This window comes from Peromyscus maniculatus, chromosome 5 (assembly GCF_049852395.1).
Source record: "Peromyscus maniculatus bairdii isolate BWxNUB_F1_BW_parent chromosome 5, HU_Pman_BW_mat_3.1, whole genome shotgun sequence".
Taxonomy (NCBI): Eukaryota; Metazoa; Chordata; class Mammalia; order Rodentia; family Cricetidae; genus Peromyscus; species Peromyscus maniculatus.
In genome coordinates this window covers 52,963,898-53,031,595 of record NC_134856.1, presented here as the reverse complement: position 1 = coordinate 53,031,595, position 67,698 = coordinate 52,963,898, and the positions used below count along the sequence as shown (strand labels likewise).

The 67,698-nt window shown below is 52.2% G+C and overlaps 5 protein-coding genes and 1 long non-coding RNA gene across 16 annotated transcripts in view; 4 read left to right on the top strand and 2 right to left on the bottom strand.

The window, feature by feature from the left end:
* Window positions 1–8,743, top strand: part of Kcng4 (potassium voltage-gated channel modifier subfamily G member 4) — a 13,840-nt gene extending 5,097 nt beyond the window's left edge. The window contains exon 3 of the mRNA XM_006990170.4: window positions 3,223–8,743. Within this exon, the coding sequence (XP_006990232.1) occupies window positions 3,223–3,993 (771 nt within the window). The 3' untranslated portion in view covers window positions 3,994–8,743. The remainder of the gene's footprint in view (window positions 1–3,222) is intronic.
* Window positions 8,744–15,119: 6,376 nt separating this feature from the next.
* On the bottom strand, window positions 15,120–19,270 carry Adad2 (adenosine deaminase domain containing 2). 3 transcript variants are annotated; one of them, XM_006990171.4, is made up of 10 exons: window positions 18,839–19,270; window positions 17,870–18,010; window positions 17,260–17,307; window positions 17,027–17,152; window positions 16,795–16,945; window positions 16,526–16,693; window positions 16,193–16,422; window positions 15,859–16,102; window positions 15,522–15,642; window positions 15,120–15,428 (listed from the first exon to the last, which is right to left on the bottom strand). In XM_006990171.4, the coding sequence occupies exons 1-10, from the start codon at window positions 19,188–19,190 to the stop codon at window positions 15,324–15,326; spliced, it is 1,686 nt and encodes a 561-aa protein (XP_006990233.1). In that variant the 5' UTR covers window positions 19,191–19,270; the 3' UTR covers window positions 15,120–15,323. The 3 variants fall into 3 exon arrangements, with proteins under 3 accessions (XP_006990233.1, XP_042133705.1, XP_076428324.1); XM_042277771.2 differs by having other exon boundaries at window positions 19,172–19,251; XM_076572209.1 differs by lacking the exon at window positions 16,526–16,693 and having other exon boundaries at window positions 18,839–19,254.
* Window positions 19,271–19,456: 186 nt separating this feature from the next.
* On the top strand, window positions 19,457–22,197 carry LOC121829443 (uncharacterized). The gene is made up of 4 exons (XR_013051334.1): window positions 19,457–19,594; window positions 21,497–21,569; window positions 21,852–21,919; window positions 22,084–22,197. It is a non-coding gene; the product is annotated as an uncharacterized LOC121829443 (long non-coding RNA).
* Window positions 22,198–24,288: 2,091 nt separating this feature from the next.
* Taf1c (TATA-box binding protein associated factor, RNA polymerase I subunit C) lies at window positions 24,289–31,689 on the top strand. Of its 6 annotated transcripts, none has more exons than XM_076572206.1 (15): window positions 24,289–24,457; window positions 25,535–25,673; window positions 26,641–26,722; window positions 26,903–27,000; window positions 27,072–27,161; window positions 27,244–27,328; window positions 27,826–28,064; window positions 28,172–28,288; window positions 28,393–28,510; window positions 28,598–28,669; window positions 28,802–28,937; window positions 29,036–29,173; window positions 29,617–29,791; window positions 29,877–30,014; window positions 30,149–31,689. In XM_076572206.1, the coding sequence occupies exons 7-15, from the start codon at window positions 27,911–27,913 to the stop codon at window positions 31,057–31,059; spliced, it is 1,959 nt and encodes a 652-aa protein (XP_076428321.1). In that variant the 5' UTR covers window positions 24,289–24,457; window positions 25,535–25,673; window positions 26,641–26,722; window positions 26,903–27,000; window positions 27,072–27,161; window positions 27,244–27,328; window positions 27,826–27,910; the 3' UTR covers window positions 31,060–31,689. The 6 variants fall into 6 exon arrangements, with proteins under 6 accessions (XP_076428321.1, XP_015863926.1, XP_076428320.1 ...); XM_016008440.3 differs by having other exon boundaries at window positions 24,343–24,457; window positions 27,244–27,317; XM_076572205.1 differs by having other exon boundaries at window positions 24,350–24,457; window positions 26,641–26,716; window positions 27,244–27,317.
* A 154-nt stretch (window positions 31,690–31,843) lies between these two features.
* Dnaaf1 (dynein axonemal assembly factor 1) lies at window positions 31,844–52,480 on the bottom strand. Of its 2 annotated transcripts, none has more exons than XM_006990173.4 (12): window positions 52,051–52,480; window positions 50,879–51,014; window positions 49,373–49,464; window positions 46,123–46,344; window positions 45,852–46,018; window positions 41,606–41,727; window positions 39,602–39,759; window positions 36,923–37,177; window positions 34,915–35,006; window positions 33,827–33,886; window positions 32,602–32,965; window positions 31,844–32,136 (listed from the first exon to the last, which is right to left on the bottom strand). In XM_006990173.4, exons 1-12 carry the CDS (start codon window positions 52,160–52,162, stop codon window positions 32,042–32,044), a joined length of 1,875 nt encoding a protein of 624 aa, XP_006990235.1. In that variant the 5' UTR covers window positions 52,163–52,480; the 3' UTR covers window positions 31,844–32,041. The 2 variants fall into 2 exon arrangements, with proteins under 2 accessions (XP_006990235.1, XP_015863929.1); XM_016008443.3 differs by having other exon boundaries at window positions 50,933–51,014; window positions 52,051–52,459.
* Window positions 52,290–67,388, top strand: Hsdl1 (hydroxysteroid dehydrogenase like 1). Of its 3 annotated transcripts, none has more exons than XM_006990174.4 (5): window positions 52,290–52,420; window positions 59,440–59,665; window positions 60,486–60,931; window positions 61,097–61,324; window positions 65,249–67,388. In XM_006990174.4, exons 2-5 carry the CDS (start codon window positions 59,446–59,448, stop codon window positions 65,345–65,347), a joined length of 993 nt encoding a protein of 330 aa, XP_006990236.1. In that variant the 5' UTR covers window positions 52,290–52,420; window positions 59,440–59,445; the 3' UTR covers window positions 65,348–67,388. The 3 variants fall into 3 exon arrangements, with proteins under 3 accessions (XP_006990236.1, XP_076428326.1, XP_076428325.1); XM_076572211.1 differs by having other exon boundaries at window positions 52,328–52,420; window positions 59,481–59,665; XM_076572210.1 differs by lacking the exon at window positions 52,290–52,420 and adding an exon at window positions 57,685–57,704.
* The last annotated feature ends 310 nt before the right edge of the window (window positions 67,389–67,698 follow it).

The window sequence follows — 67,698 nt, the reverse complement described above, 5'->3', positions numbered from 1 at the left end:
ACTGGGGAAATCAAGTTAGGGGCAGGTCACCAGTTTGCAGTCCTGAGCAGCCCAGAGCTATCCCTGAGAAACTGTTCCATGGGATAAGAGGGATTCATGTCCAGAGACAGTCACAGTGTCCTTGTGCTTACTCTCTGGTGGAGCCACCTTTGATAGGCTGCCCTAATACACCCCAAAGAGAGTCACAGCCTCTGGAGAGTCTATGCTCTTGCTGGGGATCATAATTCAGAGAGGCTGAGGCCAGGCAATCTTAGGATCTTTGTTCTTTCAAGACAGGGCCCCGACATTTACATAAAAAGCGGTGTTCTCTCTAATGTATGCCTTGTGTTTCTTATTTGTCCTCAGGGGACAGCAGGCAGGCAGAGAGTGGCTCTATTTAGCCAGCCAGCTGCTAAGGCTGGCCAGCTTCTCCTGAGGAGAGCGATAAGGCATGTCTATTCAATGACACCCTGAGGAACTCAGACCTGGGGATGTGACCCATGCCCCGATTCCTTTGCCCTGCCACAGCTGCCTTCTGGCTATGCTGCGCTTGCTGGGCCATAGGTACCTTGGTTGATGATCTATGTGATGTTTCCACTTGTTGGCTGGGCCCTCCTACATGCATTAGTGATGCCTGTAGGAGCTCAGTTGGTAGAGTCCTTGCCTGGCCTGCCGGGAGCTTTGATCCCTAGCAGTGACTAAACCTAGCGTGGTAGCACACACCTGTAATCCCAACCCCGGGAAGGTGGAGGCAGGAGGGTCAGGAGTTCAAGGTCCTCTTTGGCTACAGAGAAAGTATGGAATGCTGTGTCCGTTCCTGTATGTGTATTTTCATTCCTCTTGGGTGTGTGTACATAGGTGTGACCTTGCTGAGTCTTGAGTGTGAGTTTAACCCCCGGAGAAGCTGCCAGGTTGTTCCTTAAATTCAAGTTCCCTGCAACCCAGTCCAGCAGGGTGTGTGTGTGTGTGTGTGTGTGTGTGTGTGTGTGTGTGTAGGTCAAAGGGCAATTTTTTCCCCTTCCATCATGTGGGTCTAGGCAGGTTGTCAAGCTTGGCTTGGCGGCAAGAGCTTTAACCCACCCAGCCATTTTGCCAACCCTTCTTTTAATCACAGTTTTCAGGTACACATATCAAAACTTCTTAAAAAAAAAAAAAAAGACACTCCCCCCCACAACCCTACTCCTGTCAATCTAGACTATTTCCGTCACCCCAGAAGTTCCCCCGGGCCCCTTTGCAGTCAACCCAGGGTTCCCTGGGCAGCTGTTTTGATGGGTGGAGTCCTGGAGGTGAGCCTCGCCCAGTCCCCAGTGTTGCCGATCTGTGGTCTCTGGCTTGCTAGGCCCCATGTGCCTGTGTGGTCCTTTCATTTCTACGGAAGCCTCCTCGGGCCTGGCTCACCTTGCCTCTAGGAATGGGCAGCACTTTCCTCACGACCACCAGGAACAAGGCACACAGCACGGAGGCTAATTCCCACCCTTTGCCTGGGATCGGGGAAATCCCTGAACCAGATTTTTCTGTGCCCAAATCCAGCAGGATGAGGACAATGTGGACCAAAGTGCCCCCCGCCCCAATGGCCAGGTCTTCCTCAGAGAGGAAGAAGTGTTTTGTTTTTGATATTTGTCCTTCTCCCTTTCCTTCAAATATTGGCAGGGCTGGATTGGACAGCATCACATCCTCAGCTGGAGCCCCTACATCTGTCCTGGGTATCCCAGCATGGCTGCCGAGATGCCAGCTCTCGAAGGCAGGTACCAGGCTGGTTAGGATGCAGGGCAGAGCAGGATGCAGGCGGAGTGATTAGGCAGAGCCAGCCTGCTGCAGTGCAGGGAGGCCGGCAGCCCAGACCGGGGGAGGGAGGACAGGGTGTACATGGCTGGAATACCCAAACACCAACACCGGAGGCGGAAGCTCGGTCTGCTGGGCCCTCCAGAGTCACCTTCCCAGCTGCTGGTCACTGATCTGGAGATGGTATCCCAGGTCTCAAGAGCCTCTAAAGCTAAGGAAAATTCCCAGATGTCTGTAAGAAACAGACCTTGTAGGAAAGGCAGCCCAGAGTCTAAGTCTTCTGAGGATTCTGAAGTCAAGGGGGGAGATAACCCCAAGATCCCATGCCTAAGCTTGGCTCCAAGGCTTTGCATTCATGATGGACCCAAGAATCTGTATTTGTAGCTGGCACCCTGGTTGTGTTCCAGGCTCTCTTCATCAAAAAATGGAGCCCAGAGACAGATAGGGACCCCCTCTAAGATTGCACAGCACGTTTATGGAAAGCCTGGAGAATCCAGCCCCAAAGCTCTGAGGTTATCCAGGGTCCTGATGCAAATGTCCGAGCAAGCCCTCCCAGGGGGTTGGAAAACATTTTCTACTTCCTATGGAATGCTAGCCTCCTGCTGGGTAAGCAGGCTGCTGTCTGGGACAGTGTGTCATGTGGGTATCTGCTGGGTTCAGCATCTCCATAGCTGCTGTAGATGTGATTCCATCCTTTACTGCAGTCCCTTAGGGCAATGGCTCCTGAAGTCCAAGGAGGACCAGTAACTTCCTGAGTGAGTGAGGGTGTTGATGCGGATGTGACCCTTGGCCACACACACTCTGGGCTTCATCTCAATGGCATCCTTTTGCTCTGACCCTGGAAGGGACCAGATGGAAGTCAGCGAGAAAACTTCCCAGCCCTGGGCAGGCCAACAGGGCTTGAAGTGCTTTGGCCATTTTCTTCTTCTTTTTTTTTTTTTTTTTGATGGACAGACAAAAACATTTCAATTTAGGACTCCTTGGGCTTGGACACTGGAAGCAATTTCTTTTTTCACTTCAGAGCATTTAAATCTTAAACCCCCACAGTTGTCAACATTTTGCTTTGTCCACAGGCACGTGGCTCAGTCATATATTTGCTCATGGGCTTGCTGGCCAACCGGCCTAGCCTACTTGGCAAGGCCCAGGCCAGTAAGAGACCCTGTCTCAAAAGAGAAAACAAAAATCCCATAAAACAAGGCATACAGAGTCTGAAGAATGACAGCCCCGATTGTTTTCTGGCCATCACAGTACACCTAGGAAGGCTTTCAGAGGGAGGCCATTTCCTCACACCCCACATAGTCACCATGGAGCTACTTCACTGTGCCTTCACCAGGGCCGGCTGTCCCTCTGAAGCCACGAGCCCAGGGAAATCCTTCCTCCCTTGGGCCGCTGTGCCGTTGTGCCAGGGTCTGAGGAAAGCTGACTAACTAACCCATTGCTTCTGTGGCGCTCTCACCCCAGGGAGAATGCACGAGAAAGTGTTACTACATCTTCGTGGTGGAGACCATCTGTGTGGCCTGGTTCTCCCTGGAGTTCTGTCTGCGTTTTGCCCAGGCCCGGAACAAATGTCAGTTCTTCCGCGGGCCCCTGAATGTCATCGACATTCTGGCCATCTCTCCATACTACGTGTCTCTTGTGGTGTCTGAGGAGTCCCCGGAGGCAGGCGAGAGGCTGAGCGGCAGCTCCTACCTGGAGAAAGTGGGGCTGGTCCTGCGTGTTTTGCGGGCGCTCCGCATCCTCTATGTGATGCGCCTGGCCCGCCACTCGCTGGGGCTGCAGACGCTGGGCCTCACCGTACGCCGCTGTGCCAGGGAGTTTGGCCTTCTGCTGCTCTTCCTGGGTGTGGCGGTCACCCTCTTCTCCCCTTTAGTCTACGTGGCCGAGAATGAGTCTGGAAGGGTCCTAGAGTTCACCAGCATCCCCGCATCCTACTGGTGGGCCATCATCTCCATGACCACGGTGGGTTATGGGGACATGGTCCCTCGCAGTGTGCCGGGCCAGATGGTGGCTCTGAGCAGCATCCTTAGTGGTATCCTCATCATGGCCTTCCCAGCCACATCCATCTTTCACACCTTCTCCCATTCCTACCTGGAGCTGAAGCGGGAGCAGGAGCAGGTCCAGGCCCGCCTCCGGCGTCTTCAGAACACAAACTCGGCTAGCGAAAGGGAGCTTCTGAGCGACGTGGATGATCTGGTCCCTGAGGGCCTGGCCTCCCCTGTACGCTACGTGTAATGCCCACCATCTTAGGAATGTGCAATACTATCAACCCATCCCATGGCTGAGACAAGCTCCCGCACCTCTCCTCTCCCGTGGACCATCTGGGGGGGTGTCCTCAGAATACTGACTTCCAAAGCAGGAAAGATGCCAGGCCACAACAACATTGGTGTGATCCTGGGCACATCCCTTGTCCTTCCCCAGATCCCTGCCAGCCACTGGGCACAGCTCATCTTGGCAGGCTAGGTCAGTGTCCCTGGGTTCTTTTCCCTTCCTTGCATACTCTGTGATAATCCACCCTGGGTTCTGGATGCTCACTGAACTGACTACCACTAGTAGCCAAATCCGGAGTCTGCAGATTTCCATCTTCTCCCCTAGACTCCCTGTCCTGGTCCATGCTACCCCTGGGAATCAGAGAGCTTGGGCCCTGAGACCTACTGAAAGCTCCACATAGCCTGCAAGGCTTCCAAGAGGATCATGTGTTCTCTTGCTTCCTGCCACCGCCAACCAAATAATTTCCAAATGTGGTGGAAGTACTCACTGTTCTGGAAGCTCTTAGCCAAGAAGGCAGTCCTGGCCATTATAGCAAATCCTGCCAGGGTCTCATGGTGGCAAGCCTGCTGTCACCTATGGCATGCCTGGAGACTTGGGCTGCCGGGCTGCCTGCAAGGACCCAGTTGGCCAGCTGGACTCTTGGTGGACACTCTCTAGTTGTACAGCTCTTAGCCTTGACAAGGGGACTCTAAGAACTGTACAACGTCCTTTCAGAGAACAACAGCACCAGGAGGAACCTCAGCCTGCCTGGTTCTAGCTCCCTGCATCAATCAGACCCCCACTGATGGAGGATGGGCATTCCTGGTGTCTGTGTGCATCCATGTATCCACGTGCTCATCTGTCAGCAGACTCAGCCCTTGGATCCACAGAGGAGGCAGAATGCTAGAAACGTGACTTACAGAGACAAACCAGAAAGAAGCCGAGACCTCTGAGCAGCCAGTGGCCCCAAAGTTTCCCAAGACACAGGTCTAATGTTGGAGGGACGCTCGGAGGAACAGAGTAGGCTAGGATAAGGAGGTGATGGATCTCAGAGCCTTACAGAAGACAGCACTGTGACTGTAAGGATGACGGTCCAAGCGGAAGTGGGAGTGTCGTCCGTCCAGGAATGACCGGTGGGCTCACCTTCTCCACGTCACTACCGATCTGGCACAGCACACCTGGAAGACATCTCTGTGGCACTTCTCAGGAGTGACAGACACAGCTGCACCGTCATTCAGTATTGACTGTAAGGTCATTGGAGAAAGTATGGGGGACACAAGGAAGTGTCAGTGAGATAGGCTGGCCCTTGTGAATCTGACATGGCTCATGCGTGGGTACAGGCAATACTGCAGCCCTGCTCACGCGTGCCTGGCTGTTGGTCCTGCCAGTACTGGGCTGAGCCTGCTGTGTGCCAGGCTCACACTTCCCCTGACTGCAGCACATAGCCAATGACTACCCGGAGGAACCCCAACATCTAACCTAAAGTACATCTTGCCCACGTGGGAACTCTCACATTCTCTGACTCCCCCCAACAGATGTGTGTGTGCACGCACAGGTGCACACGCGCGCACACACACACACACACACACATACACACACACCCCTCCATCTCTCTAGACCTCAAGGTCTGGAGAGCACCCTTAGTTCTTACCAAGTTTACATGTCTCAAGCAAGCCTTTTGTATCACACTAGGAGAGCTGATGCCTTGAGGAGGCCCAAGGCATGCTGCTCTGCTCCAGGATTCAGTTAGCAGAGTCCTCGGGGTATTCTGGGAGCATATCAAAAGTAACTATACTAATCTTTTATGCCAGGTTAGTTTTTGTTTGTTTTGAGACAGGCTCTCACAGTGTAGTCCAGGCTATCTTTGAACATGTAATCCTCCTGGCTCAGCCCTCTGGCTCCCAAGCTGACATTTTTATAGCTGTCATTAGGCAAAACACTAAACAGTCAGTTTTTCCTTTATGCTCTTAAGAAGAAGACAGCATGGGTACCAGCTGAGGCCTGGGGGGTTCACACTGTCTATGACTGTGGGCAGTTCCCTTTGCCTCCCTGTAAACTGCTGTGGGCCAGATTTGTGGTTCTCTAGCTGATGTTCCACAGAACACTCTTGGGGGCTGCTGTTGTCAGGGGAAGGCCAGCCAAAAGGACAGAGGGCCCATTGACCGATGATGGTCGCACACTCACAACATCTAAAAGAATACAAAAATGTCTAAACAGCTCCTCTCCTCCAGGGCAGGGTTATCCACAAATCACTGTTCTGAGGTGTTGTGCTCACCCTGGAACCAGAGAAGAAGCCACAAGGGGACCTGGCCCCTTGTCAGATCTGCATCGATCCCTCTCTTCTGACTGAGGCCTCATCTGCATCACATGCTTGGGGTGATGTTTCCCAGCAGCGTGTCTGGCTCTCACCAGGCATCCCACAGTTCTCTGTGCCACCCAAATGTACCAGAGCAAAAAAAAAAGTCAAAAGTCAGCATTAGCTGAACCCATCAAAGACACTGAATATCTTTATCATCTGCACACATATACCCAGTTAAAGTTCTCACTAAATAAGACTTGGAAAATTGGAAGGGATGGCTTGATGTGGGGCTCAATTGAATGCTTCCATTTCGTTTTTGTTTTTGTTTTTTTCTCCTGGGTAACATCCTGGGAGATGGGTCTAAGTGGTCCAGGTCTGGCTTTGCATCTCTTTTGATATGATTGGATGGGTGGAGCAACAAGCATGTTGCTAGGTAGTGTTTTCATCCCCATTGGTTGACAGGAGCCTAGTGATCTGCAGCGGCTGTGGCTGTAGCCAAAGGGGACCCTTGACTTTGAGCCACCTTCAGGCTGTCATAGATGTGGCTCCCAGAGGGAGGCACAGTGTTGATTGAAGGTCTTTCTAGCCACTCGGGGTTGAGCCCAGCAGGAGAAAGATGAGTTAGTTCTTCAATGAAAGGGACTCAAGGAGGATCCTGACTTGGGGCTGTGCCAAGACCAAGGGCTCCTTCCAGAGCTTCTAGGGCTGCACCATGGCAGTCCCATCAAAAGATGAGCAGTGTGTGCCTGAAGGGCAAATGTGCCTCTGGATGCAAATGCACTTCAGAGGGTAGAGTGTCGCTGATTTCATTTGTTTCTCAAAGGAAGACTCTCCAAACAGGGTAAGGAGCTCTAATATCAATCAACGCTCTCTTGGAAGATGGAGAGACCAAGGTTCAGAGAGGGAAAACCACCTGCCTAAGGCCACACAGCTGGCTCATCTTATTATAGTCAAGTATCTTGACTCCTAGCAGAGTCTTTTCTAGTCCATTCTGCCTCTACCCTGGGCTCATGGGAATCAGGGCCTGTCCTCGGAGAATGTGCTTGAGAGGAAAAGAAAGCAGCAGTTTGCCACACCGTCCTGAGCTGAGGGGCAGAGAGACTGTGGAGTGTCCTGGGCAGATTGTACAACATGAGACATGGGAATGGACTTGCCGGACCTGCTCTCCCTCACATATCCCATGGAGATCCTGCAGGAGGCCACCTAGTCCTTCCCAGCATGGGCAACTGGGCTTCTAGGAGCTCACTGCAACCACTTCTAACCTGGAGGTGAACTGGGAAGGCACCTCCATAGAGGAACATAGAAAGGGACGCTCCAGCATTCAGTCTGTGGACGGTTTACCATCTCCCAAACCTGGCGGCTCATTCCAGATTCACCTGTCTGCAAAGATCCTTTCCTGCCACCAGATTTCCATCACTCAGGTACCACACCACACCTTTTCCCTTGGTGCACTGTAGGCCCCACTGTGGACACTCTCCACATCTCCCAGTCCTCATAGACACATGTGACAAGGGGACACTTTCTGGGTGGTCACTGGTACCCAGCCTGTGGGTTTGTAATGATTTGTGTGGTGAATATGTCAGATGCCGTGAGTCCCAGCAAATCTCCCGACCCCAGAAGAAAGAGGAAGAGGGGTTACTATCAATGAGGGGTAGTTCCTTTCTTTGGGAGGTGATCCCAGGACACACTATGGAAGAGCAGAGACGGAGGAAGGGGAGGAAGGGCCCAGGGAGAGCTGGCCTGGCCCAAAGATTGAAATAAAGCAGTAACATTAGACCTGCCTACTGCTTGGCTGGCCACATTGAAGGGCCTCTGTGAAGAGAACATATCCTTCTTGCAGGTAAATGAGTCCCCGAGACTCAGCATCCCCAAACCTGGGCAGCTTCACAGATTCTAAAGTGGGACCTTAATGGTCTCAGGGTCCTGCTTTTGTCTTTGCAAGTGTGGACAGGAAGGACCAAGGAGGGGGTGTGACTTAGGAGACACACCCCCAGGTGGGGCACAGCCAGGCTCAGCCCAGCCTCTGGACTCCAGCTCTAGCGCTTCCAGCCCTGGGCGGCCTGCTCTCTGCCCAGTGCCTGTCTTTACGCAGCTTTGACGTCTGGCCAAGGGGCGCCTCCTGGAATACAATGTCGGTTAAAAATAAAACAAGAGGCGCCGGCCCTCCCCTGCAGCAGCCTGCTGCCGAGGACACATGGGGGACTCAGTGCCACCACTTTGGGACCTGCTGTAAGGAGGACACAGCCAAGGAGGCACAGGCACCATGTGACACAAGGCGGGACAGTGTGGGCCCTGAGCTAAAAATAGCCTCCGTTGTATTTGCAGTGACCTGCCAAATGTAGACCCCTGTGGAGCCGAGGTGCCACCTGCACTTTCTGGGGGAGCTTTTGGGACCCTGCACACTTCTGAATTAAACATTAAATGGCATTAAAAAGAGGTACATGATGTCTCTGGTGTATCAGCGCCAGCATCGTCACTGGGGGTCGACCTCGGGGTCATGAAAGGGTTTTCTGAGGGGAGAAGGGTAGGAGCCAGACCACCCATCCCGAGCCATCTGAAAGGCTTAAGTCAGAGTGTAGATAGAAGTCAGGTGTGGTGGCAAACACCTGTAACCCTAGTACTCTGGAGGACCCTCCTAAGTTCAAGACAACACTGGGCTCTATAGAAAATCTGACTAGCCTGGGCTACATAGAGACTCTGAGGCCAGCCTGGGATATATGAAGAATCCCAACTGGTCCTCTATGTCCACAGAGTTAATCTGTGGAGAAGCCTTGAGCAAGAGTGTGTACAACCCTGGCAGCCACCCAGCTCTGCAGAAAGTGGGAGCCAGGACCCCTCACACCCTCTCAAAGCCCAGGAAAAACCATGGGGGAAGGTGTGACCACAGGGAAAACACCCCCCATGCAGTGGCGTGATCCAGCCTGCCGGTCGCTGGGCAGCTGGGTGGGGGAGCTTCCTAAACAGCTGTGTAGACACAGAAAAGCCAAGAGCTCACTGGACAACACCATGTTTCTCTTGTCTGCCGCTCTCCTGACCCAGGGATGGGAACAGCACCCACCGCTTTGAGAACACCCCAGAAATCTCAGGGTGATCTGACTCCAAGTTGAGGAAGCTCCATTCAGACTTCATTAGACAAACAAAAGGAACAGTGTTAGTTCTCAGAACTGAAAATCCGGGCGGACATCAGGAGTGGTTCCATCCAGGGATTCAGCCAATACCATCAGTATCAAACAAGCTCCTTTTCACCGCATCTTCCCTCTGTCTTTCTGGGTATATTACCTTCACGCCTAGGCTTTCCTCCTGGCCACAAGATGGCTTCACCAGCTCCAAATTTCACACTTTCATTCCACCAGGCCCTGAAGAGCAAAAGCTCCCTTTATCCTAGAATCCCAGACACGTCTTCTCACTGGCCTTAAGTGGGTTACATACCAAGCCTAAACCTGACACCAACTGGTTCATGAAGCTTTAGGCTCACCTGGGAGCAGATGCTAGGCTGACATTGAGGACAGTGAGGTCTTGGGAAAATGAGAGGGCTGCTCCACAAGAGAGGGGAGAGAGTGAGGTAGTTATCCATGGGTGAGGACCACACTGCCCATCAGGGATGCTGGGCCCCATGCCTTCACATCTAATCATCACTTAACCTCACCACAGCCGCCTCCTGCTCCGTGAGGAAACTGAGGCACAATGTAGACATCCCAAGGTCATCAGGTGATGGATTAAAGAATTAAGCCCAGTGTGTGTGGCTCTAGCCTCTCGGCTCCTTACTGACCCGCAGAGCCCCCCCTCATCACATGTGTACCCCAGATGGTCCCCTACTGTGGACGCAGAGTCAGCACCGAATTTCCTATGACGGACTGCAGAGCTAAGACTGCTCCTAACAGTAACCGGCGTCTGGGAATGGAGCTCAGTTGGTAGTTTGCCTGGTGTGCATAAACCCTCGGGATGATTCCCAGAACTGGGGGGACTAGCTGTGGAGGTACACAGCTGCAACCCCAGCACCAGGAGGCAGAGCTGGGAGGATCACCACAAGGTCCAAGTCAGCCGGGAATATATAGTCCTAAAAAACAAAAACAAAAACAACCCTGCAAAACAAAACCAAAAAACAAGCTGCCTGCCCAGGGATGAAAATTTAAATCTACACAAAGTCCTGGTACAGACTCTCACAGCACTTTCTTCATGATTGCTGAGATGTCCTTTAGCGGGGGAGTGGACACACACTGGTCCATGCTGGGTGGAGCACTCCAGTCAGTACTTGGAGGTGGAGTTGAGGGTGGAGCCTGACATGTGTGTTGCTAAGGGAACAGGGACAAGGCAGGGGCATCTGGGAAGTCTACCTCTGTCTGGTTCTATTGTGAACCGGGGTCTCTTACTTGACCTGGCAGTTACTGATTCGACGAGGCTGGAGTCCAGGAGATCTCCTTGCCTCTGACTCCCGGCACTGCAAGTGCTTTGCATGTGGAGCTGGGTCCCAGCCCCACCGAGTCCTGTCTAGAGCAGGTTCTGTCCTCACCCAGACACATTTCTGTGAAGAGAGCCCCTACAATGCTGGTGTTCTAATCACAGCTTGTCCGTGCCCCCCTCCTCCCAACTCCCAGGCAGGAGACTCAAAGGGAGGAGACATGACATAAACAGTCTCCCTCCAGGACTGATGGCAGACGGGACCTGAAGACAGTCAGGAGCCAGGAACAGCCCTGTCTACTCCTGGCTGAACCCTACCATCAGCTTGCAGCCTGGATGGCTGGGATCCATATTCACTTGCCACACGGGGGACCTAGGAACTAGGAAGGCAGAGCAGAGCCTTGGTCCCCTGAGTCCATGCTTCTACTGGGTGCATACTCTGCCACTGGAACGGAGATGAAACCCGAGAGACAGACAGCACGATGCAGAGCCTGCTGAGGTCCAGAAAAGTTCCCACAGGCTAGGGCTGTAGGGAAGGGGGCTGGAAGTTGAGGAAGGCACCCAAGAAGCCTTGCAGGAGTGTGCCAGGATAGGTTACATCAGCTCCCAATTTAAATATGCTACTGTCAGCAAAACTTCCCCCCCCCCCCGGGGGGGGGGGGGTGATCAGGCCAAGAAGACATTAACAGACTCCGTCACCCTGAGATAATAGAGTCCAGTGAAGGGAGCTAGGCAGATACTGTGTAAGGTAAAGACAGGCTGGGGAGGGAAGGATCGGCAGGCCCAAAGGTACAGCGAAGGGACAAAGAGTACTTCTTGGCAGATCACAGCAGAGTTAATGTCATTTTGAATAACTTGTTTACTCAGTGATTATGTGATTAATGGGTACCACGGGCTCGGGGACATAAAACCGAGGCAGAGTGGCTGATCCATTTCTGGGCCTGGCTGCCATCACCACTGCGGTAGGAATAGTCCATCAACTTAAGTCGTCTCCCGGGGCAAATAGTGGGTAGTAAGTGGGCTAATGAATAGATGTGGGGTTTCCAGAACCCTCATCTCTGGAAAATCACAAGCATGAGAAATGATTTCAAAAGTGTCAAGAAGAAGGTTACCAGCTTCCTTGTATCGCCTCTCTCAGCAAGAGGCTCACCGAGGCCTTTACCTGGTGGGCTCCTGAGGACTCAATTTTCTGTTGTGGCCCTTCTACCCCCCTGCCTGCTCTCTGACCTTTGCTTAGCCTGATGACCCTGGCTCTACCTAACCTCTCCAAACATGCGGACCTGACTGGGAGGAATGCAGATCTCCACAGCAGCCCAGAGCTGCAGAACAAAGGCAGGGACAGCTGAGCCAGGAGGAAACCAGCAATGACCTCACTTGGTCCTCTTTTTATAGGTCAGCAAAATAGGGCTCAGAGAGGTTGAGTCAAATCCAAGGTCACGGTAAAGAGTCCAGCAGCCCTGGCCGGCTACTGAGATGGGAGAGTACAGACGGCAGGCGGCCCTCACTGTGGTCTTCCAGGAGGCCTGCCTCACCTTGTAAAGATGACCACTTCTATCCTGCAGAGTGCCACACAAGCATGAGGGCCTAAGCTCAGTCCCCAGCACCTAGAGCCAGTGAGATGGCTCAGTAGGCAAAGGTGTCTGCCTTCAAACCCAATGACCTAAGTTCAATTCCCCAGACCCATATGGCAGGAGAGAATCGACTTCCTGAAAGCTGCCCTCTGGCTTCCACTTGGGAGAGGTTATGTGTATGCCCCCCCACCACTTTTTTTAGTTTAAAAATTAAAGCTTTGTGGCAGTGCCTATACCGGGGAGTGGAGACAGGAGGGTCCCAGGGGCTCAGTGGCTGCCAGCCAGCCCAGCCCAGACACATAACCCCAGGACTACAGGAGACCCTGTCTCAAAACATGGTGGAAGCAATTAAGGAAGATATCCAGTGTCAACCTCTGGTCTCTCCTGCACCTGCACACACACACACACACACACACACCATATATTTGTCTTCTAGATCTGGGTGGAGACACTTCATTTAAAATAACTCTCAGTTCCACCCATCTTCCTGCCAATGCCATTTCGCTGTTCTTTCCGGCTACACACAACTCCATTGTGTCTATGTACTGCATAGACATGATTATTCATTCATCGGTTGACAGACATCTGGACTGGCTCCGTTTCCTGGCTATTGTGAATAGAGCAGCGATGAACACGGACATGCAGATGCCCCTGTGGTAGGACTCAGACTCTAGAGTAAACACCCAGGAGTGTACAGCTGGCCTGTATGGAAGTTGTTTTTGGAGAAACCCACCACACTGATTTCCTTAGTAGCTGTGGAGATGTTCAATCTCAGGGGGATTAAAGGTCTCCTCGGGGAAGAGTTAAAAACACAAAAAGGCAGCAAAATACAAGCAGCAGCAGGAGGAGGAAGTGAGGCAGGGGCAGGGGTGGGGTGGGAGTGGGGTGAGACCGACAAGATGGACAGAGGGCTGTGGGAGGGGAAGATCAACCAACCAATCACTTTCGTACACCAATCTAAACGAAAAATATTAAAATACATTACAGTATTCTCATATAACTTATGCCCAGCCTGGCACGGTGGGAGCTAGACCTGGCATGAGGCTCTACCCCAGAGCTTCCCCTCCTGCATGCTTCAGTTCCTCTCAGAATCATCTGTAATACAGAGTGAGGCATGAACAATATATAAATAGGTGTCAGGCTGGGTTATCTAGGGAGTAATGGAATCTACAAATCAGGTACATGTTGGGGATTATTATTTAAGGTGTGTTACTTTTGCTTATGTTGCATTTGTTTAACTCTGTGAAGCTGTGATACTGTGCCTGTCTAAAACACCTGATGGTCTAATAAAGAACTGAACAGCCAATAGCAAGGCAGGAGAAAGGAGAGGCGGGCTGGCAGGCAGAGAGGATATATAGAAGGAGAAATCTGGGAGGAAGAAGTAGAGGGGGGAGGAGGAGGACGTCAGGGGCCAGCCACCCAACTACACAACCAGCAACAGAGTAAGAAACGGTTACAGAAGAAAGAAAAGGTAAAAGCCCAGAGCAAAAGGCAGACGGGTTAATTTAAGAAAAGCTGGCAACAAACAAGCCAAGCTAAGTCCAGGCATTTATAATTAAGACTAAGCCTCCATGAGTGACTATTTGGGAGCTGGGTGATCCCCCACCGCAAGAGTAAGGAACAAACCACAGGCACACATGGATTTTTCTGCCATGGGTGTTCTGATCTGCTGCCACTTGACTCTGCAGACGTGTGACCTGCAGATACAGGGCCTGGTATCTCTCTCCACAAGTCTACCAGTGTGCACACAGGCTCAGAGGCTGACCATGGGACACAAGGTAGAGAGACCAACCTGGCCCTGAACAACAGCTCTGGGCGGAGCCATCTGTATCAGTTAATGGCCAACAGAGAGACAGATCAAGAGGCCAACAGGACACACAGACTCGGGGTTGTTAGAATGGGCAACACTGTTGAGGCTGGGGAGTCATCTGATTGGCTATCTGAATGCCTGGGCTGCTCCAGTTTAAGCCCAAAGGCAGAACCAGAGTACCAATGTTCTAATCCCTGGTTCCAATCTGAAGGCCCAGGCACCAAAGCACCTGTGTCCACACCCGAGAAGAATGCCGGTTCATACCTCCCAGCACTGCTGCTCCCGTTTGCCATGTCCCTCTCCACCCACCCCGAGTTAAACGCTGCTCCCTAGAGCTACTTCAGATGCCCAGGACACGTGTGCATCCCTTAGCCGGCCATGTTCCCACAGAACACTAGCCATCAACATCAGCAGCCTTGACCAGCTTAACCGGGCCTCTCCATGTCAGTGCGCTCTGAACCGGGAAAGGAGGGGGATGCGGAGAGCTTTGGGCTGTGGAATGGGGGTGCGGGGCCAACACCAGCTCCCTGAACTGGCAGGGCTCCAGGTTTGCAGATGCAGCCATCTTCCTTCTGCATCCACTGCGGCACCCTGGAGGGGAGGGCGGAAGCAGCATCCACCCTCAACTGGAAAGTGCTGGCTTCTCCACAGTGGGCAGCGGCGGGCTTCTGCAGCCAAGTGCCCCAGAGAAAGGACTCCCGGTGCCTGCTGCCACCCCGCATCCTTCAATATGGGCACTTAACCCACAAAACACCGCAAGAGCCAGCACAGGACCCATGTGTTCCTAGCTCCCCAAGCCTAAGCCTCAGAAAGGAAGGGATTCAGGCCTCACAGGCAAGAAAATGCTCCCAGCCTGCTCTCCTGCTCCACCCGGACCTGCGCCAGCATTCGGACCCTCCCAAGTCTACTTTCAGGTCTGCAAACTGGATGACAGCAGAGTAGTTCTGGAGGGCAGGGTCTGAGCTCCCACTTGTGGTGGCATGAAAGGCTCCTCACAATGACCCACTACCTCAACACCCCCAAACACACAGACTACTAGTGATCATTTCTTTATTCAAACGAGACATCCAAGAGTCTCTGCTCTTCAACTACTGGGTATTGCCGGACACCCCCCACCCCCCGCAATTAGCCCTGCCCTCCCCCACTATGCTTTCCACCTCCCCTTGCTTGGCCTCCAGTAGGTTCTCCCACTGGAGAGGTCCAAGTCCACCAGGGTCCTTGTCCCTCGAAGTCTGGATCAGTGTGTGAATTTACCCACCAGTGGCTTTGAGGGCCAGGCCCCCAGGCCCTGCTGGTCCAGCAGGAGAGAGAGCTGCTGGCGAGCTTCCCTGTAGGGCACAGCCTAGCGTGGAGAGGAGGAGACAGGATGAGTAAGTCATCTGTCCGCTAAGAGTGTTGTGAGTGGAGGAGAGGGTCGGAGAGAAAGGAAGTCCACCTTGGCAGCCTCGTAGGTCTTCAGAGACAGGAGCTGGGGCTTCTCCAGAGCTTTGGCAACCTGGCGGAACCCCGCGAGAAAGGCCGCTTTACAGAGGCGGGAGGCGGGTCCGGTGCTGGCCCTGAGAAGACACGCGGTGGTCACTGGGAAAGAATAGGCAGGCCTGCCCACGCCACTCACACAATCTCTTCCTGCCCAGGGCCTGTGTTATCGGAGTCACAGGAGGCACAAGCCACCCCAGTGCTCTTACCCTGTGTGTGTGTGTGGGGGGGGGGATGAGGTGCCCTACCCATGAGCTCCCTGCTAATAAGGCTCAGTCCCACAGGGCCCTCCTCACTCAGTCTTCACACATCCAGTGGTCACATCAACAACTTCGATGTCAGGATCCCCCAGGCTCCAGTTGAGGCTCAGGCCATGGCAGGCGCTGGGCATGGGGTCGGAGGGGGCCACCAGGGGCCCAGCAAACAGGTGCAAGGTGGTGCGGACATATGGATATGGAAGACATGACCCCAAGGCACTGTCCAGTCTAGGCCGGGAATGAATGGCCCTGTTCACAGTTGGAGGGTCATGGCAGGGGTCAGCTGTGGGCAGAAGGCACAGGGCGTGGCCTGAGTCACCATATCCTCCTCACTCACAGCCCATTCTCTGCCCCAGCTCTTTGTGCCCCTCACCTAGGACGAGACTGGTGGCATACAGTGGTGGCAGGAAGTGGGCCAGCAGCCCACCGCCCAGCCCAAGGACAGCCCAACGTGCCAACTTGTCACTGGCTGAAAGGCAGCCCACGTGGCTATTGCGGAGGGCAGGCGCCACATAGGATACAGGTTTCAGCTGCCCGCAGACATGGGCCTGCAGACGGAAGGCTGATCTGTGCAGGTCACTGTCTTCTGAGGCCAGCGGGAAGCTGTGGAGGTGGGAGAAGGGGGCAGAAGCCCAGAATCAGGGCACTCTTCACACCCTGATTCCCCCACAATGAAACCGAGGGACCACCAGCCCCAGACACGTACTAGCTGTCATGGGCCGCCCCCTTGGGAGTGTTGCTCACATACAGATGCAGGAAGACCCCGGGCTTGAGGGCGAAGGGGGGTCCAGGCCCAGGCTGGGGGGCCAGCACTGACCGCTCCTTGCCCTTGGGACCCCCCTGTGTGGCCAGCAGGAGCTGCCGGAAGAAGTACCTGGGAGTGACAGGCAGGGGGTGGGGTGGGGTAATGGTCCTAGGCAGCCTGCCACAGACACCCCACCCCCCACCCCCCACCCACGCCTGCCTGCCCCTCACCTCAGCAGGGCCCTGCGGGCGATCACCAAACCATGGCAGTCGTGGAGCCGCCGGCCAGAGAACTCCAGCCAGCCAGCATAGCTGCTGCTGCCTGTGCCCAGCGCCACCAGCTCGTAGGTCTCTTTGGAGTGACCAATCATGCCTTGGACCTCTGTGCAGGAAGGGACAGAAAACTCAGGCCGGGGGCCTGAGCTTGTGTGTGGATATGGGATGGGGGCAGGGCAATTCCTACCCCTCTCCAGGATGACTGCGGCCACCGTCCCCTTACAGGCCTGGTACGGTGAGCTGTCCTTCAGCAGTCGGTCCAGGCCGGCACTGACCACAGCTGCACAGCGCTGCTCATGGGTCACGATATTCTCTGCACAATGACCAGAGGACAGTGCAGGACCCACAAGTCATGCTTCCCCCGCCCTGCCCTCCTGCCCTGAGAGCAGGCACCAGGGGTCGAGCCAAGTGCCTCCCTACCGGTGCCGAGGGAGGTGAGCAGAGACTGGCGGGGAGTCACAGGGGGCTCTGAAAGAGACAAGAGGAGCTAGCTGCACGGGTGCTGAGTCTTCCCATCCTTTGGGAGGCCAAGCAGAGGAGGCAAAGTCTCCACCTTCCAGGCACAGAGTCCACCAGCAGCTGCTCTTGCGCTCCCTAGCTCCAGTGTGGGACATCAGCAGAGGCCGCCCATTTCTCCATGCTGATGCCCAGATGGGGCTGTAGACCTACACCCCCCCCACACACACACCCCACCATACACACCCACATCCCCCCACACCCACTACACTCCCATACCCCAACACACACACCCCCACCATACACACACTACACCCCCCCACACCACACCACACACATACACCCCACCATACACCCCACCACCACACCTCCCCATACCCCACCATACATACACTACACCCCACACACCACACAATACACACCACCATACACACTTACACCCACACCCACACACCACCATACACTCCCACCCTCCCACATACACACACACCTTACCATATGCTCCTAGCCCCCACATGCACACACCACATGCACACATACACACAGTTGCCCACCCCAGTTAGGCCATGGCTACCTGGTCTTTCCAGCTGCTTCCGGATATACTGAAGGGCAGAGAGGGCTGCCTGCTGTTTGGCCTCCATCTTGCTTTTCCCTGTTCCCGCAGGACAGACCAACCCATCCAGCTCTGCACACACAGAGAATGAGGAGTCTGGACCTGGGGAAGAGATCTTGAGGAAGGCGCCTCCTGGACGTCAGCCCCATCTCCACCATTTCTAGAAGGGATTTATCAACCCTAGCCTCCTCCTTCCCCGTAATCCTCCTGACTCCTGACAAGAGATGACAATCAGATCAACAAGGAGGGTCTAGCACACTAAGTGGGCACTCTACAGGCAGCAGGTGGTGTGTGTCTTTCCATGATATCCCCATTGCGAACTCAACCTGGCTTTCACAGAGCCTTCTGGAACAAGCATGAACGACAGGAAGGGTAGGCACTTTGGGGGAGGTAGCATAGAACCTAGGAGGAAGTTCCCCCACCCCATAGGACAGCTTCCTGCCTGCCACCAGACTCAGCCTTTTATTTTTCTCTTCCAGGGACCCTCCTCTTAAAAGCTCTTTCTGTTCAACACCATCAACTCAGGTGTAACAGCCCAAGAGCAGGTTAAAAAAAAAAAAAAAATCTCAGAATTGGGTCACCTGATCCAAGGATACGAACACACTTAAGTTCCTTCAGGTGTGTGCAATCCTTTTGGGGACAGTGGCACTCCCCATGATCAAGGTGCAGTCTCCAACCCAGACAACTGTGATTGCATGAAACTAGCCCTTTTCACCGGAGGTGGCCGATGGAGACGTTTGCTTAGCTGCAGCCTTGAAGGCATCAGATCCTTCAAGCTGTTCACCTCGCTTCTTTGTGAATGGGGTTTACCTGGGGGACCCCAGGCTCATCGTGGCCAGCTCAGCAGGTCACTGGAGGAAGCCTGACCTTCCTGCATTAATTAGTGGCTCCTTCACCCCACAACAGACACACACCTGCCCCAGGCCCCACCTGTGGTCTGGTCCTCCAGGAAGGTCAGAGAGACGCCCAGGTTAGCCACGCACTGGGTGAGCAGGGCCACCGCCTGCACTGGGGGCGGGTCCCTGGGCAGCAGGCTAAGCCCCCGGGCGTCCATAGGGAAGTCGCCCGCGGCCCCCGCGCGCAGGACCGAGCCCCTCGGGGCCTTACAGGCCTCCTCGCGGCCCTCCTGCTCCCTAACCAGCCCAGGTTCAGGGGTCCCAGGTGCCCCGCCCCCAGCCTCGGTGGACTCCTGGCCTCCCGAGGGCCTCCAGGGTCCGGGGCTGATCTGCAGCGACGCTGCCAGTCGAGGCCTCCTGCGCCCACCCTCGTCCACGCTCGCCATGGCCGCACCAGACCTCGCACCGCGCCCTTTTTTACGTGGAGCATGTGGCACACAGCTGATCGTGAACTCCGCCTCTGCCTGGAGCCGGCCAATGACAGACCGCGCCGCTGTGATGGACGCTGCGACCAGCCAATGGGGAAGCTTGTCTCACGGAGCGGTGGTGTGGACCCTTACTGGCTACCCGCCACCCGCCAACTGTGCTGCGCGAGGGCAGGTCTCGTGAGGGCTTGCACCGTTAGCCTCTGCTCTTGACGCGTGGGAGTGGAAGGCTGAGGGTTTGCAGGCTTTCCTCCCCGACCACAGCCCATCTTAGCCCCCTTACCTGTACCAGGGTCCTTGTCCCTTGTATGGCCGGATATGGCGCTCTAAAACCTCTCGCCGGACCTTCTTGAAGTCAAACAGAAGTGCGAGCTAGCCCCAGATGAGCCCTTGTCTATCTCCCCTTCCCAGAAAACTTGGCGTTTGGGTTGGAAAATACCACAAGGTGTCAGTTATTTAAAATGAGTGGAGTGGGGCTGGCAAGATAGCTCAGCAGGCATTTGCCTCCAAGCCCAGGAACCCGAGTTCAATTCTTGGGGCCCACAGGTTAAGTGCAAAGACTCAGTTGCCAGAAGTTTACTGTGGTCTCCACATACCTGCCGTGACATGTTCACTCACACGCATACACACAAATGTAATTTTAAGTAAGGGGATTAAAGTGACGGGGGATAGAGAAAAAAATAAGATGAAGGCAGAGGTGCCGGCAATTAACACAGTATCGGCTATGGAAAGTGATGCTAAAGGCTTGTAACTACGTAAATATTTGACGAGGTTGGACACTATAGGCTTGTGTGGGTTGTTTGTTTTGTGTTTTTTTGAGACAGGGTTTCTCTGTGAGACCATCCTGGAACTCACTCTGTAGACCAGACTGGCCTCGAACTCATTGAGATCTATGCCTCTGCCTCTCAACTGCTGGGATTAAAGGCGTGTGCCGCCACTGCCCAGCAGTTCATTTGTTTTATTGAGTGTTGGATATATGTTACTAGATTACACTGCAGCTTATTCAAAGCAAACCAGGAGGACCTGGAATTAGCCTCTGTGGAGAAATTAGTGTCTATAAGGGTGATGTAGAATACTGGTGTGATAGGCAAAATGATGGTCTCCCCAAGATATCCACACCCTAGTCCCCAGAGCCGAGGAATATATGATGGAATTTGACAAGGGGAAATCAAAGTTTCTAATCAGCTAATTTTATTTGTTTGTGTGTTTGTTTGTTTGTTTGTTTGTTTGAGACAGAGTTTCTTTGTGTAGCCCTGGCTATCCTGAAACTTGCTCAGTATCCCAGGCTGACATCGAACTCAGAGATCCACCTGCCTTTGCCTTCTGAGTGCTGGGATTAAAGGTATGTGCCACCATGGCCAGGCTAATCCGATAACTTTAGAAGAATATGTCTTGGATTATCTAGGCAGGCCCAGTGTAACCACAACCATCCTTATTGGAAGAGAATTGGAGGCAGTATCATGAGGAAGATTCAAGTAGCCATTGTTAGCTTGAAGATGGAGGGAGATGTATGCTGTGGAATGTCAGAGGCTTCCAGAAGCTGGAAAAGGCAAAACACAGTAGTTTCTCCCTTCTCCAGATGCCCCTGCTCGTACTGTGACTTTGGTCCAGCGGGTCTGTGTTGGACCCCTGACCTCTAGAAGTGTAAGAAATTGTACTGTGTTAGATTTCTGGTAACGTCACAGTGTGTGTGGGGGGGGCGGGAACTGACTTATATGATCTTCAAGCTTGGCATAGGAGTATACAGCTGATCCCAGTACTCAGAGGATTGAGGCAGGAGATTTGAGAGTTTGAGGCCACCTGAGCCATACAGCAAGGCCCTGTCTCAAAATGAATAGTCTGCAGTGGTTTTGCATATATGCACCCCAAAATAATTTCTAAAAAACTAGGTAGCCCCAATTCTTAATCTCAAAGTTATTGGCAAAATGTCTTTTTTGTTGTTGTTATATTATAATCATTATTTTAAATCTATTTCACCTAAACTATAGGGATGCTGCCTTAGGTCATTTCATTTATGAAAAATGCATCCTACGCTGACCTCATTGGCAAAGCTGGTCCTCAGAGGCAGACCAGTCTGCCAAGCCAGACTTGAATTCTATCAGGAGCAGTCTGACATCATTTTTCAATTTGAATAAGTATGCAGGCATTGCCCTAAGAGAACCAACTCATCTCATTCTCGCGCCGCCGACTCAGTGTTTAGGTCATGTTGGGTGGGGGTTTTGCCAGACAGACAAATTCCGCCCTTACCTTTTGAAGTCTGTTTCTAGGCTTGAGAACTAAAGTAAGCTGTGACCTGGCCAGTAAGTCAAAGTGTCCATGAAATGGTGCAGCAAGACTGATGTAATTTTCTTCTCTTTTTGAGAAGACTTGTGAAACTATAACACACCTACAGAAAACGGTACAGATGGTTCACGCTGAACATGCCCTTGTGCTGTGGAATACGGTTCTCTGGGCAGGCTACGGCCATTGCCATCTTGAAAAGAGACCAACTGTAATCTGTAATTACTCACATGAGACCCTCCCTGGATCAAATCTGTTCAAGTGCCCGCAGAGAAGGAGGGTCTGGGGAGGGTCCTCAGGGCCTCACCTGAAATGACAGCTGTTCCTCCACTCTTACCCCAGCTGCACATAATCCTGCCCAGCTCCAGACTGTCTTAGCAGATGCTGGAGTGTCTACAGTAGATGGAAGGGTAACTAAAGGGTCGGGGAGCTCCTATCTAGGCACCTATGCTGCAGTGGGGCTTGGGGGCAGTGCAGCTGCTTGGGGGATCACTCACCTTCCTATAAATAACTCCAGTGAACTCACTGGTTCACTGAGCTGAACTTCAGTGGCATCATTTCTTTGGTCTTCCAGTGCCTTCTTTACTGAGGTAAAGACAGGTACACAGGTCTTTGCACAGGTACAGACCCCTGGGGAATGGCACACACCGCCATGTGAGCAGCACTCAGTGAAAAAGCAGACAGACCCGTCATCTCACAAAGCCCGTCCTCGTCTCTTCATGGCGCCCTCTTCCAGGGCCTCCTGCAGGGTATGTGCTGTCTCCTGGCACCTTCCTGTTTGGCACCTAGTCTAGGGCAGCACTCCATGAGGGAAAATGGTGACTGTGACTGTGAAAGAGAAGGTGGAAAGGGGCCATCTGACTCCAGGCACTGTCCAAATACAAATTGTACAGCTGGAAGTTGACAATCTGCAAATTGATTTAAAAAAACAAAAACACAATAAAACAGGGCCTCATGTATTCCATTCTGGCCTCCAACTTGCTATGTAGCCAAAAATGACCTTGACATTCTGGTCCTCCTGCCTCTTCTGCAGATTTCTGGAATTACAGGTATGGGCCACCACTGGTTTATGGGGTCCTGGGACTAGAACCCAGGGTTTTGTGCTTGCTAAGCCATCACCCTACCAGCTGAGCCTCCTCCCAACACCTCTTGCAAATTGATTCTTTTTTTTTTTTTTTTTTGGATACAGGGTTTCTCTGTATAGCCCTGACTGCTGTCCTAACTAGCTCTGTACACCAGGCTGACCTTGAACTTGGATCTGCCTGCCTCTGTCTTCCCATTGCTGGGATTAAAGGTGTGTGCCACCACTACCCGACACAGATTGATCCTTTAAAGATCTCAGAGTATGAGCTATGGGTCAGCAGTGTTATCTCAGACCCACTAAATTAGAAACTCAAATGGGCCCAGCAAACTGTTTTAGCATGCCTCCAGGTGGCTCTGGTGTACACTTAAGGTATCAAGCTACAAGGATAATGATGCTATTTCTGACTGGTCAGTGGTGCTAAAGCCACATGCAGGGAATTCCTATATTGCCTGGGAATGGGAAAGATGTTGACTCAAATGCAGCCCTCATCTTTATGACATAGAGAATAGAAGGTAGCTTACTCTTTAGCTGAACATGAATGAGCATGGCCCCACATGATGGCTAAAATTGGTTGTCAACTGAGCATTTGGAATTAATTGGGACCTAAACTGCTGGGCACACCTGTGAGGGATCTTCTTAATCAGATTATTTGAAGAAGAAAGACCCACCCTAAATCTGGGCCACACCTTCTGGTGGAAACTCAGATAAAAGGATGTGAAAAAAAGGAATGTTTTGATTTTTGTCTGCTTGCTCTCACTCTCTCTGGCGAGGCCGTTTACTTATGCCGTTGCTGAGGCATTCCCTTTACCAGCATTCAAACCAACTTCCTTAGGATTACAGCAGACTGATGATCAGCAGCTCTCCAGGAATCATCCAGGACTCCAGCCCCAGACTGAGACTGCTGTGACACCCAGCATCAAGAACTGACCATCTACCAAGATTCTCACCTTTTCAGTCATGAGACAGAGATTGTTGGACTACCCAGCTCACAGCTGTGAGCCAGTCTAATAAAATCTCTATTCTACAATCATCAATCCGTTCTGTTAGAGAACCCTAACACACCCGGAAACACAGATTCAGGTTTCCCTGGATAACCTTCTACATCGAGGAGACGGATTTATGAAGTTTTGCTAATTCCAGAACAAAGGAAGTCATAACCCAAAGCAGTTTGCAAATACATTGGAGGGAACGTCATGTCAGTAGATTACAGTGAATCAGGAGAATCTATTTTAGGTCCCAAGATTCTATCTGGAGACATTCTTAGCTTCCGGGTATGAGTGGTCGGTCAGCAGAGCCACACATCCTAAGTTTCACGTGAAAGTCACAAGACAAAGGCAATTTACAGGCAGCGCCCAGGACTCGCTGCATCTGGGTTTGAACACGTCCCCCAAAGCACGCAGGTGCACACTGGAGTTTGAGAACTACAGGCTAATACTGCTTTTCTGGCCCTCGATTAAACCACACATGAGCCCAGGGGTATCTGTAAAGCAGATTCTTAAGATTTATGGACAATAAATAGAGTGCGTGGCTCATCAGAGGTGCTCAGTTTGTTGAGCGAATCAGTTTAAGCTTCACAACCGCTCCATGAGACAGGAAGTTAATGAAGCCGAAGCAAGTTCAACCATCATCACCTGGCTGATAGGAATTCCACACCTCGTGCGCCACGACCACGCCTATTCCTTGTTTGCCCGGCAGGTAGCGCTGGAGGACGCCGCGAGGCCTTGCTGAGGGCGGGACTTCCTGTTTCTTGGGAGCACTTCCGGCCTGATCCGGAAAACAGTTCTGTCCGGTCGTGGATGCTCCAGCGTTCCGGGCCGAGGAGCTGATGAGTGGCGCTCCCGCTCCTTTTTGGCCCTCGCATCAGGTGAGACTCTCGCCGGGAACCAGCATAGTCTGCGCGCGGGGGGATAATGTGAGCACGTGGCGGTTCCGCGTGGCTACAGAAAGGACCGCTGTTCTAGAGAGTTCTTACTTTTATTCTATCCTTGGGCATTTTCAGAGACGCCTATGATGGGCAGCAGCGGGCTCCCGCGCTGAGGCTTGTTCGGGACGCCTGGGATGAGGGAGGGCGGCCTCGAGACCGGGTCCCCCGTAGGGCACACATGTGAGGAAGTTAACCACACACCGATTCCTCAGACTCCTCAAATTCAGGGCCTTTATGCCTCACCCAGCAGGTGCTATAGTGCTCATCAGGTGCTCTTGTTGCTGATGTCCGATTTAAATTTTTCTAAAAGTGTGGGCTGATTAGCAGCTAATGCTTCTAGAGCGGTGGTTCTCAACCTCCCTAATGCTGCGACCCTTTAGTACAGTTGTGGTGACCCCCAACCATAAGATTATCCTTGTTGCTACTTTGTAACTGTAATTTGCTACTGTTATGAATGAAAATGTAACTATGTTTTCCGATGGTCTTAGGCGGCGGCCTCTGTGAAAGAGGGCTGAGGACCGCTGTTCTAGAGAGTTCTTACTTTTATTCGATCCGTGGGCATTTTCAGAGAAGCCTGTGATGGCCAGTGGGAAAACAGGAATAACATGCAGCCCTTGTCCACAGAGGGGTGGAGCATGGCATGCCGGTCACTGTCATGTATGGCGCTTATCCCACTTCAGCCCCCACCCTCTCCTCTTTGTATACTCTGAGGTTGCCTATCTCTTTGGCACTTTTTTCTGCCTCAGAGCCTTTTGCCTTCACTGGTCATTCTGCCTGGACCCTCTACCCAAGTGCGTGCAGAGCTATCTCCCTGACTACCCTTAGGGAGCCCTCACCTGTCCATCAGCACCCTCCCCTGTGATGGGGGGAGTGAGAAGTTCTCCCGAGGCCCTTCTTACTCTCTGGCATTAGGCTGCATAGTCTGGTTTTTACCTGCTTCTTTGTAGTAGACTCCCCCGAGGGCACTGTTCAGACTCCTAATGAAGGCATGTGTGACCCTAGATACATTCTCTCCAGGATGGACTTCCCCAGCTCTCTGCGCCCTTCGTTGTTTATGGCTGGTCCTCTTGGCATGACTGATGGCCCTGACCTGTCCTTCATGTGCAGCTGGAGAGATGCACTGACCCTGCCAGGGTCCCAGCCACAGAACTGCAAGGTGAGGATGGAAATAGGGCCCTTCCCTTGGTACCCCACTCATCATTCACTCTCAGTGGCACCGGTGATGGGGAAAGAGGACCAGACAGATGCTGCTCCTGCTGTGCACAGGCCACCCTGCTATCCAGAGATGGTCGCTCCACAGAGGCTGTGGCTCCTCTTCCCTCCTCCTCTCTCCCCAGATTCAGCAGGTATTTATTGGCCAGTGTTTCTGTGCCAGGGTCCCTACAGGCCCAGGAGCCACCTCAGGGACTGCCAGTTAAGGTGGGAGAGCTTGTACCAACAAGCAGACGCTGTGGAGTGTGGCCTTGGCTCTACTGGAACAGTGGAATGGCGGGGGAAGGGGGGGGTGGGATTTCCGCTGGCATCTTGGGAGGGACATCGTTATCTGCCCAGCTTGTGGGATTGAGTACATACAGGAGAGTGGGTCAGAGAGGGGGTGTTGAGGGGAGGGGGTGTTCTTGGGCCTTGAGACAAGGGAGCCTTGTTGGTATTTGCTGGGAGCCTGGCTAGCCCACTGAGTAGCAGGACTCGGAAGTGACTACGGAAGTGAGAGCTCACTGGGTCCTGGGTGGACAATCAAGTCTTGGGTGCTTCCTTCTTTGAAAGCTGGTATGAGTGGAGATTAGCGTTGATTCTGGAGCTGGCTGCCTAGGTTTAAGTCCATGCCTTCTCTTGTTCTTTTTGTTTTGTTTGTTTTGTTTTGAGCAGGGTTTCTCTGTGTAGCTTTGGTGACTGTTCTGGATCTCACTCTGTAGCCTAGGCTGGCCTTGAACTCACAGAGATCCGCCTGCCTCTGCCTCCTGAGTGCTGGGATCAAAGGCGTGCACCACCACCGCCCGGCTCCATGCCTTCTCTTTACTGACCCTCACTTGGGGCAAGTGACTTTGCCGCGCTGTCATGAGGACCGAGTGAGTTTTGGCCAGGGAGTGCACCTCTGCCATGTCATTGCTGTCCTGTTCCCCTAGGACGGGACACTGCCGTTGGCCAAGAACCTGCTGTGGGAGCCAACGACACCAGGACCCCTCCCCCTGCTGCCTCCTGGTCATGGTAAGGGTCTCCTTCTGGGCTCCCTCCAGGGACCTCAGCCATCTCACACACACACACACACACACACACACACACACACACACACACACACACACACGCACTCCAGGCTCTGGATACCTCCAGATACTATTGTGTTTCCATGCCTTCTCAGGTTCTTCTCTGACCTCTCTCTCCCCTTAGAACCCTGGGAACCTGGCATGACCCCTCGGGATCTCCTTTTCCGGGGAGGTCACCGCAACCAGTTCCGGCCTCAAGTTGGGCTGGATGTCACTGAGCAGGTAAGTGGTCCCTGGGTGGGACTGTGCCACTCAGCCTGTGCTGTGCTGAGTGACACAGCCACTCCCCACAGCTCAGCCACTTCTTGTGGGACCATGGGGACATAGCCTTCGCACCCCTGGGGAAGCTCATGCTGGAGAACTTCAGATTGGAGGGGAACAAGGTAGGTGGCACTGGCCGGGTGAAGGGTCGGCCACCTCTCTGGTGAGACCCGGGGGTGCAAAGCTGACAGGCCTTCCCTGCAGGGCTACTCGAAAAAGATGACCATAGTCAGCGCGAAGAGGCTGCTTCAGGACCTCGGTGGACACCAGCCCTGGGGGCAAGTAGCCAGTGAGAAAGCAGCCACGGATAGGCCTGGCTGGTGGTGGGATGTGGAAGGATCTAGGACACAGACCAGGTTTTCGTCACAGTGGCTTTTCCAGCCCGTGGTCATGAGTCACAAGTTCACAAAATCCCCAGCCCCAAGCAGCTTAAGGGAAAAGAGAATTATCATTGGTGGATCTTAGGCCCAGATACATCCAGGTACCCAGAGTGTTGACAGGGCTCTCTGCTTTCTTCTCCACTTCCTCTGTCTGACTTAATTCAGGTAGCAACAGGATGGCTTCTTATTCTAAGGAGTCAGTGTCTGAAGTACCACAAACCCTAGAAAAGACTGGTTGGCCTGGCTGGAGCCTCTCAGCTCTCTGTGGGCCACTCACTAGGAGGCACTGAAATATTCAGGGTTTGGGGTTCAGGAGCGGGGTAGGGTGCATTCTAGGTAGCTGTGAAAGAGGTCGTCTGCTTGCCCTGCATTGTCCCAGTGCCATCCTCTGCTGCTCTGTCCCCAGGTGTCCTTGGGCCTTCCTCAGCCACCGGCTTCGTCGCTTCTCCATCCTTGGGGGCCCTGTCCTGAGCAGGTCAGTGTCCGTGCTTATGGGGAGGCTGCTGCATGAAGAGCTGGCTTTTCGGTGGGAGCAGTTGCTGCTGGATGAGGCCTTCACTGGGGGTGCCTTGGCCTGGCTCCCTGGAAGGACAGCGCGGGCTGGGCAGCTGGTCTACCCTAGTGGAGGTGCCTTGGACAAGCTGTGTATCCTTCCTCATTTGGTGGGGATCCGGAGGCCATCCACAGAATGGTCCAGGGGAAGAGTGAGATGGATGACCAGAGTCCATCCTAGTCCTTAACCAAGGGCTCAGATTTCCAGGAGGTCAGTGTGAATTCAGGTGGCAATCCCCGGGTCCTTGAGGACCCTGGACACATCCAGCTGCGGGGGCCTGTACGGCAGGTGGTGACCAGCACTGTCCAGGGAGAAAGTGAGACTCCTCCCCTCCCTTCCCCCTCTCTTCCCTCCTCCTCATCCAGCTGGCTACCTCCCCGCGATACACACACTGCAAGCTGACCTTTCTGTCCTCCCCAGCATTTCTGGCTGTCCGCTCTGACTACCACTGTGCCATGTGGAAGACTGATAAGCAGGGGCCCCCAGCACCCCTGCAGGTGCTGCAGGTGGAGAAGGGGGCCACTGGTGTCAGCCTCAGGTGAGAGATGTTGGCTTCCTAGCAAGGGCAAGGGCTTGGAGGAAAGCTGGGTTGCTGGATCATAACATAGCATCCTGTGCCCTGTAGCCCTCACCTGCCAGGAGAGATGGCCATCTGCAGCCGTTCTGGAGCTGTGTGTCTGTGGACCCCACAAGATGGGTAATTCCGCTTCCCCCTAAAACCTTCCACCTCAGAGCAGAGCCATGGTCTTCCTTCCAGCCCAGCCCCTCGACACCCTTGTGCCCCTAAGCCCCACCAGACCCACACCCACGACCCGCCTTCTTTCTCAAGGCTGCAGCTCATCTACAAGGACCCTGAGACGCTGGCCTTCCGTGATCCTTCTCCCTGGCGCTGGACAGACTTCACTGCCCACCCCCGGGTGCTGACTGTGGGTGACCGCACAGGTGTGAAGATGGTTGACATTCAGGTATTGGGGGCGAGAAGCAACAGAGCCAGAAGTGAAGGGCTGCGGGAGGCCCATCTCCAGCCTGAAGACTCTGGCTGACCGTGCTGCACTTTCCCTAGGGTCCCCCAGGCTGTGGGCTGCTGCTGTTCCGTGCCGGAGCAGAGGCTGCCTGCCAGAAAGGAGAGCGGGTGCTACTTGCCCAGTACCTTGGGCAGCCAGGTCCTACCTGTACTCCTCTGCATCTCATCTGCACCCAGGTGAGCAGCCTCCTCCTCCCTGGGCTCTGACTCAGGCTTCACCAGAGTTCCTGCCAGCAGACCTGACACACAGCCATAGGAACCAGGGAGTGTTGGGTCCCCGTGCATGTGACCTCACTAGGGCAGGCAAACTTGGTCATCTGCCAGATCAGATCGGAACCTGGGAGGAGGCAGAGGTTGACTGTAGCTCGGTCCCAGGTGGCCCAGGAGCCTACCACTGGGAGCTTTCTTCATGTCTGTAGTGAGAACCCTTTTGGGATGGAGCTGCCTGCCCAGGAAATACATGTTCTCAACTTGGTAGGCCAAGTTGAGAGGGACTTGAAGGCCGATGGGAGTGACCTCTTCTGGGCGTTGGGTACCTCCTACAGGCTGTGTGGCCTGGAAAGGGTTATTGGAAGGCTGGTGCCAGGCATCAGCCATGCCCAGCTTTCCCTTTTCCTCAGTTCTCGATATACCTGATGGATGAGCGCCTCCCCCTGGTGCCAATGCTCAAGTGGGACCATGGCCTGCCGTCTGCACCCCTGCTTGCCCGCCTGCTACCCCCAGCTAGCCCTGGCTACCCACGGCCCCTGCTACTGGGGGGCCAGGGTGGACAGCTTCAGCTGCTGCATATAACAGGTCAGCCAGGCAGAAGGGAGGCTCATGGAGCTGGGCTGGGGAAGGGGCTGGGGCTGGTATACCTAGCTCTCTGTCCTTCCTCCAGGAGAGGGGACCTCTGTGCCCCAGCTGGCAGGACCTCCTCAGTCTCTGCCCTCCATCATCGACTCCCTCTCCGCCTTTCCTCCACTGGAACCCAAGAGGCAGCAGCAGCTGCAGGAGCGCCTGGAGGCACCAGTCATAGGTGGGACGGGCACAAGGGGCTTGGGGCTGCTGTGGGGAGGGAGGGGCTGCTGTGGGGAGGGGCTGCTGTGGGGAGGGGCTGCTGTGGGGAGGGGCTGCTGCCAGGCCCTGCAGCTCTTCTCCTTCCCTGTCTAGGTCTGGCTGCCGCCCCACCCTGTGCCTTGGCCCCAGCACTGCTGCTCTTCCAGCTGTCAGCAGCTGGGGACATCTTCTATCAGCACCTACGCCTCCAGCCAGCCTCTAGTCTTGGAGAAGGAGAGCCACGGGGTCATCACTCAGCACCAGAGGGCCCTGCATCCAAGGCAGTAACACCTGTGGACCAGTCCTCTTGGACTCCTCAGGCCACTGTCCGTTGCAGCCGTTGGATGGAGGCCCTGATGGAGCTGGCCCCTCCTTGTCCAGTCTGGGCCGCCCGCACCTTTTCCCACCGTCGTTTTCTGAGCCACATGGAGCAGCAGAAGAGCCAGACCATGTCACAGAAGCTCCGAGCAGCCATGGCCAAGGGGAAGCTCTTGCGGCCTGAGGATCTGGGTACACTCCCCAGGGCAGAGCCGCCCCCTGCACCTCAGTGCGGCCAGCAGGATGAGCTCACTGAGCGCTTGGCAGAAGCCTGGGAAGGTGGGGTAGCCTCCTGGTGGAAAAGGCATCAAAGTCAGACCTCAGGCTCCCAGACACAGACCAAGCGGCCTAAGCGCCGGACTCAGCTGGCTAGTACCTTTTCCTCACTTACGAGCTACTTGGACTTCCCAGATACCAGCAGCCCCCCTCGTAGCCAAGACCATTCTACCTCAGAGGCCTGGCCTCGGCCTCCAGGGACCCCACCCTCCCAGGAGTTGACACAGGAGCTGTGGGCCCAAGGTGTCCAGCGTGAACGTCGGCAGACCCTCCGGGACTTCATGGCCAAGCTGCCACTTAAGGACACTCCAGGACCTGTGGCTACACCGCCCTCCCAGGCCTCCAGCCTCCGGTCCATGGCCTTCAAGCAACAAGCACCTGTCCTCTCTGGCTCCCATCCTCCCCGGAAGAAACCACGAATGGGCTTCTGAGTGTGGAGAGCCATGCCTGAAAATCTAGCCTTCATCCTGGAGCCTTGCACTGAGCTTAGCCAACATGGTCTCCAGGACAGAGTCTCTGCCTCCCAAGGACAGTGTGCCCAGCTGAAGGAATGGGGAGCAAGTCTGTTTCATGTATTTGATGGCAGGTTATTCCAGAGCAGCAGCTGCAGAGGCTGCCTCAGGGTCACTGATGTGGGGACCCCGTGGGTCCGTAGTCACCCACTTGTCCAGTGTGGGCTGTCACACACTGCTACCACTGCTGTTTTCAGGGCTGCATGGAACAGAAGTCAGGAGACCATGCCACAGAAGCTCTGAGCAGCCATGGCCAAGGGGCAGCTCCTGTGACCTGGGGATCTGGATACACTTCCCAGGGCAGAGCCTCCCCCTGCACCTCAGTGCAGCGGAGTTGCTGGAAAGTAGAGCCTGTGTGTCAGTGTTAGCCTCCTGCCCTCAGAGGAAATGGCCTCCTGGGGTGGCACACTGTGGGTCGGCAGCTGCTGTTGGGGACTGTTTGGGTGACAGTCCACATGGGCTCTGTAGGAGTTGGTGCTTTGGCTCTGGCTGAGGGACTGAATAAACCTGTCCACTGGCCACGAGCTGGATGGTCATATGAGCAGAGAAGATGGTGTCTCTGTGGACCTTTCCAGGTCTGATGTGTAAAGCCCTACTCCCTCCACCTTGGGGATGCACACACATTAGACGGCGTAGTGGGGTGGGGTGGAGTCTCTGGTCTCATCCCAATGGAACCTGACTGGCAGCCCAGTAACATGCTGACTTGTGTGGGTCTTAACGTATTTATGTAATCCTGGGGTCTGTAACCAGGGAAACCGATGCATTGGGTACAAGGCACACAGATGTGGCTGCAGAGCACATGCTGTGCAGGGTCCCAAAGTGCACCAGATGTGGTACACAGGAAAGAGTGCCTTGCGTCCACCTCGCCACTGCTAGCCTAACAGTGTAGACTGCCTTGGGTTCAGTCCAAGCCAAATTCAATATCTTCCAGGCTTGCCCTGGGGCTGGGCTTCCCCAGGTCCAACGAAGACTGTGTTTCATTCTCAGCTCTGTCTCCTAAAGAGTCAGGAGAGAACGAGTCAGTCCTTGGGTAGAGCTACCCTTCTTGCTGAGCACTGGTCCAGGCCAGCCAGAGTCCTTCAGATATGCCCCGTACTGTTGGGCAAGAGGAACTCGGGGAATACAAGCCACCCCAAAGGCGAGTGCTCACCTAAAATGCACATCCAACCCTGGGCTAGTCCTCTGTTTGTCCTGACTGGCTGCCCAGACTGTCCTGACTGGCTGCCCAGACTGCCCTGCCTGCCTGGATACAGCAGCAGGCCTGTGATTTAAGCTGCTGTGCATTCACTGGCTAACACCAATGCTTTTGTCACTTAGCCCTCGTGTCTGTGGTCCCCTCCCTCCTCAGAGCCTCTGGCTTGGAACCACAGGGCCAGGTGGTCACCTGTGAGTGGGGCAGAGCCCCCATCGGCTTCCCCCTCTCTGTGGTTCGCCTCCCTACAGCAGCCCCTGGAGTGTTACCTAGTAGGGTGGCTTCAGGCAGCTGGCTGTCTCCATCTTCACTGGACTGGGTGGGGAGTGATTCCTTTGATTCATTCTCTCCCCTCCCATCCTCTTCCAGCTCCTGGATGAGGGGCCGTGGAGGGGTGGTGCTGAAGACTTGACCTTGGGTTTCCAGTTCTGTTGTCGCTCTTGGCTCACATATGTCTGTGAGAGGCACCCTGGCTGCCTTTGAGGAGTCCTTGCAGACTGCAAATATGTTTGAGAGGACACCCGTGGAGCCCGTGGGAGTGTGCTCAAGCATGGGGAGAGGAGAGTCATTCAGTTCAGGGTCACTGTCATCACTCAAGCTGGAGATCACCTGGATTTTCGGGATGCCCGTTTCCTGTGAGAGAGTGAGCCGTGTCTGATTTTCCCATGGTCACAATACAGGAAAACGTGCAGGGGTAGGGAGAACGCAGGCTGGCACAGGGCCTCGGGAGGGACACTCGACCAGCGGTTTCTCCATGCTTACTCCCCATCCACATAGCTCCCCATGCCACACCCTACCAGTGTCTGGATTCTAGCCTCTGCCACACCCCACAGCCCAGCAACTCTTAGGACTTTGTTCCTGGACCCAGTTCCCACAGTGTAGTGGCCTGTGTGCCTGTTTGGATGTGAGACCTCGTGCAGTTTCCTCCCAAAGTCTCTTCTAGGGACAGGAGCTGAAACAGTGGCTTGCTGGCTCCCGGCTATGCCCGGGGTGGAGAGTCAGGTGCCTTCCCACGAGGGATAGCTTTAGTAAATGAGTTGGGGAGCTTCGCATAGGAACCCAGCATAAGGCAACACCCCAGTTTATTTCAGGCAGCCACCAATAGAACATGCAGCAGAAAGCCCATGTGGCTGAAGAAGCTCTCAGAGTGGCCAGAGAGTGCCTGTTTCCTCAGTGAGGGAAACATGGTCACTGTGCTCAGAAGGGCAGTTCACTTTCATGACAAGGAAATGGCCTCTAAGGGACAGGCATGGTGGTACACTCCTGTAAACCCAGTACTCAGGAGGTAGAGATAGGTGGATCTCTGAGTTCAAGGCCTGCCTAGTCTACAGCAAGTTCCAGGCCAGCCATGGGCAGCACCGTGAGACCCTGTCTCAAAAGCAAAAGAACTAGACATGGTACATGCTTGTAATTCCAGTACTTGGGAGGCCAAGGCAGGTGGAGGGATGCCACAAGTTTGAGGCCATTCTGGGGTATAGGGAAGAGCGTGCTGACCTTTGTCTGGTCTTCCATTGATATATCCATGCCATCAATATCTTCCAAGTCAGGCAGGTCCTGAAAGAGCCAGTGACCACATATCACCCAGAGACACAATTGGAAGAGAATATCAACAGGAGACAAGATGTCCTAAGGAACTATCACCAAGGCCCCTCAGTAACTCCCACCCATGCCCACCCGAAGACTTCGGCATGCTCGAAGCCACACTGCCACTTCAAGTTCGGCCACCTAACCAATGGGAAGACTTTGTTGTGTCATGGGGAACTCCGAACTCAAAAGTACCTCTTATACATCAGTCTGAGCCTCAAGTACCTCCTGAAAACCAGAAAACCACACCACCATTTCCTAGATGTGTGGCCTTGGGCAAGTTGCTTAACCTCTCTGTTTCTCCAGTTCCTACTCCATAATATTGAGATGATCATACTACATATCTCAGAATACTTAGTACATACCATGCCTCAAGTAAGGCAGCCTCAGAGTAAGGACTCAGCTACATCCTCACGGTGTCCTGTATGGTCAATTTTTGAATGCAAAGCTTAGGCCTTAAGCAGACAGAGTGAGCCCCAGCTCACATGGGTTTGCATGCCCCCTGAATTACAGTTGTTGGGACAATGGGACACTGTGATTTCTCATGCCTTGCAGGCAGGAAATACATTATACAGTCATCTAAATGGGAGGAGCTTTGGGGAGGGGTGGGTGACACAGCTCTAACAACCTTTGCTGGGAGGGACACTGGACAATCACACTATGGTGAACCAACAGGAAGCCAGAGTAGGGACCAGCCAATGAGGTGGCTGGAGCCACCTGGCAGACTGTGGGTGTGAGGCCCAGCAGGCTTCAGTGATATGTGACTCCAGGGCTGACCACAGAATCACTTTGCACTATAATATCCCTGGAAACTCTAGTGTGGCTTTCACAGCCTGGGGAGGTAAATGGACCAGCCCCCCAAACTTGAATATGAGTATGGTGGACTTGGGGGTTTGCCTGGGTGTCTGTGCTGTACCTGCTCCCTGGGGAACTCCTGATAGACAGTGAGGACCACAAAGGTGTCACCCCACCCTCAGCTTGACCAGCCCCCTGCTCACATCGATGAAAAGCCTCTCCTTGGTCTCCAGGGCAATGGCCTCTGTGTCTTCGGTTCCGGTCCCATCAGTAGCTGCCACTGAGGACGTGGACTCTGAGGAACAGCAGTGAGAAGTTACTAAGCCCAGCGCTGATGTCAGATACAAAGGCTGGGACGACAAGCTAGAGGTTAAGGTGGAAGGAAGGGCAGACCTTCCTGGGTGTGGCTGGACAGCCGCCACCATGGAAGCTGCCAGAGTCCTCTACTGAGGACAGGGCTGCACCTCCACCTCCCGCTGAGGACAGACGGGAAGAAGCTGGCCCTGCTGTGACAGGAGGTGAGTCTACAGAAGCGGCCACACTAAGAGCAGACAGCCTGACTGCCCAGCAAGAAGATGTGCTCGGGACAATAGCTGTTTCCAAAGCCCAGAGAGGCCAACCTTGCAGCCTAGCCCTGGTGGAGGCCTCTCCGCCAGCCTGCCCTGCCTGTCCATCAAGTACCTGGCCACCTGCTCTCCAGGGCCAGGGACCTGTGCCATTTACCATGGCAAGGCTGCCTGGATGGGTGGAAACACTATCGGTCTTCCTCTGCCAGGCCCTCCTTGCCAAGTTCCTAAGCCCTGTCCTTGTGTGGTCTGTTCACTCACTGTCCCCTCCATCTGGGCTGGGCACCAGGGCACAGGAGAGGGGTGGCTAAGCCAGGAAGTCCACCCTGATCCACAGATCTGTGTATGACGTTTGTAGTCGAGGTGGTAACAAAACCCTACATGCTGAACCCAGAAGCCCCTTACCTTCGAATGCCAGCCACAGCAGGCCCTTGCTAAACAGAAAAACTTCCCAGAAGGTCAGAACAGGCAGGTCACGGGTCTGACAATCCTACCCTGAGCCAGACACAGCAGCCTTCCCTTGTTCCATAAGCAATAAAGTAAGGCATGTCCCCAGACAGACATCCTGGCACAGGGTCCCATCAAAGTCAGAAGAGCCATATGCACAGCTGATGAGCAGGGCAGGGCACCCAGAGCAGGATTCTCTTGGTGCCTGTGGCTTCCCAATACCATGCCCAAGCCCTGCTTCCCGCACCCCGCACCCCTCTGGATAGCCCCTGGGGCTCTTCTCCCCAGCCCTGGTCCTCTATTTCCTGCCGCTCCTGATGCACAGCACGGTATACCTGAGCTCCCTGCCTTCTGCTCTCCTCTAGACGGCCTCTGAATGCCTCCTCCCTGCCCTGCTCTCTGTCCTCTATTTCCTGCCTCTCTTGAGCCTGGGATACCCGAGCCCTCACACTGGAATCACTGACCCTAAGGTCCTGGGAGCAGGCCAGGGGTATTCCTGCCCCCACTCCCACCACACACACACATATCCTCTAAAGGACTTGGATACAATGGGCTTTTTAAAGATCTTGCAGAACAAAGGCAGGTGGCTGTTCTTAATTTAAACCTTCGGGGGTGGGCAACATGGATTCAAGAGACAGAATAAGGTCCGGCTGGGTGGATTGCCAAGGTTCTGCCCTGCCCAGGCCTCTTCACTTGCAAGGTAATTCCCGAAGCCCTGACACCTAATCCTTTCATGAGAACAGCAGCACTCCCAGGATTCTCCATGCAGCAGGGCCTACTTCCTGGGCCAGACGTCAGACTTGTCAGGTTGGGGGCTCTGAATGTTGTATCCATGGCCTTATTGGACAAAATGTTCCAAGGAGGTCCCTGTGGCATCCTGGGGAAGTCTGGGGTTACCTATCAGTAGACAGCCTAGACTCTGGGCCCTAGAGTCATCTGAGAGGAAAGCCTCCAGTGAAGGACTGCCTAGATCAGACTGGCCTGTGGGTGTGACTGTGAGGGGCTGTCTTGATTTCTATGTGGTGTAGAAAGGTGGAGGCAGCAGCTGTGTAGGGACAGAGAGGTCATGGCCATAGCTGTGTGCAGGGTCAGAGGTCATAGCTGTGTGCAGGGTCAGAGACCATAGCTGTGCACAAGGTCAGAGGTCATAGCTGTGCGCAGGGTCAGAGGCTGCCCTCTATTGTCTCAGCTGCCTTACCTTCAGCAGTGGCCACCAAGAGTGTCTGGGACTGAGCCAGACTCCCAGGCAGGTCTGGCTCTTCCACTGTCCTGTCCGCCACCACAGCCAGCTCCTCTTCTCCACCTGGCTTCTCTGGGAACAGTTCGTCTTTGGCCTTGAAGCTCTCCTCCACAAGCACCTCTATCTTCTGCTGGGTTTCTCCCAGGGGCGGCTTGTCCTGAGCCTCTGGGCTGGTGGAGCTGCTCTCCTCACTGTCTGGCAGGGGTGTCTCCCCTAGAGAAGAAAAGTCCAGAGTTGAACTTGGAGCTGCCTGAGAGGACAAGAGCACCTGCATGTCCATGAACTTGAGAGACTGAGTGCACGGAGTTGTCAGGGGCACAGTTCATCAAAGCATTAGGCAGGCATGGTGTGCACACCTGTAATCCTGAAACTTAGGCGGTAGAGTCAAGATTATCAGATTTCGGGGGCTGGAAAGATAGCTCAGAGGTTAAGAGCACTGACTGCTCTTCCAGAGGTCCTGAGTTCAATTCCCAGCAACCACACGGTGGCTCACAACCATCTGTGATGAGATCTGATGCCCTCTTCTGGTCATACATGCTGTATACAAAATAAATAAATAAATCTTTAAAAAAAAAAGAGTATCAGAGTTCAAGGTCATCCTCAGCTATGTAGCAAGTTGGAGGCCAGGCAGGGTTACGTGAAACTCTGTCTTTAAAAAAAAAAAAAAAATAAGCCGGGCGTTGGTGGCGCACGCCTTTAATCCCAGCACTCGGGAGGCAGAGCCAGGCGGATCTCTGTGAGTTCGAGGCCAGCCTGGGCTACCAAGTGAGCTCCAGGAAAGGCGCAAAGCTACACAGAGAAACCCTGTCTCGAAAAACCAAAAAAAAAAAAAAAAAAAAAAAAAAAAATAGGTGTGTGGAGGGAGTGTTCATATGATAACTAAAGGCAGATGAATGTCTCCAGTAAGGGATCACTCTGCTCACAGCTCGATAGGCAGCACTCTGCCATGGAGAGAGCACACATCGGCCCGAGGACATGGCAGGCAAGGATTTGGGGTCTACCTTTACTTTAAAACAGTTCAGGAGAGGCCAGGCATGGCGACTGTGGTGGTTTCGAGGGGAATGGCCCCTATAGGACCACGTGTTTGAATGCTCGGTCCCCAGTTGGTGGAACTTGGGAAATTAAAAGGGCAAAGCTAGTTAACCATAGAGGCCAGGTGGTGGTGGCACACACCTTTAATCTCAGCACTTGGGAGGAGGAAGCAGGAAGATCAGGAGTTCAAGGCCACCCTCTGCTACTCGAGATTGAACCGGTCTAAAAGAGAAACAGAGCCAGGCAGTAGTGGCACACACCTTTGATCCCAGCACTTGGGATCTCAAGCCTTTGTAACAGGAATCTTTAAAAAGTTCTTATTAATAAGATTAAACCTGAGGCCAGATATTGGGGTGAATGCTCGAAGATCAGAGAAGCAGAACAAGCTACAGCCACCTCACCTCGCCAATTCCTCAGCTGATTCTGTTTCCTCAGACTGGAAGCCTCTGTGTCCTCATCCCAATGGATCTCAGCTGAACTGTGCTGCTCAAAGCCTAAAAGCTTAACCAGCCAAATGCTTCTAGTTTCCGGTCTTCATGCCTTATATATCTTTCTGCTTTTTGCCATCTCTCCCTAGGATTAAAGGCATGAGTCACCATGCTTGGCTGTATCCTTAAACATACAGAGATCCAGGTAGATCTCTGCCTAGGATTAAAGGCGTGTGCTACCCCTGCCTATCCTCTATGTTTAATATTGTGGCTGTCCTGTTCTCTGACCCCATAAGTTGGTTAGCGTGCACAGTATTTCGGGGAACACAATACCACCACAAGCCTTTGATCCCAGCATTAGGGAGGTGGAGGCAGGAATATAAGGATTCGTAGAGACAAGATCCCCTCCTTTCAGTCTGAGATTTCATAGAGGTAAGGAGTGACCATGGCTCTGATCTTTCTCTGATCTTTCAGGTATCACCCTGACTCCGGGTTTTTATTGTTAAGACTAATTAGGATTCATGCTTTAAAAAACTGCAGATTAATTTTGGCTTGGGGTTAAGACAGAATTTCCCACAGTTTTGAAGCAGTCCTAAGCATGCTCTGTCCTTTCATGCTATGTCCTCTCAGGACTTCAGCACTGTCACCTATGAAACTACAGTGTCAATCAATTGTAAACGCCTGCAGATGCTCTACCCCCGACATCTCCACCACCAGCCAAGGGCTCGTTCTCTTTTGTTAAAAACAAAATGTGTATGGGTGTTTGCCTGATGTATGCCTGTGTACTACATGGGTGCCTAGAACCCATGGGAGCCAGAAGAGGGTGTCAGATCCCCTGGGACTAGAGTTACAGATGCTTGTGTCACCATATGGGTTCTGGGCATCAAACCTGGGTCCTCTGCAAGAGCAGCAGTGCTCTTAACTTCTGAGCCATCTCTGAAGCTCCCAAGGTTTAATTCTTTATGTAAAAATAACCAAGCACATCCATTCCACTAGCATGCAAATCAGCTTTCCTCATTAAATGAGAAAACTGTATGTCTAGCAAAGCGTTGTTCTGACAATCTGTGATCTCTCTGCAGGAACTGTGTGGCCTTTGTGTGTTTTCTATACCTGTACACCAGGCTCGTGTGAAAAGGGTCACAAGCCGCAGCTTGCACAGCTCCAGTCTGGGCCGTACCTTTGTCTCTGGCCTTCTTTCGTTCCTCAGCCCGCCGCTTGATCATGGCCAAGGCTTCCAGGCTGTCTGTGATCTTCTTGTGTTCCCTGCTTTCCCACTGAAGCCGCTCCTCCTTCTCAGCTGCATAACCCCCTCGTGCCCACGCCTCTGCACATGCCCTAGGTAAGGACAAAGGACAGAACTGGGAGCTGGGCATGGGCTCATGCCTGTCTGCACCTGAGCAGAAGGATTGCCATGCCATGAGTTTGAGGCCAGCCTAGGCTAAATAATGAGTTCTAGGAAGTGTGACACCCTGGAAGGCAGAGAAGTGGGTGGTGGTGGGGGATCTGGGAGGAGGATACAGGTCTGAATTAACTCTTTTATTTAAAGATTCATATTTTCTTTTATGTGTATGTATGTATACCATAAGCATACAGATGACATCTTAACCCCTGAGCCATTTCTCTATCAGGCTCTTTACATCTTGCATAGGTTAAAATTATAAACATATGCTGTCTGGCCAAATTTATTCGTTCCTCTCTGTACTTGTGTGTGCAGGTGCACACGTGTGACTATGTGTGTGGAGGCCAGGGTATGACCTTGGGTGTCTTTCCTCTTCAGGTACTATCTACCTTCTTTTTGAGACAGGGCCTCCTCCTGGCACCTGAAGTAGGCTGGGCTGGTTGGCAAGTGCAGTCCATAGCCCTATCTCCACCTCTCCAGAGCCGGGATGGCAGGTGCATGCCATGGTGTCCAGCTTTTTATGTGTGTTCTGGGGGTCAAATTTAAATTCTCATGCTCATGAGGGAAGCACTTTAATTACTGAGCCATCTCTTCAGCCCCCTGAACTCATTCATTTCTTCAAAATTAAGGAGCTGGAGAGATGGTTCAGTGGTTAAGAGTGCTTACTGTTCCTGTAGAGAACATGAATTCAGTTCCTGGCACCACATTAGTCGACTCACAATTGCCTGTAACTCTAGCTCCAGGGGATCCCATACCCTCTTCTGGCCTCACCAGGCAGCTGGCACACACATGGTACACACATGGTATACACATGGCACACACACAAATAAATAAATAAATAAATAAATAAATAAATAAATAAAAAGTAAAAAAAATCTTCAAAAGTTTTTGGAGTTTATTTACTAATCTTACATCAACTTTGGTTCATCAGTTGTAACAAGTGTACCCAAGGATGCAAGATGCTCACCCTGGGAAACTGGGAGGAGGACCGGAACTCTGTACTCCTGCTTAGTTCAGCCAAAACTGCTCCTTAAAACACTGTTGTTTTAAATGAACAGAGACACATTTCCCAAAGCCAACATTTCCCAAAGCACAGATGCAAATCACCAGTACACAATTAAAAACCACCTCACAAGAGCCACCAGGGAGGTGCAGATTACAAGCACGGCAGGCCTCCACTTTGCATCCCACAGCAGGAGTGAAACTAATAGATTTTGGCAAGGATGCAGAAAACTCAGATCTTCTCAAAATACTGGAAGGGAAGGAAGGTGGTGAGGCATTTTAGAAATGGTGGCTTCTCAAAGGCCCAGCATGAGGTTGTCATCTGATCCATCAGTTCTACTCCTATATATCTATCTAAGGTGATCAAACCTGTGTCTGCACAAGAATGTGCACACAAATGCCCACAGAAGCATTGGTCCCAAGAGTCAAAAGAGAGACAAGGGCCAGCGAGATGGTTCAGCAGGAAAAGGAGTTTGCTGCTGAGTCTGATAACCTGAGTTCAGTCCCAGGACCAACACAGTGCAAGCTGAGCTCCACAGGTGTGCCATGGTACACACACACACACACACACACACACACACACACACACACACACACACACACACAATCTGTGGGCAAGCACTTCTGTTCCTATGCTAGGCAGTGATGGTACCATTAAATGGGTCCGGAGGGTATTTACCGGTTTGTGAAAATGCTCAAAAGTCAGAAAACTTGAAAGTCTACCAAGTGTGCTGACTGGCAAGCACTCAAATGCACACAACCCAAGGTCTCCTTTCTTACCTGTCCTTGGGGAAAACCGGCCTGTCATCCAGGTAAGTCAGTTGCTTCAGACGAACAGTGACCGTCCTGCGGTAGTTAGGGATATGTTTGGTCACTGGGTTTCCCATCAGGTTCAGCACACGCTGCAAAGCAACAAGCAGGGCTAAATTGATTATCAAAGCCAGACAATCTGGGCCCCTGAGAGGCCTCAGTGGGTAAAGGCACTGGCTGCCAAGCCCAATGACCTGAGTCCAGTCCCCAGAACTAACGTGGCAGAAGGAGAGAACCAACTTCTGAAAGTTGTCCCCTGACCTCCATATGCATTCCCTACACAACATATCTGTGCCTACACACACACATACACACTACACACACAAACTACACACATAACACACACACAAATACACATTACACATACTACACACTACATACACACACACACTGCACACATAACACACACAAAGACACACTACACATACTACACACTACATACACACTATACACACACATACACACTACACACACACTGCACATATACCACACATACACACTACATACACACACACAAACATACATATAGTATACACAGTGTAATAAAACACAAGATGATAACATTATGTGCCCTCAGAATAACAACACAGTTTTCTTGAGCAAAATGAAATGACAGCACCACATCCCGGTGCAGTTGACATCCTGCGCACACTGTCACTGCACATCCCGGTGCAGATGACATCCTGCGCACACTATCACTGCACATCCCGGGGCAGTTGACATCCTGCGCACACTGTCACTGTACATCCTGCGCACACTGTCACTGCACATCCTGGTGCAGTTGACATCCTGCGCACACTGTCACTGTACATCCTGCACACACTGTCACTGTACATCCCGGTGCAGTTGACATCCTGCGCACACTGTCACTGCACATCCCGGTGCAGTGACATCCTGTACACACTGTCACTGCACATCCTGCACACACTGTCACTGCACATCCCGGTGCAGTTGACATCCTGCGCACACTGTCACTGAACATCCCGGTGCAGTTGACATCCTGCGCACACTGTCACTGCACATCCCGGTGCAGTTGACATCCTGCGCACACTGTCACTGCACATCCCGGTGCAGTTGACATCCTGTGCACACTGTCACTATACATCCCGGTGCAGTTGACATCCTGCGCACACTGTCACTGTACATCCTGGTGCAGTTGACATCCTGCGCACACTGTCACTATACATCCTGGTGCAGTGACATCCTGCGCACACTGTCACTGCACATCCCGGTGCAGTTGACATCCTGCGCACACTGTCACTGCACATCCCGGTGCAGTTGACATCCTGCGCACACTGTCACTGTACATCCCGGTGCAGTTGACATCCTGCGCACACTGTCACTGCACACCCCGGTGCAGTTGACATCCTGCGCACACTGTCACTGCACATCCTGGTGCAGTTGACATCCTGCGCACACTGTCACTGTACATCCTGGTGCAGTGACAGGACATTAAGAAGGGCTCCTGTGCTGTGCCACTGAAGTGGCACAGACTGCTCAGCCACCCTCCTCTCTACTCCTGGAAGGACGGGTTCTTCTGGAGCCATACTGGAGAACATCCCCAAAGTCCTTGCCAGCCTCAGTGGTTCTATTAGCTGCATTTCTCATCGTCTCTCACCGAAACACACTTCAGTCTATTTGTTTTTGGTTCTTCCTACCTGGGACCCATTTCAAGGAAACATTTGCAGGGGCAACAAATAAGAATTAATGGCTGAGGGAGGCCAGGCTTAGCTACAGGAGATCTTGTCTCCAAACAATAACAAAACACACCAAGAGGCACAGACTGGGAAAGGATGTATGGGCCACCAGGAGAGGCCTTTCCTACTAGGTGCCAGATTCCCTGGGGTCAGAACATGGTAAGGAAAGTTGGCCTAGTAATACCAGCACCCTCTCCCATGGCCAGATGTGCACCTTCTGGACTCCACCTGAGGAAGCTGAGAGGGTTAGTGAGACTCAATCATGTTGCATTCTGTTTGCCTGATCACATCAGACACTTTTCCTATCTAAAATGGTTTATGTTGTTAAGGAAACATTTCTTTATTATATGTAAATGAGTTAGCTTTCAACTTGCCATGTATCTTAGTCATTGTTCTATGGCTGTGAAGAGACACCATGACCACACAACTCTTATAAATGAAAGCACTTAATCGGGGTTTTCTTACAGTTTCAGAGGTTTGGTCCATTGTCATCATGGTGGCATGCAGGCAGACATGGTGCTGGAGAAATAGTTGAGAGTTCTACATCTGGCTCCACAGGCAGCAGGAAGAGAGAGACACTGGGCATGGAATGAGCACTTGAAACCCTAAAGCCCACCCTCAGTGACACACTTGCTCCTACAAGGCCACATCTCCTCCAACAAGGCCACACCTCCTAATCCCTGTCAAGTAGTGCCACTCCTGGTCTTATGGCTTCTTTGTTGCCCTGGCCGTATTTTCAAAGTTCACAGCAGGAAGCAGAAAAGTATTCTAAGGACTACATTGTATGTGGGGGTTTTAAAGGCATTACAAATCCCGGCTCAAAACCCCAAACAACAACAACAACAAGAAGTGACCACTTTTGTAACAGACTGGAGTGTCCTGTGTTGTTCCATGTCCCCTACCCAGGCCCCGTTTCCCCCGCCCCAGTACCTTAGAATGTAACTGTATTTGCAGACAGGATTATGACAAGGTAACTAAGTTAGAGTGAGGTCATTAGGATAGGCCCTACTGGCCTGACAGGCATCCTTATAAGAGGAGATATATGTGAAGAACAATTAGCTGAGGTTGACCTCCAGCCTCCACATAAATGCACATACATGCATACACACACATGCATGCACACACATAAGAATGATAGCAAGGATCGGCTCATACCTCACACTACACAGTGATGCAAACAAAACCAAGCCTCAGGGTCACTGTCAAAGGTGGTGAGGGTCTCAACCCATTCTGACAACTGACAGGTGGGAGGACGGAGCCAACATCGAGTCGGGCTCTTCCATATGAACCAAGTTCTTTTTAAACACACAAAGAAGGAAAAGAGGGTGACAGACAGTCACGTGTGGCTCCTCCGAGACAGCCCGCAAAGCATGATGGGGAACATTGTGAGGCCAGTCAGGCCCATAGCATGAGCGCTCACTAATCCATCTTGCAGAGAGGGAGGCTTCAGGCCTGGCATGATGCACCTTACAGAACGGTGCTGAACCAGAATTGAGCAACTCTCTATCTTTATTTGCCCGGAAATACCAGAGTCATGAGAGCTTATGAAGTGGCAGAGTTCTCCAAGTCCAGGCCCAGGATGTGCAGCCATCAACACAGTTTCCTTGTCAAATGAATGCAACAACAACAACAACAACAATGACAACAACAACAACAACAACAACAACAACAAAAACCCAGCAGAGAAGGAATGCTCAGCTCAAAAGGGATAGGTTGAATAGTAACCCGGAGTAATGCCTGGATCAGCACTGGATAGAACACTTCTGAGACCAATGAGGAACAGAACCAACAGTGTGTGTGTGTGTGTGTGTGTGTGTGTGTGTGTGTGTGTGTGTGTAACATATATTTATATATATTCATTTAGCTTATATAGTCTACACACATATTAAAGGGGGATTGAGTAGAGTGGCTGGCAGGAAGTATGGAGTATAGCCACTGCAATGTTTTAAATAGGAGGGAACTACCCCAGGTGACATCTGCCACTTGAGAAACTCAGCTGAGAGCACTATTCTGAAGCTATTTCTTCCAGCTTGAAACATCCTCTCCCAGGGAAGGAGGGCAGGATGCTCAAAAGGCATAAGGAAATACACAAGGCATAGGAAGTAAACAAAAGGAAAACTCCCAGCTCTCGGCTGGTTGCTGAGGTTATTTGGAAGCTACTCAGCCGCAGCTGAGAGAGCGGCCTGCTAGTCACCCAGGGAGCCCTGGGGAAGCAGCTCTCAGGAGTACCATCGTGCTGGGTGGGTTTCCCAGTGATGCAGGCTTTGAGTCAGCCACGTTCCTGTAAGTAACCCCAGTAAACTCATGGGTTTACTAACGTTTAGGTGGAATCCGTTCTTTGCTCTCTTGATGGCGCCCCATTAGGGGTGACCAGATACTTGTCCAGGTCTTCCAAGGAAAAGCCACACAACTACAAAAAGGGGAAAGGAAAGAAGGAGGGAAGAAAGGAGGGGAAGGAGGGAGGGCGGCGTTTCTGAAGCATACCCCAAAGCACGCTGCCTATGGCATGCTGTACTTACTAGACAGGGCATGCTCTCCAGCACACTCAAGATCTCCGGGTCACTCAGCATGTTGTGGGAGAGGTCGAGGACACAGAGCCGCAGACACTCCCTGAGGTGCTGAATGTCTGCCACGGTCTCCAGGCGGTTGTGGGCCATTTGCAGCGTGTTCAGGACAGGGAGGCAGGCTGGAGGGGAGGCGGTACAAAATGAGCAACAGCAGCATGTGCTCCCGGCCCACACTCTGGAATCTCCGCCGGGATGTGGTACAGAGCAGGGCCGCCGAGCTTACAGAGGTTCTCAATGGTCTTGATGTAGTTGTTGCTCAGGTTGAGGGCGTCCAGCTTCTGGAGTGGCTCCAGGTTCTCAATCTTGTGCAACAGGTTCACTTGCAGGAAGAGGCAGCGCAGCTCGCTCTGGGCCTGCAGATTCTCGATCCTCTGGATGCCATTGCACTCCAGCCAGAGGCAGCGGAGGCCTGTATACTCTTCCAGGTTCTCGATGCGGTCAAACCCTGGTGGGGAGGGGCTGGTGAGGACCCTGTGCGCTCAGAGGGGAGAGGCCTGGACGCTGTTGGTTTCGCCTAGTGGCAGAGGCTGCCACTTGGGGTCTCTGCAAATTCTGATATAGAAGACCATTACCTCCAGGGTGAGGGTGTTGGAAGGGGCCTTTGGGAGCTGAGGAGTTCCTGAGGGTGGGGCACACATGATGGGATCAGTGCCCTTTTAGAGAGAGACTGCTTGGCATGGTGGCACAACAGTGACCCCAGCTCCCTGGAGGCTACAGCAGGAGGATCACAAGTTCAAGGCTACTTTGGGCTACAGACTGAGGTCACAGATGGAGACTTCCATCTGTGAACTTGGAAGCAGGCATTGGATCTGCCTGCACCTTGGTCTTGCACTTGAGAGATTAAGACACCCACATCTCTTTCCTCTTTTTCTTTCTTTTTTTAAAAAAAGATGGGTTTTTTTTTTTTTTGCTTTTTTTTCCCCGAGACTAGGCCATTCTAGGTAGCACTGGATATTCTGAAACTTGCTCTATAGTCTACACTGTCCTGGAACTCAGAGATCTGCCTGCCTCTGCCTCCTGAGTGCTGGGACTAAAGTCGTGCGCAGCTAGTAACGGCTTTTCTTTGCAAAGCCATCCCCTTGTTTTGATTGAACCCAAGGCCTCACACCTGGACAGTGAGTCCTCTAGTGCTGGGCCACACCCAAGCCTTCTGGGGTCCCTGCTGAGCTAGTCTCTGTGTGTCTGTGTGTCTCTTTCCTGCACTCTGGCCCACCCTCCAACTCTTGTCCCATGGCTCCACCGTCCCTAGGGAAAGCCCCTTTGTCCCCCAGCTCCTCCAGCAGCAGTCTGTACGTCAGGCTGGAGTCCCTAGTGACAGCCTCATTGCTCAGTCAGTCCCAGTGTTGGTCTTCCTGCTTGACCTCTCCAAGGCTTCTGACCCATTTTCTCATTACCACATGGCAGGCCCCCACCCCAGCTTATCACAGCCTTTGTGTTGATACATCAAGAAGAGGGTGGCCCTGAGATGACAGGTAAGGCAGAAGCGTGGCATGTGTCATTTCTGGAACTGGGACCCCTATTCCCATATTGTTCTTTCTCTTGGCAGCTTGCTCTATGTGGAGCTGGCAGCCACTGAGAGGCTTCCATGGTGGGGGACTGCGCCATTCTCCAGCGCCAGCCCAGTGTTCAGGTAATTGAGGGCACTTGGCAACTCCTCAAGAGGGACCCTGAGCCAGAGCCACCTAGCTAATCACACACAGATCTTCAGAACCTGTGTGAGATAACGGATTTGAAGTTGCTAAGTTTCAGGGTGATTTATTAGCTAGTGACATATGACAAAGGCAGGCACCTCTCTACTAACTCCGAATCCACTTAGCCTAACACACTGACTCCTATGCCTCCCTCCTCCATAGTCTCTGTCCCCCCCATCCCTGTGAGAACACCTCCCCCATTGTTCTAACTGCTGCTTATGCTCAGATGCCAGGTGGAGAATTTCAAAGGGGCAGAAGGGTGGAGACCGGTGGGAAGTCCTTCTAAACCCTGAGGCCTGTGTGCTGCTGGGCCGGTGTCCCTCCCTGCATAACGCCCTCCTCCCCATGGCTGCCCACCCATGCCCGCCCCACCCAACAGGACCCCTAGTCCATCCTTGCCACATCCACCTCTGGATTCCTGGCACTGAGAAAGTCCCATGCATGGAAGGCTCTCAGGAAAGATTTCCTGAATAATACACAAGCAAATAGATGAGCGATAAGCAGGTCAGCCACCTCACACTGGGCCCCAACTAGAGCTGGGGATCCTGGTCATCACTGGTCAGGATGGTCCTGGCCATGAACCTGAGCTCAGATGCAGATGTGGGGCTGGACACCAAGCCCAAGTCCCTAGGATGCCACAGGTCCCCTGCATTCTGAGAGGACGAAAGACCCTCCTAATCTTTCTTCCTTCACAATATACCCGTCCAAAGCCCAAGGTTCACAACTGCCCCACTGCTTTAAAAATTGCCCAGTCTCTGAGCCAGCTATGCTGACTGGAGCCTCAACTGCCAGCACTCAGCAGACTGAGGCAGGAAGGCCACAAGTTCAAGGCTAGCATGACTATATAAAAAGATCCTATCTTCAGTGTATGTATATGTATGTGGGGGGGGGGGTTGAGAGATACTGAGACTAAATTAATTAGTTATGTGCCTGGTGGTACAGGCCTGTAATCCCTGCTACTTGGTTGAGTGAGGCAGGAAGATGAGAAGTTCAAGATCCTTCTGGGCTACAAAGTGAGTTCAAGGGCAGCCCGGGCAATTTGGTGAGCCTTGTTTCAAAACAAGAAGGGAAAGGAGGCTAGCTCGGGCTGTGTCTCAGTGGCGGTGTACTAGCCTAGCCTGTGGGAGGTCCTGCTTCCATCCCTTATATTGCAAGGGGGAAAAAGAATCAAGCAACCAAAGAAACAAGGGCCATGCGGTGGTGGCGCACACCTTTAATCCCAGAATTTGGGAGGCAGAGGCAGGCAGATCTCTGTGAGTTCAAGACCTGGTCTACAGAGCGAGTTCCAGGACAGCTAGGACTACACAGAGAAACCCTGTCTCCAAAAATCAGAAGAGGAAGAAGGAGAAGGAGGAGAAGAGGAAGAGGACGCAGCAGCAGCAAGGGTGGCTCCTTTGGACCCACACAGCCCCTTTATGAATTCATTCAAGGCAGAGTTCCACTTAAATAGCTTCCGAGGGCTGGAGAGATGGCTGAGGTTAAGAACACTGACTGCTCTTCCAGAGGTCCTGAGTTCAATTCCCAGCAACCACACGGTGGCTCACAACGACCTGTAATGAGATCTGGTGCCCTCTTCTGGCCTGCAGGCATACATGCAGACAGAACACTGTATACATAATAAATCTTTAAAATAAATAAATAAATAAATAAATAAATAAATAAATAAATAAATAAATAAATAAATAAATAAATAAATAAATAGCACCGAGCACCAAGATGCGCTCTGCAGCTTGTTTCCTGCTTTGTCTCCTGACACTGCTCCTGGACTCCCCTGGGACTCACCCTTAAAGTGTAAATACAGCGTGTCATTCAGGGCAGGGGTGATGTAGAGCTTGTGTTGCTTGCAGAGCTTTTGAAGGAATTCTTTAGTCATCCTGTTAAAATGCAAAACACAAACAAGAGGCTCCTTTCAGCCTGTCAGTGGGCAAACATATTGTAAGGCTTGTATTTGGTTTGCATTGGTTTGGAGATAGGGTCTCACTCTGTAGCCCAGGTCAGCTGGGACCCCACTAGGCAATCCAGGCTGGTCTCAAACTTGTGGACCTCCTGCCTCAGCCCTGCTGGGAATGCCGATGGGAGCCATGGCACCAGTTCAGGTTCTTTCCTCCATCCATTCTGTCTGAAGTCCTAAATTTGAAGCCTCTTGTTATATCTTCATCCTCCTCCCCTTTCCTTCGGTATGTTTGTGTGTATGTGTTCTTGCGTGTTCACGTGTGTGCAAGGTCGAACGTCAGATGTCCTCTCTATCACATCTGCCATGGTTTTTGAGAGAGTCTCTCACTGAACCTGCTGATTTGGGTAGAATGGCTGGCCAGTGAGCCCCAGGACTCCTCTGTCTCAGCCTCCCCAGTTCTGGGATTACAGATGTCCAGAGATGCCTGGGTGTGTGCACAGGAACTGGGATTGCATGGGATTAGAACTGGGGGTTCTAATTTATGTGCTCATCTGAGCCATCTCAGCAGCATCTCCCCATTTATTTATTTATTTATAGTTCTTAGAGCTATATTCTTTACCCAATATTGTTATCTCAGTGTTCTAAAAATTCGCAGCGTTTGGCCTAATAAAAATACTTCTAGTAGTGTCATCAACAAAACTGGTGTGAACCAGGCATGGTGTGAACATTTGTAATGCCAGCACTCAGGAGGAGGCTGAGGCAAGAGATTCATGAGGTTGAGAGCCAGCCTGGGCAATAGAGTGAGACCTTGTCTTAATGCAGGGCCTGGGGGGTGAGGGGTGGGGATGACAAGATGGTTCAGTGGGTAGAACCAAAGCCTGAAGACCTGAGTTTGATCCCTGGAATCCTCAGTGGAAGGAGAGAATGAACTTCTGCAAGTTGTCTTTTGACCTCCATATATGTGCCAGGGTATATGGCTGTATACATTTGTTTCCATATTCTTCCTCCTACACTAGTAATAAACTTTTTTTTTTCCAAAAAAAAAAAAAAAAAAAAAAAAAAGAACTCGGGGCTGGAGACATGGTAAGATAGCTCTGCAATTAAGAGCGTTTGCAGAAGATACAGGACAAGTTCCCAGTACACTTCAGGCAGCTCATAACCTCCCATAATTCCAGCTCTAGGGAACCCAGCACCTTCTTTTGGCCTCCATGGCTACCTACACACACATAAATATACACAAGTAACACCCCCCTTCCTTAAAAAGCTACTGCTATTCTTATCCTGTTCTGTTAATAACTGGGCAGGTTCCTCAGCTGTTGTCTGAGCAAGGGACTAAAGGGCTATCACTGTGCACTCCTTGGTAGCTTGGTACTACCAAGCTGCACAACACAAACCTGGGGCCCCGATCATCCCTGTCATTTCTTGCATAGCCTGAGCGACAATCTAACCTACTGTCGCCGCTCTGTTGCTTCTGACTTTGGCTGGATGTTGTAGAAGGACCCACACATGTTTCCTTGGTCTCATTAATTTCTGTAAAATAAAAGAAGAATCAACTTGTAAAGATAAAAAAAAATTAGGATGGGTATGGGCAATCTCAGCCTGTGGTCCCAGCACCCAGGAGGCTGAGGAAGGAGACTCTCCATTAGGTTTTGGATTTGGCCAGCCTAAGCTTCAAAACAAAAGAAAAAACAATCCTAGGCTGTCGTGGTTTTGATTTATATAAATGGCATCCTGTGCTTTTTGTGGAGCTTGTTTTTTTATACCCATATGTGTTCCTAAGAATGATCCCTACTGATGGATAAAGCTGTCAGTGTGTTCTTTTCAAGGCAGAAGAATTCACTGCTCTCTACAAGCACTCCCTTAAAGACATTTGCATTGCTAACGGTATCTGATGCCCTCTTCTGGCCTCCTTGGGCACCTGCACATCTCTTCCCCGCCACACACACTAAAATAAACTTTTTTTTTTTTTTTTTAAAGGGGGAGGACACAGTGAAAAAAATAATTTAAAAGGACAAACTGGTGTCATGGATTATTTACCAGTAAGTTTTCTTGAAGAATATCATGTTACACACAAGTAAAATTTAGCCAGAGAGTCACTGCCTCAGACCTAACTTTAGGACTGCTGGGATACAGATTCAAACCACGATATTTATGCACTTCTGGGTTCAAACTCAGATTATCAGATTACCCTGTAAGGCACCTCAAATGCATGTAAGTAACCTCAAGAGCTGATGAGCTCTCTCTGTGAGGGATCTGCTGGACGACACTGAACACTGTTTGGGGACTGAGTCTTACATTCATTGCAAACAATTCCCAGCCACAGGCGGTACCTGATAAACATTCATTGGAATAAATAACTTGCGTTCCATATGTGCTGGATTGATTATATTAATAAAAGTACAGCATTCATTAATAGTTAATGCGAAGGCATGCATGTGGGATGCTGGCTGATCCATGGCTGTATGGACAGGCATTTGTGAGGGGTGCTGGTTGCTCCCAGCTGCGTGAATGGGCATGTGTGAGGCACACGGGCCCTCGCCCCCTCGGCTCCCCGACGCGATGGCACCTTCTTTGCGGACCCCGGGGCCCGCGCCGCCGTGATCGCCCGCCGACTCCTCCAGACTGGGTTCCGTCGCTCCATCCGCCTGCTGCTCTGAGGTTGAGGCCTCGGGGTGCATGCTCACTCCTCGTCCCGCCACTCAGCTCCGGCACTAAGGTTGGCTAACTAAGTCGTTGGCTGTCCAACGCTTCCCTGGTCGTCGCGGTAACCAGTGCACACGCGCAGTCGGTTACGCCGCGGAGGGCGGGCCTAGTGGGGAGCTCCACCCGGGCGCGTGCGCAGATCACGTGGGTAGCGGACCTGCGACGGAGTCCGGGGCGGCGGCTGCGCGGACTGGCGGCGGGACGGGCTTCGGAGACCGCGCCGCTTGCTGCAGGTATCGCGCCCGCTCCTCTCGCGCCCCGCTTCCGGCCCTGGCCACGCCCCCGGGGACCCCGACCCTCGGGGTCGTCCCCACCCCACCCCCCTGCCGCGCCCCGTAGCTGCGAACTCTTGGTTCCGCGCTCCCGGCGGTCCCTCAGCAGCCCGTGCAGGTGTCCCGGGCCTCATCTTCGCCCCACGGCTCGCACACGCGACACGCCCCGGGACCGCCCTTTTTTCGGTGCCTCTTTATCCTTCTTTCCCCGCTGCTGGGTCTGAATGGGTTCTAGGATTCAGAACTGATGCAGAATGGCAGCGCTGCTGAAGAAAGCGCGCAGATCCTGCAGAGCCGGGTGGGTTCTGCAGAGTCTCTGGGCGGCGCCCGGCGTCGCAGGGGAGGGATGGGGAAACGAGGTGGAGAGTCCTTGTTCTACCACCGGGACTCAGCCGCACCCCTGGGCGGTGACCGCAGGGTATAAAGGTTACCTCGGGCGGGTGGGGAGGGGGCGGGCTCTCATGGACCACCAGCCAGGGCGCTGAGCCGTGCCTTAGTCTCAGGTCTTAGCTGTGACATCCCGGGATGTGACTCTGCGTCCTTTTCCTCGTGAGATTGAAGGAAGGAGTTAAGTGAAGCCATAGGGATAACGCGCTTAGAAGCTTTTTCTTCAAGTCGGGTCAGTACAAAAAGCGGGAGCTAACATCGAACCCTGAGTAATAATCCTGGCTAGTGGCTAAGGTTTATTGAGCGGTTGCAAAGTCAGTGCTTCTTAGGTATCACCTCAGCTAATTCTCATTGTAGCCGGGAAGTGTTAGCCCCTTTTCCATGTGGTGGGGAAAGGACAGTGTGTTGTAGTGTAACTTAGTCCCCAAGAACAGGATCTCTTTTTTTCAGAGTGACAAGATATTTCGGGAATATTTCAGAAGTGCAGAGTTCAACACTACTTTATTAGTGGAGTGTGTGTTGTGTGTGTGTGTGTGGGGGGTGTTGCTCATGTGTGAGTGTGAAAGCCACAGGTCAGTGTCTGTTGGGCTCCACCTTATTTTTTGAGAAAATGTCTTTCACTGAACCCAGTGTTTCCTTTAGGCTAGACGGACTGGTCCCCATGATCCTCGATTGCTTTTTCCCTCCCAGTACTGGGGTTACAAATTGGCTCCACTGTTTTCCACTCTTACATACTACTGGGATCTCAACTCAGCCTTGCACAGCAAACATTTAATCTGCAGAGCCATCTTCCCAGTTCCCAGTGGATTTTTTTTTCTTTGAGGCAAAATTCATCATTTTAGCTATTTTGAAAGGTGCAACTTAGCACTTTGTAGTACATTTACAGTGCTGGTCAGTTCCAGGTAATTCCCACCACCCCCAAAGAAATTCCACCCCATCAGCTGCATTTTGGGCCCCACCTTGCCCCCGTCAGTGCTCCTAATCAGATTTCCCTATTGCAAACATGTTTTATACATGTATTGTGTCTAGCTTCTGTCCCTCAGCCTCATGTTCTCATGCCACAGCATGTATTCATGCCCCATTCCTTCTTAGAGCTCAGTAATATCCCATTGTATTATGTTTGGGTTACATTGTGGTCATCAATTGGTGGACATTTTGGTAGTTTCATCTTTTGGCTAGTGAGTAAGGCTGACAGGAACCTGCTTTACAAATGTTTAGTGCAAGCAAAAAGTTTCAGTTATTTTGGATGAGTGCCTAGGCGTGGGCTGCTGTTGCCTGTATTCCTGGTGCCTAAGTAGAGACCTGGATCTCAGGGGTGTTGGATCTTGGGTAAGAGTCCTGGGTTCTGGTTCCCATGTTGCTGTTCTTTCCCCTCAACCTTACTGCTGGTTCAGTCACTGATGAAAAATAGGCAGAAGAAGGGAAGGAACTCCCCAAATCTCACTGACCTGTAAGAGAATTTGTCAGAATGCTGATACAAAGTTTTGGGTTTTTTTCTCTTCAAGCGTGAAACTTGAGCTCTGGCCCAAACGGTATCTAATGGGATTTACTAAGGCAATGTTGTATTTGCCAAGCAATCTTGTATACACAGCATTTTGGCACCGTGGAGCCCTACAGAGGATGCATGAAAACTGGTTGCCACCATTACAGAAGCCAGGGTTGCAGACTTAAATCAGAAGAACTTCTAGAAAATACTGTGAGGAAATTCCTGCCAGGGGATGCAGTGTGAAGTAAAATGTGATGAGCACTGCTCGGAAAGGAAGGGATTTGGAAACGAAGACATCCAGCTTATCAACAAGGCTAGCAAGAAATATCAGCGAGAGCATGTGTCTAGAGTCTGTCAGGAATTCTTGTCATCCTGAGAGAGAAAGAAGGCAATATAATAGGAAAAGGGGCAAACGATGGGAAGGGGCATTTCAGAGATTCAGAGCAGCGTCACACATGGTTCAGAAGTCCTGGCCCCATTACTAACCACTCCTACACACCCTGTTGTTTGAGGGTGAACTCTTGGGCGTTCCTGCAGGTGGCACAGAGGAGGTAGTGTGCACCCCCACCTGTGAGGCAGGTGAGTCAGGCCCGCACTGTGGAAAGGATCGGCGAGGTAGAGTGGAACCCTCGAGTGCCTGTGGCCCAGCAGTTCCGCTGTGGAGCATGCCCCTTCGTGAATGCCTGCACCAGTGCCCAAGAGACGTTATGAAGAATTTGAGTGGTGGCCCTGGGCTGGTGGTAGCATGGGCAGGACTTGTATGTGGGAGTGTCATGACCTACAGGAAAGCTGTGACCTCAGCGGGTAGAGGAGTCTCCGGAAGAGGAGGATGCAGGTCAGCTCAGGACATGGGGGAACTCCTCAGAAGCCACTCAGACAGGCAGTACTCAGCGGCGTTGTGAAGTGTTGTGAACAGACAGAGCTCTTTACAGAAAGAGCCAGAGTAGCAGGTTTGGGGTACATGCTGTGATGCCAGCATTCAAGATGCTGAGATAAGATCAATGGCAGCCTGTGCCTCAAAAAAAAAAAAATAAACAAACCCCAGCTTTCAGGAGGGTGTCCCCTTCAATGTAGAAGAGGGAACAAGGAGAAAGCCTGGGTGTCCTAGAACTTATTGGATGCTGCTTTTATTGGGCTGGTCACTGAGTAAGTGTTTTGTTTTCCTTCGAACTGTGATTGGTAGGTTTTACACTTTGGAATGTGTTTTCTAGTTTCTTTTGAAATTTTTTTTTTTTATTTTTGGCACACATTCTCACTTGTAGACTAGGATGTCTTTGAACTCACAGATACCCACTTGCCTCTGCCTCTTGATTTCTGAGATTAAATAAATGTGCTACCATGCCCAGCCCCCCCCCCCTTTATTTAATTATGGAGAAATTGGTTTTGGACACAGCTCCTGACCTCCGGAGGCCTGAGCTCCAGTTGCAGAGTCAGAGATAAGTGAAATATTGTGTTAGAGGCAGAGCAGCAGAGGGTGGAGCTGGGTTGATAGGAGAGGAGGGGCCTTAGGCGGAGAAGGTTGCCCCTCAAGACCTTTGGTGACCGGGGATTTGAACGTAGGAGAGTGAGTGGACAGGAGCTGACTTAGAAGGCTAAGCAGGACTCAGGGTTCTGTGTACAAGGCAGGCTCAATGGACATGCACAAGCCAGATGAAGAGCACCACACCTGTGGCTGCAGAGGGTCCTTCCCAGCCTGCAGGGTCACCCTTCCGTCCAAGAGCAAAGGACTTGCTTCCCGTTAACACTGTGGTTATGGCTGAGGGCCTGTCGCAGTGCCTTCCAGACTGACAGTGCATTAACTGTCTGTGCATCCCTTCTTCCAGGCATCTGTCCCTGGGCCCACCACACTTCCTTCCGTGACATGACTTAACAGATGATTATTTCCTTATTTATAGCTCTGCAGGTCAGAGACTAAAGTTCACCTCACCACACCGAAGTCACAGTCCCCAGCACGGTCCTTCTGGAGACCCCAGGGAAGATTGTCCTCACCCTTGCTAGCTGCCAGAGTCATTCACACGCCTTGACTGTGACCCTGTGGAGACTGTGGTCATGTCACCCACCCTGCCTCTGACCTTCCTGTCCCCATGTCAGGACACATGGGAATGTCCAGGCATGCCTCAGGACTGTACCTGGAGTGGGGGCTGGCTTTTTGTCAGAGGGATCTTACTCATCTATCAGAAGTGTCCCGTGTATGCTCCATTTTGGCCTCTTCCCTCAGCAGTTCTGCGAATGCCCTACCTCACAGATGGTCAGTTATCTCTCTGTGGCTCTCCAGGCCTATGGGCCCAGGAGACTCCTGATGTCTCAAGTTGTCTTTGGTCTGGGACATTCAGGTGCCATCTTCTGCTCTGTTTGAATATTTTTGTTTTCCATACACACTTTTCCTATGTGAGGACAACCCCCCCAACCCCCCCCCCCCACACACACACACACGGCAGTGACCACCGGTTTATGTCCTTTGATGGCTTTGTGCTTTATTCATAAACGATCTGGTGTTTGACCACATGAGGCCTCTGTGAGTTTGGTGGGTGTGAGTCAGGTCTCACCCTGACCTGGCGGGGGGGGGGGGGGGGGGGGGGGGGGGATGACTGAATGGTGGTTTTTTTTTTTTTTCATGTCAAGGCTCCAGAGCACCAGGGCTGTCAGTGCCTGTTTCTAAGCAACACCTCATAGTTGGTGGGGCCACTGTCTCGGCAGTTCTTGACAGTGGCACGCTGGGGAAGGGTCTCCAGGGGGAACATGGAGACTCCTGCCAAGCCCCCCAAACCCACGTCCCCCTCCTTCAAGCCCCTCTCCTTCCTGCCAGGGTATGAGAAAGTGTTGGGCACCCGGGTGCAGGCAGGCCAGTCAGAAGCTACCAGGCTTTGGGTGTGGACCACACAGGCTGGCTGTTGTGGTGGGGGGAGAGTTCAAACAGGTGCTGCTGAGGACGGAGGAAGGTAGTGGAGAGAGAGGGTGACCCTGCACAGGCAGGTGGAGAGACCAGAGCCAGGTGACGTGGGCAGCCGGCCGCTCAGGCGCAGGCGCTCTGAGGGCCGTATAGATTGCCCTTCTTCCCCAGGCTCACCTGGATGGGTTTTTGTCCTAGCCGATGATGTGTCCCTAAGAAGGAAAGAGTCAGGACAAGGAAGGAATGCCCTCTCCACTGTGCCACCAAGGCCAGGGGACTGTCCCCAGACGCACACTCTCTGCTGCCGACTCATGCATTAAAACTTTTGCTTTGTTTTGCAAGCATTGATCTTAGTTAAAGTGTTCCCAGCTGAGCTGCGGCTTTGTTTCTTGTTGGCTTGCTTTCCTTCACAGCTGCCCTTCAGAGCCGGCAGCAAGGGAAGACCGGCCGGCTGTCAGTGAGGAGAGCAGAAGCCCCCTGAGGTCAGGCACCCTCCACTGGATTTCCTTCACCGGTGTCCCGAGTCTTGGGGAAGCTGGGGCAGAGGGGCAGTAGCTGCATCCCTTCATCCCCTCCCTCCTCTCTCCCTCGCTCCCCCCTTCCTTTTCTCCCTCCCTGGCTGGTGCTTGTAGCCTGGACTTCATGTTGGCTAAGCCACTAAGCCACTGAGCCACTCCCCACCCCCACCCCCACCCCCACCCCCACCCCTTAGATGTTTTTCATTAAGTTCCAGACTGGCTTTGAACTCGATTTTCTCATTTTAGCCTCGCCAGTGGTTGGGATCACAGACCTGTGTTATGGGGCCTGGGTTGTTTGTTTGTTGTTGTTGTTGTTGTTTTAAGGCAGTCTCTGTGTGTAGCCCTGGCTGGTCTGGAACGTACTATGTAGACCAGGCTGGCTTTGAACTCACAGAGAGCCACCTACCTCTGCCTCCTCAATGCTGGGATTAAAGGCATATAACACCAGTTCAGCTGGGGTCTGACTTTTTTATTTTTATATTTATTTTTTGTAAATAGCCCAGCTTTTTGGGCTCAAACTGGGACTCCTTCGTCCTCACCCTCCCAAATTACGTGTCCACATCACTACCCAGGTTGAGAATAGCTTTCAGAACTTACCGTGACGTCAGCGCGGTTTCTCCCACATGGTGGAAGTGTGGAACTTACCAGGGAGAGTGCCCTGTGTGGTCAGGGCCTCCGCGGCTTGCGTCTGTCTTCTGTCTGTGGCTGTTGCTCAGCTTTCTCTTCATGCTTCCCTCTGTGTTTGGCGTTTTCCTGGGAGGGGATGTGCTCACAGGTTCCTGCTTGGTGGTTAGTTTGTTTCATTTTTCCCTCTGCGAAGCTTGATAGAGCTTGAATTAAATCACAGTAGACGGGGCGGCACCTGCTCCTTCCCGAAGGCGTGTGCCGTGTTTGCCGCCGTGTTTGCCGCCGTGTTGACTGTTTTCAGGACTCCCCTCATCTCACTTTAAATGGATTTCCTTCCAGAAGTCCGTCATTCCCACAAATTCTGTATTCTCTTTTGAGGGAGAGGGGGTGGTGCTTAATCTAGTTTCCCGTGTGTGATCTCAGCCGTCTGACTGTGCGCAGGAGCCTTCAGGCTCTTCTGGCCATTTAGTGGACCCTGGATCTGACTGCGGTGGTTCCTCTGGGATGGTCCAGGACGGAGCACAGCCCTTGGTCAGGCCATCAAGACCATGCCTGGCCTCCGCCCACCTCGCCAGGGTCCCCTCTGCTTGGAGGCTCAGGTTCCCAGATGAGATTGCATTTTAATTGTTAAATGCCTGCCCCTGTCTTGGATCCTGAACACCTGTCACAGTACTTGGGACGGGTCTGCCCTTTAGTGTTTACTGTGTGCACACTTAGTAAGGGAGAGGGCCTGCTGCGCTCTTGCGGAAGGGCGCCATCGCCTCATGTTTTGGGGGTGCTCCTTTTATTTAATATGCATGTTTCTTGGGGCCAAGGCCACATGATGTTGCTACCTGTGTTCATTCTACTTGCCACTGTTGAGGCAGTAGGTCCTCTGTACACTTGCTGACTGAATGACGCCAGGAGCTGGACACATCCCAGCTGCCATCCGTGGTAATTGCGCCTCCTGCCGCTCGGAAGTAGGGCACTCATGTTTCTTTTTGTTCTGGGCCCGGGGTTCTCCCTCCTCAATCTGAGGAGTTCCGCTCTGTCCACAAAATGCAGCTCGCTCTCTCTCTTCTTGTCCCTGCAGGTTGCCATGGCTGCCGTTGACAGCTTCTACCTCTTGTACAGGGAAATTGCCAGGTCTTGCAACTGCTATATGGAAGCACTGGCCTTGGTGGGAGCCTGGTACACAGCCAGAAAGAGCATCACGGTCATCTGTGACTTCTACAGCCTGGTCAGGCTGCACTTCATCCCTCGCCTGGGGAGCAGGCCCGACCTCATCAAGCAGTATGGAAGATGGGCCGTCGTCAGTGGTAACTTGATTTCAGCTCCAGTGACCTTTCTGTTTGGGTTGTGTTTTGAGTCAGTGCTTCTAGCAAGGAGCTACAGAGTTTAAGTGGAGGCTTCAGCCTCCTGCTGAGACCTCATTCTGCACTCTCCCCACCTCACTTCAGGGAGCCCTACCCTCAGAGGCATCCCCCTCATTACTCCAGCTCCCTGTTCCCAGTCCCCCACTTCCCACCCCCCACATGTCTTTTCTGCTGTCTGTTTTGACATTGCCCTTAGGGGTTGTCAAAGCTCTCAGAAATGCTTTGCCTAGTTTGAATTGCATTGTGATTTATCTCAAGTGTCCCAGAAAGCTCATCCTGACACCTGAGCAAGTCAGGGGTGAGTTTGGAAACAGTCCTACCGTAGTATCCTACTCCTTCTGGCTGAGTGTGAGCAGTGCCTGGTCTGTCTGTCTGTCAGGGTATCTTAGAGTGCATGCATTTGCGTGCGTGTGTGCGTGCGCGCATGAGTGTGCGCATGTATGCCATGTGTACATATAAAAGTCTGGGAACAGCTTTTGGGAGTCAGTTCTCTCCTTCCACCATGTGGGTCCTGGGGTTTGAACTCAGATCGTCAGGCTTGGCGGCGAGTACCTATACCCACTGAGCCCTCTTGCCGGTCCCTGCCTGAGGACCTTTAGCGTTATGATTCACCTTATCAGTTCAGCGTCGTCCTTAACTGGCAGACGTTGTGCATTTCCCCTCAGCGTACGTTTTTCTCTGGTGAGATCAACAGTGAGCAGTTCTGGTTCTCTGGAGGGATGCCATGCTTCACCACGCTCATGCCTCCTGGCTTGCCTTGCAGGGGCCACAGATGGCATTGGGAAGGCCTATGCTGAGGAGTTAGCGAGCCGTGGACTCAACATCATCCTGATCAGCCATGAAGAAGAGAAGCTGCAGGCCGTGGCCAAGCACATAGCTGACACCTACAGGGTGGAGACAGTTGTCATGGTAGCAGACTTCAGCAGAGGCCGGGAGGTTTATGCTCCGATCCGAGAAGCCCTGAGAGACAGAGACATTGGCATCCTGGTGAATGACATGGGTGCATTCTACCCCTACCCCCAGTATTTCACCCAGATTCCCGAGGACACGCTCTGGGACATTGTGAATGTGAACATTGCGGCCGCAAGCTTGATGGTCCACATAGTGCTTCCGGGAATGGTGGAGAGAAAGAAGGGCGCCATCGTCACAGTGTCTTCTGGCGCCTGCTGCAAGCCCACGCCACAGCTGGCTGCCATTTCTGCATCCAAGGTCAGACTCTTCTTCCCGTGGGATGGTCAGGGAGTAGTCAGCTCCCATTTGCTTATGCTGGCAGTTTTTCCCAAGATGGGACTAGGCAAGTCTTTTTTGCTCCTGGGTTTTCTTTCAAAGTCCTTCTAGGTTCAGAGTCGTCTCCCCCCCCTTCTGTCCCCCCAGGCCTATCTGGACCACTTCAGCCGAGCCCTGCAGTACGAGTATGCCTCTAAAGGGATCTTCGTGCAGAGTCTGATCCCCTTCTACGTGACCACCGGTGTGACGGCACCCGGCAGCTTCCTGCACAGATGCCCGTGGCTGGCACCTTCGCCGAGAGTGTATGCACAGCATGCGGTGTCGACCCTGGGCATTTCGAAAAGGACCACAGGCTACTGGTCCCACTCCATTCAGGTAGCCCCACGCCGTCAGAGCCACAGCTCTGTGAGCCTTGCCAGGGACCGAGGGTTGGGAATCCTCACTCACACCTCATATCTCAGTGATTTCACTTACAGTGCTAGATGCTCATGTGGGGTGATTCATGTAAAAATTTTCAAATCCCCCACCCTCCAAACATGAAATAGGCTGCTTCAGCTTGAATAGGGATTTCAGTGCAGAGAAGTTGGTGATGTCTGAAGGGGAAATGCTATGTGCACAGCCCAGTTCAGAAAGCCCTAAGATAGGGCCGTGAACCTCCATGTATTCTTGGATTCGTTTACTCAGGAAATCTAGAATTTTTCCTAAGATTTGTTGTTTTTGTTGTTGTTGTTGTTCAGATAAAACAAGGATTTTAAGAGTATTTCAGGGCCAGCCAGCTGGCTCAGCAGGTAAAGGTGCTCGCCCCCAGGCCTGACGACCTGAATTTGGTCTCTAAGCCCCACGTGGTAGAGGAAGAGCAGTGCCTTCCACAAGTTGTCCTCAGGTCTCTACACACACCAGGGCATGCGTGCACCCACAAATAAGTGTAATAAAAATACTTGGAAGAGTATTTGAGCTTCTGCCAGGTGTGGTGGCACACGCCTTTAATCCCAGCTCTCAGGAGGCAGAGGCAAGTGAGTCTGAAGCCAGCTTGGTCTACAGAGTGAGTTCCAGGACAGCCAGAGCTGTTACACAGAGAAACCATGCCTTGAAAAACCAAAAAAGAAAAATATGTGAACTTTATGAAATATTTAAAATTGTGATTTTAATTACAAGGGCAGTAACTAAAGATTTATGATAATCTGTTTCTTATTATCTGGAATAGATATAGATGTTCCCAGATTTGGAATTTACTGGGCATTTCTGATTACCAGTTAAAATAGTTTTGGGGCTGTTATACATAAAGATAATTTTGTTTACTACCACAAAATAAACATGAGTAAATTAGCACATAATTCTTACTTTTGTCTAAAGGCTCAGAGCTATAGGTTTGTCTAAAAAGCTGTCTTAGTAACTCTTTCCGAGTCCATACTTGAGAACTGAGTAGAGAAGCCCAAAAAGTAGTTTAAGGCTGGCTATGGTAGCCCAGCCATCTTTTCAATAGGCAAGAGGCTGAGGCAGGAAGATCTCAACTTAGGGTCAGCCTGGCCTATGTAGTGAGGCCTTTTCTTTCTCAAAACAAAACAAGTGAAAAGTGTCTCTAAGACCCTGAAGTTCTCTTAGAGATGCAGCTGCTGGGGCAAGTGCAGGCTGGTAATCCTGGCTGCTTTGGAGGCTGAGGCAGAAGGATTACAGAGCCTGCCTGAACTGTAGAGTGAGTTCAAGGCCAGCCTGAGCAACTTATCAAGACCTTGTCTCAAAATAGAAAAAGTTTAAAATTGAGAGAGAGAGAACGAATAGATGAACTAGGGATGTTGCTCAGTGCAAGCATGGGACCCTGGATTCGATCCCTAGCACCACTATTGGCAACAAAAAAGTATTTTCTGCCAAGAAGTCCCGTGAAGCTCTTTAGTCCCAGGGTAGTTTTCTGTGCAGAGCTGTGAGAACTTGTGTTTTTAACCTTGCCAATCTGTTTCTTTTGTCTTTTTTCCCTCTTAATTTTTAGGGTGATGCCCTTTTAAAGCATTTTTAAATTTTATGTGTTTATGCATGTTTCTGTGGGTATAAGCACATGTTTGCAGTGCCCACAGAGGCCAGAAGAGCGTGTCAGATCCCCTGGAACTGGAGTTCCGGGTAGTTAGGAGACGTCTGACATTTGTGCGGGGAACTGACGGAACTCCGGTCTTGGTGAAGAGCAGCCAGTGCTCTTAACCACTGAGCATCTCTCCAGCCCCTGCTTCTGTTTCACAACCAAGATATCCGTCCACCACAGTCTTGGCCACGCTGTACTTCTCTGCTGGCTCTGGCTGTGACTTTTCCCATGTAGCTATTGCTTTCCTAGGGTCACAAAGGTCTCAGTTTGATGAAGATGTTCACCCTCAGTCATCCTTTGGCTGTAAGGGACAGATTTGGGATATGTCAAACAAACGGTGACACTTCTCACCCCAGTTGGCCTCCTTGTGCTGTGAGTTTAACGAGAACGGTGTTCTGCATTTGTTCATTGCCGGGAGGAGGAAGTTGATAGCAGATGTGCATTGGTGGATTTCTGCTCCAGCAGTGAACCTCGCAGGAGAGGTGCCTCCCGCCTGGAGACGTGGAACACGTCGGTAGATGGAACAGGAAGGATTGGGACTACTCTGGTCCAGATAGGCGGCTACCTGAGGAGGGGTAATCAGGTGTGACGTAATCAGGTGTGACGAACGCTAGTGGAGCTGAGCGCAGCTGGTACAAGGGTGCTGGGGAGCCGGGCGGAGCAGCTGAGGCGGCAGCTACACAGCTCGGTGTTCAGGCGAGGGGTTCCTGCCGGAGACAGGGTCGCAGGTTGGCAGCGTTTGGTAACGCCACAGAGAGCGCGTGTAAGGAGAAGGGCTAGGTGAGAGTCTCAGCACGGCAGGGCAAAACGGAGGAAGGCGTTCTAGCTGAGGTGGGGATGGCCGAGGGAAGCCAGGTGGAGACTGACAAGAGTGTGCATGGTCACTGTCTGTGCCTTCCGGTGTCTTTCTGAACTTTCTGGCCTCCACTGGTGTTTTTGCTGCCCCCGGAGCACTGCCCTCTTAAGCTCGGATGGGTCAGCACCCGTGACGTGACTCAAACTCTAAAGAGTTTAAAAGGTCGGGCGGTGGTGGCGCACGCCTTTGATCCCAGCACTCGGGAGGCAGAGCCAGGCGGATCTCTGTGAGTTCAAGGCCAGCCTGGTCTACAGAGCGAGATCCAGGACAGGCTCCAAAACTACACAGAGAAACCCTGTCTTGAAACATCCTCCCCACCCCCCCAAAAAAGAGTTTAAGAGCCTGAAACCCCTTCCTGTGTGCCTCTGCTTCCCAAACTCTTGCTTCAGTTGGGGACTGTCACCACCCCAGCTCAGGGTGGTTCGCTTCCCTGTCTAATGGAGTGAAGTGAGATCTTAGGTAGGTGAGGGCAAAGCCCAAAGTAGTGCAGCCAGGGTTCAGGAGTAGATAAAGACTGACCTGCGGAGGACAAGAAGAGTGAGGCACTGTCTCTGGAGCAATGTCTCCCATAACGAAGGGCGTGGGTTATTCAGGATGCCTGTACATACCATCTAGAGTTGGTCCATGCGCAGTCTGAGGTTACGGAGGTGAATGTGATGGACAGGGATGCTCTGGGCATGCTTAGCTTTCACCATAAAGTACAGCTGAAACTTAACCCTGACTCAGGAGTGTGCCTTTGAAACTCCAGCGCTTCATGGTCTGCACCCTGAGGATAAAGTTCATCACTCCTCTTCCCTCACTCCCACAGACAGCTGCCAAGGGAGCCAGCGCTTGACTGGTGTGCTGGAGAACTGTTCTCTGGTTGACTCGACTTAGCCCCCTTCCCACTAAGGAAACACTGACATACGTGTAACAAGTACCACCCGGGCTCCCAGGGTCTCACCTGTCTCAGGGGCCCATGGATTTGGATGAGCCACTCCCGGGGCCTCCCAAGGGACTCCTGCAAGACTCTTCCATCTCCTTGGATTTAGATGAAACCCTGTTCGGGGTGGTACAGCTGTAGCTTCTCCTTGGATTTAGAATGTTTTACTTAGGACATTCGTTCCCAGAATGGAACAGAAAGGGAGCAGGAGCTGATGGTGGGGCCTCACGATGGGGCGTCACGCCTTGTGCTGCTACCTTGAGTGAATCGAGGTGAGTGCCCTATGCAGAAGCAAACCTCAGTATGGAAGGGGCTCAGACTCTGTTGTTTGATGTGGTCAGTAGATGTCTGTTAACAGGGTTCGATCCCGCACTGGTCGGTACCCTTGTTTCTTCAGCTTTGATGGTTTGGGATTCTAACCACGTCTCTCTCTCTCTCTCTCATTTGTAGTTTCTTTTCACACAGTATATGCCTGAGTGGCTCTGGGTGTGGGGAGCAAACCTTCTCAACCGCTCCCTGAGGAAAGAGGCCTTATCCTGCCAAGCCTGAATCTGGAAGCTCGGGAGAAGCTGGGCCAAGCCACAGGAACCTGCAGTATTCCGGCATTTGGAAAACACATTTAGCTCACCTGCATATCGTCTCTTACTGAGTACCTAGTGTGTTGCCATCTTTCACGAGGCCGACTTTCAGTCTGTGAGAAAACCTCAGGGACCACACGGGTGGCCCAGGGCACATAGCCACAAAGCCTGAGAACAGAAGGGAAGACTTTCCTAGCAGTTAGACTGGCAGCTCCTGTAAGGGAAATCACTCTGGGCGTGGTGGCTCATGCCTTCAATCCCAGCACTGGAGAGGTGGAGACAGATGGATCTCTGAGTTTGTCTGGGCTATGTAGTGAGTTTCAGGCTAGCCAGGGATACATAGTTTAAACCTATCTCAAAAAATAATAGCGTTCATCAGGAAGACAACAGAGAAGTGTTATTTTCTAACTGTGAACTGTGAGTGCAGATGGGTGTCACACCACATGGCTCCTTGTCGGGGCATCTGTGTGTGCACACTGCCTTTCCCTACGCTTCCCCCAGAACATGTGTGTGCTGTGTGCTATGTGTGTCTGAGCAATGTTATTGATATGACTTTAGTAGAGACTTTGTCAGGATGAGGTAACGGGGAGCCTTAGCATATTAAAGGTCTGGGTTACTCCTTTTCACTTGGTAAAAGCCTGCCCAACCCCGTCGTGGGCTTACCATGTCTGACGCTGCTTCCTTTGAGTGGTTTTTGTCTTTCCAACTCCGTGGGCGGGTTTCATTCCTAGATTGGGATACAGTATCTTTTGATTTCTAAGGTAATTGTTGTGGCTAAGTAGTGATATCTCAGTGCGTCCATGTTGTAACTGACCCCTTCAGAGCTGCTTATGGCTGGTTTTCGTACACTTTCTTATGTCGTCCAATTTCTTCCCAGGAGCATTGTTGATAAAATCATCAAGTGTTTGTGGAATAGTGGTGAAAATATGAGCAACTTTTGTGTGTGGTGTGAGGTATTATGGGAATGATGTTAGAAGCTCGTTTTTTGGCCTGTGTAATGAATATGTACATTGTAGGGGATGCTTCTATTGGTGAGAAGATAATTTACACAAACCCCCACGATATGGGTGAGTGTTGAAACTTACTGTGTTTAATTCGGTCTTGTAAAACCAAACACGTGTACGGGTTTCATAGCCAGCACTTGGGGATCCGTAAGCCATGGCGTCGTGTGCCGAGTGGAGGAATGCGGCACTTAACATTGTGGTACTGATGCTGTGCCCGGGAAATGAAAATGGGTGGAATGCTGGGACTTGTGTGGAATTATTTGAGGTGACATTCCAGCCCTCGTAGGCGCAAGTGCACCTTTATGTTGAACAGCTGTGACTGGGATCTGGAAAATCAGTGGTCAGATTCTGAAGTTCTTCCTGTCCTCAATTATGTCTTCAGAACATGTGCAGAACTCTGCTTGGAGATGGTGGCAGAAGAGCATTGGTGGGTACTGCGGTCATACTGACGGGAACTTTGGGGAATGCGTGATAAGCAGCAGCAGCAGCTCCACTTGAAACGTCATCAAGCATGATCCCCTGGGGGTAGGGGTGCGGAGGCGGGAGACTCCGGAGTTCAAGGCTATCATGGGCCACAAAGTGAAACTCTGGTTCAGGAAACAAAATCCATAGCAGGGACACACTGTCAGTTCTGTGTAAGGTCCTGTGGTCCAGTATTCAGACTTGTCAGGCAATGGGCAGAGTCCTTGCTATGTGATAAGAGAGGTCCACATTGTCAGTGATGGTCCTTCAACAGGACGCAGCCAGAACTTGATTGGTGCAGACTCAGGCACAGTGGTGATCCGTGGCTCCAGGAGAAGACCCAAACCAGGCATCCTTAGGCTTCCTAGCTTTTATACTCAGCCCCTCTGCCGAGAGTTATTCCTCTCACTGTGGACATGTTTTGTTGTTGTTGTTTTTTGTTTTTGTTTTTTTTTTAAACCAAGGAAGGAAGAGCTCTGAACTTGAACCTTTGTAACTTACCCTGTGAATTAAAATGTAACAATAAAAGCATCACTGTTTCCTTCATGTGTCACTGCCAGAAAAGGTTCTTCCCCTTCCCCCTCCTTGTAGACTTGATGAGCAGAAGTTGACTTGTCACCAGCCATGACTGTCACTCATTAAGCAGCAGAGCGCACACCAATGTGCCTGCACCTGCAGAGCACCCAGGGGATCTTGCTCTTCCCCTCTGATGGGCTGAGTAGGTGAGGATGAGTTATGAACTTGGCAGTGTGGAGATGGTGAGGTGACTCATCACAAGCCATTTCGATCTTGTGGTAGGTACAAAAGCCAGGTGTAGGTTTTAAAAAGTGGGAAGAAAAAGAGAGAACAGATGAAG

Coding starts and splice junctions, on each gene's coding strand:
- Adad2 (XM_006990171.4), bottom strand. CDS start 19,190: ATGGCGAGCGTGGACGAGGGTGGGCGCAGGAGGCCTCGACTGGCAGCG. Junction 16,694..16,794: donor GCCCGCAGGGCCCTGCTGAG/GTGAGGGGCAGG, acceptor TGTCACTCCCAG/GTACTTCTTCCGGCAGCTCC. Junction 15,643..15,858: donor ACTGGATGTGTGAAGACTGA/GTGAGGAGGGCC, acceptor GTGTCTTCTCAG/GGCCAGCACCGGACCCGCCT.
- Taf1c (XM_016008440.3), top strand. CDS start 25,536: ATGGACTTCCCCAGCTCTCTGCGCCCTTCGTTGTTTATGGCTGGTCCT. Junction 28,289..28,392: donor CAGCACTGTCCAGGGAGAAA/GTGAGACTCCTC, acceptor TGTCCTCCCCAG/CATTTCTGGCTGTCCGCTCT. Junction 29,174..29,616: donor TGCATCTCATCTGCACCCAG/GTGAGCAGCCTC, acceptor CCTTTTCCTCAG/TTCTCGATATACCTGATGGA.
- Dnaaf1 (XM_006990173.4), bottom strand. CDS start 52,162: ATGCACCCCGAGGCCTCAACCTCAGAGCAGCAGGCGGATGGAGCGACG. Junction 37,178..39,601: donor AAAGAAGGCCAGAGACAAAG/GTACGGCCCAGA, acceptor TTTCTTCTCTAG/GGGAGACACCCCTGCCAGAC. Junction 35,007..36,922: donor CTTGGTGGCCACTGCTGAAG/GTAAGGCAGCTG, acceptor GCTGTTCCTCAG/AGTCCACGTCCTCAGTGGCA.
- Hsdl1 (XM_006990174.4), top strand. CDS start 59,446: ATGGCTGCCGTTGACAGCTTCTACCTCTTGTACAGGGAAATTGCCAGG. Junction 59,666..60,485: donor AAGATGGGCCGTCGTCAGTG/GTAACTTGATTT, acceptor CTTGCCTTGCAG/GGGCCACAGATGGCATTGGG. Junction 60,932..61,096: donor CTGCCATTTCTGCATCCAAG/GTCAGACTCTTC, acceptor CTGTCCCCCCAG/GCCTATCTGGACCACTTCAG.